The sequence below is a fragment of the Suncus etruscus genome, chromosome 2 (assembly GCF_024139225.1).
Source record: "Suncus etruscus isolate mSunEtr1 chromosome 2, mSunEtr1.pri.cur, whole genome shotgun sequence".
Classification (NCBI taxonomy): domain Eukaryota; kingdom Metazoa; phylum Chordata; class Mammalia; order Eulipotyphla; family Soricidae; genus Suncus; species Suncus etruscus.
In genome coordinates this window covers 108,861,261-108,933,349 of record NC_064849.1, presented here as the reverse complement: position 1 = coordinate 108,933,349, position 72,089 = coordinate 108,861,261, and the positions used below count along the sequence as shown (strand labels likewise).

Sequence of the window (72,089 nt, the reverse complement as noted above, 5' to 3'; positions counted from 1 at the left end):
CATGCATCTTAGGCCCTCTTAATAAATCAATGGCCCATTTGGCCAGAATTTCTGAAGGGATCCCTGATCATCACTTGGGAAGACCTCAAAAAAATTTTTTTAATGCATACTCTAAAACTATGGAATAGAATTAAAATCCCAGAGACAAATCTTCAGATATAGTGCAATTACAATAAAGAATTTGAGAGAATAGAAAGGAAAATGTGAAAATGTAGGAAGAAAATTTAAAGGAGGGCATATTTGCATGATTTTTGTCCTCAGAGGTGCATCTTCAATGATTTGCCCCACTGGCCAAGAAACAAAAGTGAAAATGCACTATATAAAAATAAAATGTTTCTGCCCTGCAAAAAGAAGTAAATGTTAAATTAAATAAGAAACACTACTGAAAAAAGAAAATATTTACATACAGATATCAGACAAAAGTCTAATATCCAAGACTCACAGACACCCCAGCCAAAAATGGGGAGATATTAACAGACATTTCCATAAGAAAGACACACATATGCTCAATAAGCATGCAAAAATGTGTTAATCATCACTATTTATACAGAAAAGGCATACTAAAATGACAATGTGATATCACTTCATACCAGTTATAATGGCCTGTATCAAAAAGTCTAGGAGCAACCAGTGCTAACTGGGATATGATGAAAAAGAACCTTTATTTATACAGCAGACTTTTGTCTAGTTCATTCTCTAAAGAAAATAATGTAGAAATATCTAAAAATATTCAAAGTAGAACCTACAAATGAACCAGTTATTCCACTCCATATATATATGTTGTCATACACATGTAAAATCACCTTACTTTTTCCTTTCACCTTTTCTAAATTAATAAGCACAAGTTCCCTTACTATGTCAACCTTGACCTTCAGATAATTTATGTTAAACACTGACCAGTAAAAGTGGTAGGAAAAAGCAGCAGAAAAAAATCTTGGCTGACTCAGTAAGATCCAAGACACTGCTTGACACCCCCTAGCTGAAAATGCATTTTTTCCAGTGACTCTAATTTCTTGTGCAGAACTGCAAGCTGAGATCCCAGACATACACAACGCCCCACCAAAAAAAAGCAAGTTAATTTATAAGATAATTATAGAGTTTTGTTCATTGAAGCTCCATTTCTAATATCCAACATTTGATCAAACCTTGAGTGGTCAATAATAGATGAATGGATACAGAGTAATTCTGGAACTATAAAATAGCAAATTCAGTACTATTGTGAAATACAATAAATCAACTAAATTAAAATTAAAGATTGTGAGATATATATACACAATCACAATAAAATACTAAATATTCACTTCTAAAGAAAGATACACTCTTGATTTTCTATAAGTGGAGTGGAAATGGAGGATGCCAGGCTAAGTGAAGTGTCAGAGGAGAAAGATAAATACCAAATGATATTACTCATATCTAGTGAATAAAGAAATAGGACAAAAGAGTAGGCAATAGCCAATGTAAACAAACCCCTTATACAACCAACAGAATTGAAACTGCCAATGAAGGGTGGAAGTGGGTGTGTGAGAAATGTGTCGAGATAGTGGTGGAGAGATATTGTCCTTCTCTTGGTGGGTGTGGCAGGGTAACACTGTAAGCCTAAAAAATAAATATTAACACAATTTTTAATCATGATACCTAAAAATATAAACAGATTTTTTTTGCTGATATCTGGAGAAGTGGCTTAGCTGTGAAGCCCTTACTTTATATCTGTGAGGTCTTGTGGTTAATCCCTGGTACAATAATAAATGAATAAATGAGTAAGTAAGAATAAATGAGTAAGTAAGAAAAGAAGACATACATCCTAAAATTTCTATCTTCTGTATTTTAAGTTTTAGGTATATGAAGTTTATTCCTATCTCAAAAATATCTTATGTTCTTGTACAATTTTTGAGCAATTTTATAGTTTTAATATTAAACCTCAAATCTATTTGGAATGTATTACTTACTGTGATATATATGTGATAGAATATAAATTTATGAAGATAAATTATAAATTAGTCTTCAAGCTAATATATTTTTCTGCAGTTCCTATTATTGTGAAATATCATACTTGATACACACCAAATTTTCATGTATTAGTATTTTTCTCAATCCTTGTTCAATAATCATTGAACTATTTGATTGTTTTTGTATTATTTTTTTTACTTCATAGCATATTTTGATATATGTAAGGATGCATTTCTTAATTCTCTTCAAAATCTTCTTGATTATTATTTGGATTTAAACTTCATTGGATACTCTTGCTCTTTTCTAAGAAAATTATATACTTATTGCTAGCTGATACTTTTAACTGTAATGGTTCATAAAACCAAATAATACCTCTTCAAATGTATAATACCTTGCCACCTGCTACTTAAGTACCATAGTCTATTGACTCCCTCAACCATTTATTTATTTATTTATTTATTTATTTATTTATTTATTTATTTATTTATTTATTTTAGTTGGTTTAAGGACCAAATCTGAAGGTTTTCAGGGGTTGTTACTGGCTCTGCACTTAGGAACCACTATTAGTAGTGCTCAGGGGACCATACGAGGTGAGGGGGAATCTAACGTGAAACTGCTGCATACAGGGCAAGTACCATACCCACTGTACTATCTCTTAAGTCCCCCCCCCAATCTTTTAAATTACTACCTTGCTGGTACCCCTAGTCTAAGAGTCTAAGTATTTGTTTTGGTTTAGTTTGTCTATTTCCTTCCTTTGTTTCTTCACATGCCATTAACAAATGACAATATCCAGTATTTATCTTCCCTGTTCTTACTTTACTTAGCATGACTTTCTTCAGTTCCACCAAAATTGTAGCAATTTATAAGATTTGTGTATGTATCTGGTACTGGGTATTGAACCATTCTCACATTTGCAAAGCAAATGCTCTACTGCTGAGCTACATACTTGGGCAAATTTTGCCCTTTATTTTTCCATATCTGTCAGGATACCTTCCTATTGATACTCAAAGGAATATGTACTATGAGGATTAAACCAGAAACTCATTCACAAAGCATATAGTCCAGCACTTTGAGCCAATTTCTTCACCCTTATATTCAATATTAAAAAAACAAACAACTTCAAACTGTTTTAGATGGTTAACAATATCCATTGCCTTCAACAGTGTATGAGGTTCCTTTTTCTCCACACCCTTAACTTACTGGTTTCTTTCTGGTCTTTATATTTGCCATTCCTTCACGTAGTAATAAGCATTTCCCCTCACATGCTTACTTGCTATCTGTATGTCTTTTTGATAAAATGTCTATTCAGTACTCCTCAGTTTTTTTTTTTTCCATAGAAGTGTAGTTAGAGTTTTTTTTGGAAGTGTTTGTAGGTTTTATTTTTATTGTATCTTTTTCTTATGGTGCAAAGGATGGAAAGAATCTATTTGTCCTTTCCAGTGTTGTCAAAGTGAATAGAGAAATAGACTCCATGTCTGTAAACAAGAAAATCCTAAAAGCTAAAAAGAGGACTTATAGATGAAAATTTTATCTTCTTTTTACCTTGTAGGAAAAAAGACTAGTTCTGAAAAATTAAAATTCTGCAGACCTTTGTCAAATTGGGAGATCCCACCAGGACACATGTAGTACCCTAATGGAAGTTGTGGGAAGAGAGACTAACTTGCAATGGGAATTTGAACTGTGTCTGTTGGAGTCCACTTTGTGGCTCCAAGTCATTTGTAAGATACTCTTGTTCCTTTATGATGTTCACAACAGTAACTGAGATAAAATATCATTGCCTCAGGAGCAGAACTTCAGTTTCTAGAGTTCAATTTTAAAGTTTCCCAAAGGGAATATTTCAAAGGAAATTGTGTTTACAATCTCCCCATCCTTAGTTTTATAGCATTTCAACAAGGTGGTTATTATCAATAGAGGGGAAAAATTTACACTGGAGATAATACTTGGAAGAGATTAAAAAATTTAATAACGCAGCTGGCAGGGCGTTTGCTTTGCATGCAGCTGACCCTGATTGGATCCTTTGTACCCCATATGGTCCCCTGTACTTGCCAGGAGTAACTTGCAAGTGCAGAGCCAGAAGTGACTTCAAAGCACTGCAGGCTGTGGCCCCAAAACAAACAAAAAAATTGTCTTTTGATGGTCTCATGGCAATTTTAAATATATACAACAACGAAAAGTGCACACGGGCTTTGAAAACTTTTTTTACCAGTGGGACAGTAGTTGAAGTGACAAAATGCAAATGTAAAGTAAAGATTTAATTTGAACTACTGACACAATCAGAACTATGACAGTGGTCTCAGTAAGGGAATGGAATATAGAAAAACTGACTTGCAGGGCTTTTATAGTCATAAAGGTTTTCTTCTTTTTTTTTTGGCTGACTAAAACAACAACTTTCTGTATATCTTAGCTTGGCCACATTTTGTTCCATTCTTATGATATTAGCATACTTTGAAGTACTTTTTGATATTCAATGCAGCTTCAATTGAGAAGAGCATTTTACATAAAATTACCTCAAACAAAATCTGTTTTTGTGTAGTCCATATTGACAGTACTAACACTTTGCAACATCCAAATCGCTACAATGAATATTAACATTTTTTTTTTTTTGGTTTTTGGGCCACACCCGGCAGTGCTCATGGGTTACTCCTGGCTTTCTGCTCAGAAATAGCTTTTGGCAGGCATATGGGACACCGAGATTCTAACCAACCACCTTTGGTCCTGGACCGGCTGCTTGCAAGGCAAACGCCGCTCTGTGTGCTATCTCTCCGGGCCCCTAACATATTGTTTTTGTGCTTACAGTTTTACCAAAAGCTTTTTCTCACCTTAACAACATTGGCAGATGTGTATTATCAAAATTTTATAGGAGAGGAAGTTGGAATAGTTAAGCAATTATTTCAAGTTTATAAAAAGATCAAGAGATAGTGCTGATTTTCACAACTGCTGCCTCTGAATTTTCTCATAAGCAAGGTGAAATACAAAATTGTGTAAGCCACACAAAGATTTTTTTCTTATGACATCTTTGTTAAGGAAAATTAATCCTTCTATTTTCCTCTCTTGGTCAAGAATTCCTTAACACATCATACCTAAGTTTATTAACTAAACACTTTCCTTGGCAAGATTTTCTTTAATCTTCCAGAATAAAGAACAGCTTTGTAACAGAATCCAAACCAGAGTTACAGCTTTCTTAATTTCTTTCTTTCTTTATGGATCACATAGGAGATTGTTAAAATGAAGAATATGTTTTTACTCAGACAATGGAAGATAGAAGAAATCACTAAAAGTGAACAGCCAAATTCGTAGTTGTAAAATGAGTTTATTTTATCAAAGTTTTATTTAAAACTTTACCAAAAAATTCAACTCTGACATATAATATGTTGGCTTTATTTTATTATAAATATGTGTAAAGTCAAACACTGGGTAAAAATGGACACTTTTCAATAATCTACTGTGAATGATGCCTCTGATGCCATTCCGTCTTCACATTGGCATTGCAATGATTGAGATTAAATTTTAAACATCTTAGTCATCAGTGTTTTTACATATTTGATTTTGAATTCTTCAACTCTAGAATGTTTCATCTCTAAAATGGCAAATCATGGCTTGGTCCTTGAGTCAGACCAGCTCTGAAATCTTTATTTCCATCAGGTAAATGTTTAGAAGTTTGAATTTATTTAGATTACTTAATTTTATCCATTGTTTTCATTAGTATCACTTCCTTGAGATAGTTTGAAATATAAGAAACAGTCATAACTCTTTAGCAACAAATGAATAATAACTTAGACGACCGAATTCCTTTATTACTAAAATAAAGAAGCAATATAAAATTCTAAAATAAATGAGTTGATTTTGACAGGTTAATCATAATATTAAAATAAATTTGCAAGGGTATTTTATAAAATATCCAAACAGAAAGATAGCAAAAGTATTGCAAGAAGACTTTTTCTCCCTTGAAACATTTGTTCTAGGGGGGAGCCCAGGGTGATAGCTTAGCGGTAGGGCATTTTCCTTGCATGCTGCTCACCCAGGACATACCTGGGTTCGATCCCCAGCGTCCCATATGGTCCCCCAAGCCAGGAGCGATTTCTGAGTGCATAGCTAGGAGTAATCCCTGAGCATCACCAGGTGTGGTCCAAAAAAAAAAAAAAGTTTTTTCTAGGTAATAAAAGAGCAATATTTTGCAAGGATCAGTTAATCTGGAAACCTAATAATTTTGATGACAAATTATTAACATGAGCAAAATGAATGTTGGGGCAAAATTTTACAATTAAACATATGAAGGCTACAGAATACAGACATTAAGTTTATCAAAAGAAAATACATGTTACTATGTATTTGCCATAGTCTTGGTGTGTCATCATCTTGTGAGGAGTCTTTCAATATTTGAGGAACTATCTATAATGAGTTCTGTTTGCATAGCCAATCAGGATAGAAGAGTTTGCTCTAGCTTCTGTTAGTCACACATGGTTGACTTATGATTCATAAGTTAGAAAAAAAGAAGTATTAGGCACACTGTAGATCTCCTATTTTTGCAAGTGTAGCATCGTAGCATAATCACCTGATTTTTTGTGACTTATAGTAATTTCAAGGTTAATTTCCTGAAGCAAAAATGTCATCTGAGCTGTCAAATTTTTAAGTGGATTTTTTGCCATTTAATGTTTTCTGGAGGCAGTAACTGCAATGGCACTGTCTGCTGAATTCAGTTCTATGATAAAACTTAAAATTATATCTGTAGCTTCATAAACTTAAGTTTTCTTTAATATATATATATATATATATATATATATATATATATATATATATATATATATATATATATATATATATATATATATATATATATATATAACGATGTTGTCCTTCTATTGCCGTGACCCCCTTGTCCGGACACTTCAGGGAGTTCTTTGGGTCCCCAGAAAGTTTATGCAGGATTCGGTGAAGAATAGAGACCCACTCAGTTGTTGGGATGAATCATAATTGTGTATGTTTATTGAATACTACAGGGGTGTATTTAAACATGAATCTTACATGTGAGAGACTGAGTACATTTGCTTTTCTGCAAGTTTAAAAAAATTGTACTTTCTTGTTAGCAAAAAGACTTATCAGTACTGTTTGATCTATAAGTTTCTTTACAACAGATAATTCACAGGCCTATAGTGTGAGTTACAAATCTTCTGGATAATAAGCTCCAATTAAAAGGCAGAGGGGAGTTCAGCCAGAGGCTTCTCTGGTATCTAAGGGCAAACTTTAACATCTCAAAGTTCTTTACTCTTAGACTGGACTGTGTGTGTCAATTCTGATATAAATTAGATATTAGCAAGTTTTCCAGGTGTTCCTATGAGAGTTCTTTACATCTGAGTGAGCAGAACATCTTTTAAGAGACTAACTTTACTTTGAGAATTAAAGTTATTTTAATGTTTCTCTTGATGCTGATTTTCCCATGTAAAGAGATATTTAATCAAGGCCATATTTGTGTATACTAATTTTATCATCTGGAAGTAAATGCTCAACTATATACATACTTATTACAGCAGCAGGGAGATTCCTATTAGGCCAAATAAATGTCTGCACCTATTGTTTGCAACTATTGTTAAGCTTGGAAATACCACCCTCACATTTCAAGAAAGTGACCTCTCTTTGAGGTCTTTTCTTAGATATTTATGCTGGGGGAGCCCATTGGGCCTTCGAATTTTAGTTTTCCTTAAGTTATTCCTTCAATTTTTCTATAAAAAAAATAGTCAAGGTATATTAGTTACAAAATACAGAAATGTGTTGAATGAGAAGGATATATACTATATGTCTTTTTTCTTGAGTGAAAAGATGTATTCAAATGGATATTCTCTAAGTACTATGTTTGAAAGAGGTTGAACAGAGTCTGATCCAATCTAATAAATCACAATCATTATGTTCATCAGATGCCTTCATGCATTAAATGTAAAAATAGGACTAAGCATGAAGCCCAATATCTACCAAGAGAACAAATTATACCTTTACAAGTTAAGTATTTAGTCTTCCCAAACCATCTTCCACTTTTGACTTCAATCACAACCCAGAGCTGTTATCTATTTTTATAATCAACAGGCTAGATACATTAAAAACTCCACCCCCACCCCATCAAACCATTCCTTAGGTTTGATTTACTTACTACAATGGCCCACAGAACTCAGGAGACATTTATTAACCATGTCAACAGCTTATTATTAAAGAATCTAACTCAGAAACAATAAAGAAGATGAAATACATATGCTAAATAGCAAGAAAAAGTTCAGAAATTTTATGTGCTCTCTAGCTAATGTTCTCTTATCTTCAAATTATGTTGTTCACTAACCTGTAATATCTTTGAGCATTTTCACTGAGGATTTTATGGGAGGCTTCCTTATTTATGGGTGATTGATTCAGTTGCCACTGGCAATGATATTCAACTATTCCAATCCAGCTCACTTCTCTGGAAATAGGAAAGGAGATGGAAGGGAATTATACAACCCAGATTTATGCTAATTACCCTAGGACCCAGACCCTATACTTAGATGGTCTCCAAATTCATCTTCATTAGCATAACAGTAGATTATTTTTATCATTTACAGTGCTTAGGATATTCCAAGGGTTTGAGGCATAATGAGTCAGGAACTGTGGATGAATATCAGTATGGATGAGAAATATATATTTTTGGTACCTTAATGAAAAAATAAACAGATTTCCTGTAAATCACAATATCTTACAATGACTCACAGAGATGGCACAATTATACTGGTATGTCCAATCCTATTAATTGTTTTGTGCACTCCAGTACTTGGACAATTGGGACAGCACTCCGTGGCTCCTTTCTTATCACCTAGTCTTCATATTTGTACAAATCATGTTCTTTGGCAGAACCTGCTTTTTGTTGCATTATCAGATAAGTCTTTAAAGTTTACATTAATTTGTTGTACATTTTTGCCTCTCTTGTCTCTTTGTATCCCTCTTCTCTAAAAAAAAAAAAAGTATCAGAGATGCTATAGTGGAGCCCAAATGGTCCCCTGCTTGACCTTCTTTGGTTGTTTTCTTTCTGCTTTGTAATATGTCCTCTTTTTTGCATCAGAAAGCACTTCATAAGTTTGGGAAATTTATTTACATGTATCTCTTTCATTTGAATTCTTATATGGGTGTTAATTTAAGGCCAGTTTCTTTAAGCCTCTTTCTACCCTTCCTTGTTGGCACTGAGTTTGCCCATAAAACAATGTATTTTTCCCCCACTATTTTTGAAGACAAGGAGCATGCTAAGTATAGTGCTGGGGAAGGGAAGAAGCACTCTTCCATGTGCAGCTCTTCTGTTTCTCATTGTATGTTCTAAAAAATTACTCCTCCACACAGTAAAATTTAAAGTTCAGAGGTGCTGAATATAAAAATCATGGCTTGAAAGACTAAAGGGTCATCTTGTATAAAGGAGTTATTTTTATGGGTTTAGAACTTTATTGATTAGACTTTTTGAACATTGATTAGATTTTTGAAAATGGTGATAGATACATTATAGTCAACATATGAAGATTGTTTTGTGAATCTTCATCTATGCTGTGTTTTCTCAGCATTCTTTCTTTTAGTTAGGACATCTTTGTTAGGCCTGGCTTTAATACACACAGCTGGAGTGTATATCTCTTCTATGGCAAATTTTATAATCTGCTTGAGCACATAGTACATTTTTATTGAGACTCACCCAACATATTCCTGAGTGTTGATTGTGTATTCTCTGGTCAACTGTTGATGGCACAATGAACTTTCTAGTTCTTGCCACAATTCTTTATGTGAGCTTTTCTACTGGACCCAGACTAAAAATGAAGAATGTCCACAGTATAAATGTTAAACTAATAAATTTATTTTGACTATAAAAACTTGAAGTATCAACAGAAGTAATAAACAGGGAAATTTGTATTTCCTATCTGCAATTCTGGATTATGAGTATTTAATATTCCTAGCAATCAAAGACACAGAGAATCTCATAAGTAGGAAATGCCACTGTCACTTGGGCATTTTGTCCATTTTATAACAAAGAACTATAAAGCAATCAGAGGACTCATAAACTTATCAAGTATTGGTACTCAGGTAACCCATTCATGGTACTTGGAGAAAGCAGAAATGAGTTCTGAGAGAGACACATGTTAAGAAGCTTAAATATCTCTGAGGCAAGGGTCTACAAGGAAGAATCAGTAAAAAAACTATGAGGTCAAGGCCAGTCATTGTGTGGCAGCGGTTCTAGTTCTTCCTCTTGACTTTTTCTGATACATTCTATTTTCACCTTTCTATCATAAAAGAAAGTTATGTATAATTTGCAATTATACATGCTATATTACAAAGGATATTCCTGATAGAATAAATTTTAATTCACAATATATATTGATGATAATTATAACTTTATTTTAGCTACTCTTATGACTAATAATATTTCCATAAACCAGTTTATGGTTCCATAATTTTTAAAAATGTGGTTCTTCCTTGAACTAGACACTTACACCTGTACTCTATCACTGAGCTATGGCTCTCGTCCTTAGTTTCACAAAAGTTTAACCTGCTATATGCTGCATGTAAATCTAATTTTAATGTCAGTGGAAAATAGGGCTTCTAGTCTTGACTCTTCACCTTTATGTCAGGACGTACCAAAAGTTAATTCAGTTAATGTGCTATATGAATGCTAATAGCCAGTCATTCTAGTTATTTCTAAGCTGAAATGCCTGGTAATAACTCCTCTATTTAGAGAGGACTGTAAAATACAAAATTCACTTTAATAAAATTCCAACTAATATATCCTTGATTCAACTTCCTCTTAGCACAACCTCAAAACGTTTGCAGCAAACCATCTGACATGTGGGAAAGTGTGATACATGAGAAGCTGGAGTAGAAATAAATGGCCATATGAAGATATCCAGTAAAAATAGTTCATTTTAATATTTTTTTTGTAAAAAACATATGACCAAGGCCTTGAAATGCACCTGTACTGGCAAGAACAGCTCCTCCTTCAAAATATCTATGGCCTCTTCCTGCCACTGGAAAAGCTGTCTCAGATGAGCATATTAAACTGTGTGAGCATTGGCTTTTACTTTGTAAAAGGAGTTTGTCTGATGATAGTGGGGAATACTTGAGTGAATTTTGACATATTCACAGTTTGTCATATTTAAAGGCAAACTTTTTCCTTTTGAGGGAGTGGTCACATTAGATCCTACGTTTTTGTGTTGAGGTCAGAACTCAATCACTTGTGCATTAAGCACTTGGTGATGTGTACTTGTCATATGCTAAAAGCACTTGGAGGTGAGTGAGACTAATTCAAATGTGAGCATAGCAATGCTTATGTCTGACTGGCATAGATGGCAGAGACAATTGTCAAGATAAGTTCCTGACATATTGGCGGGGTCAGTAATTAAGGCTTTAGTGTATGGTATTGTATAATGACTGGCATTTTTTATGTTTGACAGAGGAGGATTTATTAATCTCCATATTATAGCAGTTCATTGAAGTTTGGACTTGGACATCATGGAAGTGTACCCATTCAACAATCTCTGGTACATTCTATTAACCTTTAAAAGATTATTTTTCTCAGGCCCCAGAGAGATAGCACAGCGGCGTTTGCCTTGCAAGCAGCCGATCCAGGACCAAAGGTGGTTGGTTCGAATCCCGGTGTCCCATATGGTCCCCCGTGCCTGCCAGGAGCTATTTCTGAGCAGACAGCCAGGAGTAACCCCTGAGCACTGCTGGGTGTGGCCCAAAAACCAAAAAAAAAAAAAAAAGATTATTTTTCTGGTTGAACTAGTCAGACTGGATCTTGTTAATACTAACATTTCTATGCATATATATATATGTGTGTGTGTGTATATATATGTATACATACATGGCATATGTTAAGAAAATAAGTTTATAAAAAATAAATTTAAATTGAACTATAAATGTATGTTGTGTGTTACCTATTGGATTTACAGGGCCAAAAAATAAGTTTATAGTATAGATATAAGAAAACAAATTCTCTGATTGCTAGTAAGAATACTTTAAGGAATACTTTAAAAAACAATTTGGCAATATCTAAAACATTTAAAACTAAATATTATATCCACAATTATATAAGAACCACTAAATAATTCACTGTAGTAGAACTTCTCAAATTATTTGTAAAAAGGAAGGGCCAAAACATTATAGATGTTGTTAGCTGAGGCTTAGTAATGATATGACTTCACATATACAAATGGAATAACATTAGAAAACAGTACATATATCATTGATTTAGAGAAGCTAGGTGCTGAACATTGGGAAGAATGAACATAGAAAGAAGCCATCTGTATTGGAGCCATGAGTAGATAAGAAATATCCCTCACAGAACAATCTTTCTTATTTTTATTTTTTGTCACACTGGCAGAGCTCAAGTGTTACTACTGGATCTGCGCTCAAAAATTGCTTCTTGCCAGGCTCAGGGGAGTATATGGGATGCCAGGAATTGAACCTGGTCTGTCCTGTGTTGGCAGTGTGCAAGACAAATGCCCTATCTCTGTCCTACTGCTCAGGCCCCAAAGGAAAATGTTGACCACAATCTCTGGGGAGATTTTTCTGGGTGAAAGACACAACAGTTCATTTCTCAACAAATATACATTTTATAACTTTTAACTTTAAGTATTCCATTCAGCTTTGTGACAAGAGTATTTGGGGTGTTAAGTATCAGAAATGAAACGTGTTTATGGCATGATGTATGGAAGACTGGACTAATGTGCACATAGATGCTACAGGAAAACAATCAAAGAGAACTTTTTGGAGAAAGGGATAAATACTGAAGTGAGAATTTGGCAGCAAAATTGTAGGCAACTATATACCAAATAAAAAATGTTGAAGAAATTATTTGGCAGCAAAATTACAGGCAACTATATAGTAATAGTTTGTGTGTATGTGTGTGGGAGGAAGAGGGGTTTCATATGGTTTTGCTCATGACTTACTGCTGACTCTGTATTTTAGGGACCACATTGGGTGCCAAGGATCAAATCAGGGTTAGAGATGTACTAGGCAAACATCCTACCTGCCTTATAATCTCTTCAGTTTCATATTTCAAATATTTATTTACAAAACAGTGTGAAAGAAAAGAGGTCAGAGAGATAGCACAGAGATAGCACAGTGTAGGGCATTTGCCTTGCATGTGGCTGACCCAGGAGGGACCTGGTTTGATTCCTGGCATTCCTTATGGTCCTCCAGTCTGCCAGGGGTGATTTCTGAGTGCAGAGCCAGAAGTAATACCTGAGTGCTGCTGGGTGCGTGGCACAACATCCAATCAAACAATAAATCAATAAATAAAGTGAAAAAAAAAAGAAAAGAATCAGAGGCAAAATTAATGAGGCACACAAGCTTTTGGAAAAACTTCAAGTATTTCAGGGTAAGTGGAGTTTAGCTGTGGGAAGATATTGAAAGTTAAGTAAGAGTTATATAAAGTTCATATCATAAAAGACTTTAGATGTTAGATATTTTCCTCATAGCAAAGATGTCATGAAACCATGAGGTTAAAAGGAGTATCCATTATGAAGAAAAAAATGGGATGCCCAATGGACAGTATAATACTATTGCTTGATACTAAGGCAGGCTAGTAATACACAGGAGTACATTCCATTACCATTAATCCAAATATTGTTGCTGTAACTGATAGGTATTATTATTAATGTTTTACATAGAACTTGAGGCAGGCATCATAAGGCCAGGACAATTCAATGATAATACCAGTGACCGTATTTCTATTTTCTTTCTGCCTGCAACTTCTGGAAAATTTGGCATGTCCAAATAAATGACTGCCAAGTTTCCACAAACAACCTTAGCACAGCATAGTTATATTCCAGGTAGGCAGGAGGTCAAAGATGGGGTAAAAACTTTTATACATCTCAGGTTTTTTCTCTCATAAAAGAAGCCCCACTTCAAAAAATTTGTTTCAACTCACTAGAGACACTATTATTAATGGGGAATAAATTATACTCATTGGTTAAGCAATTTATGATCATAAATTTACCCTTAGAGCCTTAACTGTGAGCAATGCATTGACTAACTTATTACACACAGAGTCATGATATTTTTATCAACCAAGAAAAATGGATATATTAGCAATTCCTAAGCATAACCTAGGTTAGCAGTAGGCTGCTTACACCTATGTCTGTGCTATTCTAACTCTATAGCACTGGCTCAAAGTATGTTAATGATGTACCTCTCATAATACATCCCTACCATTAAGTGACACTTGAATACATATGTAAATTCAATATTCGTAAATGTATAGAGGCATATGTAGTATGTATAAATACAGGCATGTTATGTACTTACATATATACATATACAAGGAATAAATAATATGCATATTTATTTCCAGAAAGACATTAATTGATTATTAGTTGTTGTAGCCCCCAAATGATACAACCTACAGAGTTGCTCTGACAGTTTTAATTAAACTTGGTCTTTTTCAAACAAATGAATAAAATATTTTTTTCTATACCTACCTCTGACCTAGTTTAAGAATAAAACCATGTTGTTGTTGTTATTTTGGTTTCTTGGGCCACACCCGTTTGATGCTCAGGGGTTACTCCTGAGCGCTCAGAAATTGCCCCTGGCTTGGGGGACCATATGGGACGCCAGGGGATTGAACCGCGTTCCTTCCTTGGCTTGCGCTTGCAAGGCAGATACCTTACCTCTAGTGCCACCTTACCGACCTCTAAAAACATGTTTTTTATAATGTAATTATAACCACATGGGAGGGGCTTACTCAATATTTGTTTTCTACTGCTGCATACCAGGTTACCAGAAATTTAATGGCTTAACACAAACTTGTTCTTTCCTATTGTCTATGGTCAGATGTGCAGGTACTGTTAGATGATCTTTACTGCATCTCAGGAGGCTGCTGACTTGAGCTCTGATCTTACCTGACACTTTGGGTTTCTTCCAGTCTCATTGGTTGTTGGTAGAATTTCCTGCCTTTAGGCCTCAAGTCTGAATGTTCAGCTCTTGAAAGTGGCCCAAGGCCAATGCAGTTAGTTCATAAAGTTGCAGTTTGCTTCTCGAAGATAAGGAAGATGGCATCTCATCATAGACACAGGCCACCCTTAACTCAGAGGAGCAAGGCTAAGTGACAGAGGAAAATTTTGCCTACAGTATCCTGTGGCTTGTCTATCACATCTTACTAGGATCCTAGCATATACATTTTACTCAAATATTATCAATATAATATCCATAAATAAAATTTCAAAAAATTCTGAGCCACACCCAGAGTTGCTCAGGGATTACTCTTGGCTCTGCACTAAGGGTAATTCCTAGTGGTGCTCAAGGAACTATATGAGATATTAGAGACTGAACCTGGGTTTGTCATATTTAAGGCAAATGCCCTACCTGATATAGTCTCCCAGATTCTTTTTTTTTAAATATTTTATTTAAACAACTTTATTACTAACATGATTGTGTTTGGGTTTCAGTCATGTTAAGAACACCACCCATCACCAGAGCAACATTTCCATCACCAATGTCCCAAAATTCTCTCCTTCCCACCCAACCCCCACCCATACTCTAGACAGGCTTTCTATTTCCCTCGTATATTCTCTTTATTAGGATAGTTCAAAACGTAGTTATTTCTCTAACTAAACTCATCCCTGTTTGTGGTGAGCTTCATGAGGTGAGCTATAACTTCCAGCTCTTTTCTCTTTTGTGTCTGAAAGTTATTATTGCAAGATTGTCTTTCATTTTTCTTAAAACCCATAGATGAGTGAGACCATTCTCTCTCTCTCTCTCTCTCTCTCTCTCTCTCTCTCTCTCTCTCTCTCTCTGTCTTATTTCACTCAGCATAATAGATTCCATGTACATCCATGCATAGGAAAATTTCATGACTCCAGAATTCTTATATAGAATTTATGGAACTATTTTACAATATAAGTTTTAAGGAAAAAAACTTCCTATAATGATTTCCAAGTTATATTTTCAAAGAGTACACTGAAAGTACAATGTTTGAGAAATATGAAGACTTAAAAAAACATGTGTAGGTTATAAAAGAGTGAATTGAAGTTCAATTGGGCTGAAAAAAGATATGATCACATATCAAGTTGAGTAACAATAAAATATTTAAATAGAAATTCAAGTCATCAATGAAGGTCATATCTCAAGACTATAAATTATTAACACCCTGATACAAGCTACACCAAATGTAGTGACTTCAGAGAGCCATGTACAGCACAATTCTGTAGACTCAGAATTAAGACCAACTCAGCTGAGCTCTTGCACTCCAAAGAGCATCCACGCAGAGATCCTATGGCACTTGGCTAAGAATAGCCTCATCTGCAGGAGACAAAGAGGGTTCTTCATATCCACTGCACCACCGTTCTCTTTCCACATGGCATTCTGGTTGTAGGTCCTGGCTAGCTTTTGATATTCTCTCAGTACTTTGGCTTCAAGGGTCCTTCAGATGGCTCAACTTCTTTCCTGTCTTGTAAGCATAAGGAAGAAAAAACAAACTCTCTTATGGTCTATCAGGAATATCAAAAAGTATTGCTTTGCAGTGCTCAGTAAGCATTTCCTTGCATCCAGTCAAACTGGAAATAAAAGGTTATTTTCTCTCTTCAACACATCTTAGTGGAAAAGGGTGTTACACAAAGCATTTGGAACCATATTTGAATCACCTTGGAGGGAACAGTGGACCAGACAGGTCAGAAAAGTCTGTCCAAAGAACTAAAGTACATCATGCTGAGTAAAGACAGTAGGAAGTCTTTCTCATATGCCAGAAAGTTCTCTCTCATCTGTGAGATTTAAAGATACACAACATAGTAACAAAGGACCAAATGCAACATAAAGAGAGATCTGATACACAAAACTAATGTTTGGGGCTGAGGGCATTAGAAACCTTAGGGGAAGATGGTGGGTGCATTGGTCATGCATGTGGTGTTAGAATTATGTATGAGAGAAACCTTTATTAACAATAGAGTAAATAAGCACCTCAATCCATAAAAATATAAGAAAGGGAGTACTTCAAATATTATGGAGCATTTGAAAAACTGGGATGAGGTTAAATCCACAAAATATTAAACAACCATGTATACATTAATAACATGGGGAGGAAAGACTTTGAAAATATTTTCAAACCAAGAATTTTGTTTCTTTCACAATTTACTTTGGTTAACCACAGAATAACCAAAGGCATTAGTCTCAACTTGGGGCTAGTCCCTCTTTTCTGCTTTGAAAATAAACAAAATAAAACTTTAATTCAGAAGGAAAAAAATGTCTGTATGCAGTTTCTCTGAAGAAAGGTGAATATGAGTAGTAGAGACTAATTGGAATAGGTCAGTCAGAGTTCAGGTTGTTTTGGAAAGTACTTTCTGTTAAAACTCGCATGATAGAAGGAAGTGTTTGTAGGAAGACCAGAGACTGGAAACAATACAGCAAGACAAGGGTGTGCTTTAGCAACCACGGATCAAGCAACCTGGGGTTGGCAAGTCTAACCAAAGTCCTTGAGGGTGTCTGTGTAGAAGTTTCAGTGTGTTCCCGTTTCTCATACCATTTTGTTCATAAAAGCTTAATAATTAGAGTCAATAATTTCTGAGAAACAACTTACTCTAGATTTGAAGTTTGTAAAGACATAGCTTTCTAGTTTAATTACATGTCTCCTAATCATGAGAGCTATTTTGCTGGGGAATTTTGCTGTTGTTTTATTTTAATTAAAGAAGTTAGAATAGTGTTAAAATGTTTAGTAAGCTTATACAAAAGTACTACACACCCCTACCGCTACTATCAAAGTGCTCTCAGACATTGTCCCCCAAGTCCCTGAGTTTCTTTAGTCTGATCTTCCTTTCTCCTGCCCACTTTGATAATTAGTTCTGTTTTCAAGGGTTTGTCATTGTTCAGTACTTTCTATTCTTTGATTTGGACTCAGTGTTCCACAGATGAGTGAAGTCACCTGGTATTTGTCCTTCCTCCAACTTATTTCCCTTAATATGATTAACCTCCAGTTCCATCTACCTTATGCAACTTATTTTGACATGGCACCTTCTTTTGGTATTGCTTAATGACTTACGTTGTATGTAATCAGAACAATTTAAATATTCTACATTCTTTCCAAAAGGTATACCTATATAACTCTAAACCAGAAGCTAAGGAAGTTTTAAGTAACACGTAGCAACTAAAAATTAAACATATTCAAATGATGGGAGCATAATTTTAACAACTTCTTTAGAGCTTCGATATTTAAAAGTTTTATCTAGCATTTTCTTGTATATATTTTCCCATTTTGAACACTGAGATGTTTTGAATATAAGAAAATCAAACCCAGAGCTAGGCATAGCAAAACTACATGCAAAACAATGCACAAAGCCCCCACTCTGCCCTCCTCCCAATCCCTGGTATCACAAGTCTCTTCAGTACAACCAAAAATTCCAAATCAGAGGGAACAACAAAAATCATGAGAAATACTGGAGTTCAAATTTTTTAATATGTTACAACGCCCTAGAGAATGATCAGATCTTGCTATCTTTTCTGCTATAATGTAACTCTCTTCCTCCACCTCTGCGCAAAGCTCTCGCTTGGAGCTGTTTTAATTTATTTTAATTAAAAGCAGTTCGAATTGCAGGCTCCAGCCCTGCTGCTGGTAAAAGTGAGAGCACTAGCTCAAACAGCCAACAGCGTGGGAGTTCTGCAAAGCCCAGTCCCAGTGGCCGGTGGCCTTTACACAATTATCTACTTTCGGGAGTTTTTGTTTCTTGAGCGCTAGGCGGCTCCTTAAAAACTGTTAGGCAAGCAAACAAAGGGGGAAAAAGCAAAACAAAACAAAAACACCAGGCACTCCCTGGGCCTAGGGATTTGAGAATCCTTAATCTGGAGAGAACCGGTTAAGCCTTCAGAGACAGAAGGGTGTGCGCGATTGGTCGGCTGAGCCAGGCTCTTGCCTTCCACCGGCACAAACAGAAACGTCAACCCAGAAGCCACGGGATAACCCAGGCTTGGTGGGCAGGTGCGGTGAAGCGTCCTGCACCCTCACCCCAGTTTTATCCAGACCCCCACAATATTTAGATCAACTGTAAAGGCTAACGTGCACAGTCCTTTCTTTTCTATAGTCGAGTTTCAAGCAGGTGATGGGCTTGCAGAGAAAATTGCTCCCAACTGCGGGAGAGGATGCTGCACCCGCACCTGCAGCAGCGTCCGTCCCCGTGGACCATGGGCGGCCGCCGCTCCGGGTCAAGTTGGGGCGCGTCTAGGCGGTGTGTGTGTGGGGGGGGGGCGGGCAGGGCGGCGGCCCCTCCCACTCGGCTTTGCTAGCGCGTCCGGCCCCCGGTGACTGGCAGCCAGAGCTGTCCACCGGCCAGAGGACGCAGCGACTCCGGACACGGACACGACGGCTCTGCGGCCCGTGACAACCCGCCGGCGCCATGCGCGCCCTCCTCGGCCCCCAGGGACCTCGCGCGCCCCGTTTCCTGCTGCTGCTCCTCCTCTTGGGCCTCCTGGGCGCCGCGCGCCTCGTCGTGTCGGACGGCGACCCCCAAGGTGTGATGGGTTTAGGGCCAAGGAGGGGCACGCGAGGGGTGCTGATGGGGCGCGGCGGGGATGCTGGAGACAGGAGGGGACGAACTGGACACACTGGGGTCACCCAACCTGGACCTGGGGTTCAGAAGGCCCCCCGCGAGCAGCACGTGGGATGTGCAGCAGCCAGCGCGTTGGGGGGCTTTCGGAGGAGGGCAGATTGGGGCTTTCGCAGAAATGGGCTGCAAGACATGTAGAAGCCTGCGGGGGCGAGGCTGGAGGAGTCTGGAGCCAGGGCTTGTGCAAATGACCTTCCCTGGGAATGAGCACCTTCCCTTGGATCCGTACTAAGGCCTCACCTCCCTCCTTTAGTCAAGATCAGTGGGGTGTTCCTGATTCTTAGGGTTTAGCTGAAACAATAAAGCCCCAAACTACTAGCTTATAACGCAAGGAATATGGATGTGTATACACTTGTGTGTGCGCGCGTGAATGTGTGTTAGCGTGCGCGTGTCCTGTCAGTGTGGGACTTGGAAAAAGACTTTTGTTGCTGTCGTCGAAGTCACTTCGAAAGAAAAATTTATGCGCAAAGCATTAAAAACAACAACACCTTTTTTTTTTTCTTTCTTGAATTACCTTGTTTTTACCTAGTGTTTTGGTTTTCTTTGGGTGCCAGAGCCTGATATTCAGGCATCAGATCCCCCTGGTGCTCAGGCGATCCAATCTGGGACTCTTGCTCTTAGCCCTTTGGTTATCCCCCATTCTTATTTATTTATTTATTTATGTATTTATTTATTTATTTATTTATGAGGAGGAGAGGGGACTCTCTCAAGCTATGCTAGGGGACCAAAGTGCCACTGCTTTACTGAACCAAATTGTTCAATGTTTTGGCAATGTTTTTGGAGTACTGCTATAGTGGGAGTCACCAGGACCACATCCTTTGGAGCTGAGGTGAGAATGTCATACAGTTACACCCATGTGCTTATCTGGGCTATTATAGTGCCCTGGAAGTTGAAGGACAGGAAGGAAGGCTCATATACGCAAGACTAATAATACTCCAGTTCTTTGAGCTATTTCTCTAGTTCAAATGACTGTTTATGTAGTAAGTATTAAGACAAAGTGTTCTATCCAACCTACGTTTTAATACAAGTCTATAAATCTCAATTTTTTTACTGTCAATTAGAATAACAAACCATCTTTCTAGATGGCAAATACTATTAATAATTAATAAGGATGTTGTTGGACACAACATTCTCTTTTATAAAAATAGATTTTTATAAGCCTTAATGTTGGTTTCTTTGTAGCATCAGTATCGATGAAGAGAAAGAATAAGATTATTCATTTAAAATAATATTTGAATATTTATTGTTGTAAATGGCCTGGATTTAACATTTTTAAATGTCCATGCCCCCTTTCTAGCAATCCTTCTACCTTTCTATTCACATGATTCAAATTTTGTCAACATTTCTCTTGCCTGCATCCTTAACTCTGCTCTCCTTGATTCATCATTATCAGGTTCACTCATATTTCACCTCAGAATATAATTCAGAACCTGTGCATTTTGGATCAGCTCTAAAATTTTAGTTCTGGACATGGCTGTTCATAAGATCTATAGGAGAGTTTTGAGAATTACTACTAACTGGATTTTGGTCGTAGTCATTCTGCTTTATTTAAACTGCAATTCATTGTACTCATTGTGAAGTTTGAAAGCCCCAATGTGATTTTAATTTTGTGATAATAAGAAGTGGAAAACCACAGCTTTGAACAGATTTGCTGCTATTAGAGAGTTGTTAGAAAGTTTAACCGAAGAGGGGAGTGGAGAGATAGCACAGCTGTAGGGTGTTTGCCTTGCATCCAGCCAATCCAGGACAGGCAGTGGTTCGAAACCCGGCATCCCACATGGTCCCCGGAGCCTGCCAGGAACAGTTTCTGAGCACAGAGCCAGGAGTAACCCCTGAGCGCTGCCAAGTGTGACCCCAACACAAAATAAAACAGAAACAAAGTGTAAGTTGGTAAATTTTTGTTCTGTGGACATCTGGAAGTCAGATTTACTGTGACATTTTAGATTAGATACCTACAGAGGAAAAATGTAGGAAATCTAAATGGGATAAACTCACAGTGTGTATAATAGGTTGATTTATACTCATATACATATTAGATGTCTGTACATATGGAGAGAGAGAGAGAGAGTGAGCACACATTCTATTCTTTCAGTTCCAGTAAGTTTTAATGATTGGTCAATATGCCACATAAAAGACTTAAAACTAGGGAGAAAGCAAGAACTATGAGACCAGAACCTATTCTTTATAGATACTGTATTGATCTCCATGAGATTCAGTTTTCTTTTTGGAAAAGGCTGTTGTGAAATTTTATGGCTATTTTTAGTCTGGTGTATTGAACTACTTTGAAATAGATGTTCTATAAACTGCAGATCTTGGGTCAAATTTTAATGATAAAAATGATTATAATTCATCAAACTCCTAACAATTATGCTCTAGACAATTGCATTATGCAATTGTCTTGTAGCCATATGGAATAGCTTTTATTATCCTGGACATCTTTTTGTTGTTGTTGTTTTCATTTTCATTTTTGTTTTTATTTTTTTGATATCTTTATTTAAGCACCTTGATTACAATTATGATTGTAGTTGGGTTTCAGTCATGAAAAGAACACCCCCCTACACCAGTGCAACATTCCTAATACCAATGTCCCAAGTGTCCTGGACATCTTTACATGAGAAAACTAGAACTTAGGGAGTTTAAATAGTTGCTCAAGATAGAAAATTTAGTATTGTTCAGCTGGACTCTAATCACACTACTTGTTTATGTAAGTTAAGAGGCTAAATTCTTGGGGCTGGAGCGATATCACAGGGGTAGGACTTTTGCCTTGCACATAGCCAATCTAGATCGAACCTTATGATCATCCAAAAGGGCCCCCCCCTCCCAGGAGCAATTTCTGAGCACATAGCCAGGAGTAACCAGGTATGGCCACCAGGTATGGCTGAAAAACAAAAAACAACAACAACAAAAAAAAAAGAAAAAGAAAAGGATAAAGAAATCAAAGTGAACAGAGTTTCCATGGGACAGACCTGGGATATAATAAGTATCAAAACAACGTTCTATTAATGACACTGATACTAAACTAGCTATGGAATAATGTCTGTTAAATAAGTAAGAATTGAAGCATATTTACTGTTATGATAAAATTAATAAATGAAAGATAGCTGAGGCACAAAACTTACTGGTTTCAAAATACTTTTTACAAATTTATTCTTAATTAAAAATAATTAACTTTATAGTAGAGATGCTTAGCACATGCATTTTTCTTTTTTTTTAAATTATTTGAAAACAAAGATGCAAAGAAAGGACAAGGTGAAGTTACAGTGGGAAGGCAATCATCCATAAACAGAATTCTCAAAAGAAATCCCCTTGCTGACACCTTAACTTTGAATTTTCAGCAAAAAAAAAATTAAGAAAAACAAAACAAAACACATGCACAATTACTTTTTCCCTCAAGTCCCCAGATTGTAGTACATTATAACATTTCTTAGCAGTACACAAAGCAATCTAAAGCCACAAAATTTATTAACTCCTTTAACATTAAAATCTATAGTATTGTTGATACAGTTGATCATAATACATTATTTCATTAAAGATGAGTCAAAGGAACACAGCAAAGATGGTGTTAGTGTGATAATTGTTTGCATAGGCCCAGCAAAATATAGGGGTCATGGAAAGGAAAAGTCTTGGCCTAAATAAGGAGATCTTACCCCTGAAGTTTTCTGGCATAAGATCAATTTTTAGGCTCCAGGCATACTAGGTTGTCCAACCCAAGTCATTGTCTGTAGTGCCAATACACTTTTATTTTCCACACAGTCACTGTTGTTGGTGTCAGGTTTCTGTAGTTAAGGATCCTGGAATATGTCCATATCCTACATCAAAGTCAGGATGATGTGGAGCATCCTTTAGTTTCACTCATAATTAGAGAGTGATGCAGGGAGCTCAGTCCTGAAAGCAGTTGTTGTTGTTAAGTCCTTTGGGTGTTAAAAGTAAGTCTCTGTTGAATAGGTCTATGCCTAGTGGTAGGGTCTTCCCTGGTAAAGGATTGCTTTCAGGTGATGTAGTACACAACTGTGGTTGTTTTGTAGATGGCATCCCTGGTTCAAGGGTAAATGGACAATGCCCATTCTTCTGAGGCCAGAGCCAGGTCTTTCTGACAATGTTCAGGGTGTAAGGTTCCACTGCATTACAAAATTTGTGTGTTTCCATCTTTATTAGATAAGAACGTGTTTGTATATAATTTTCCATTTTAATGTGCCTATGCAAAGTAAGAACAATGCCGCATGGCGTTGTTGGTGCCTATGGGGATGCTAGAACAAGTCCAATAATCCCCTTGACTTGGTTCTAACATAAACTTTAAATGGAGGGACACTTCTACAAAATTTCTTATTTAACAAATAACTAAGAGAAGGACAGAGAAAACAAATATATAGAAGGGAAATTTTGAAATAGTTGGGTGGGGTGTTAAATTCAGTGAAAGATTTTGGTCTGTGATTGACCTGTACGGTATTGAAGGCAAAATAGGTAAATGGGGGGAATAATGGTTGGGACTGAGGCAGTAAAAGACTAGAAATGAGCTTTGGAGGGCAGTAGCACATGCATTTTTAAGGAGATGATAAAAATGAAATCTGTAAGTAAAGAGAAATCTTATAAGCAGCAGTGAAAAGAGCTATATCACCTCTGTGATATTTCTAGCTATTCGAGAGCTACTCCTGTTAAAATATAACTGACCTGGAATTTTCATAATATTGTGAATATAAGTTAGGTAAAATAAAGCTAGTCCTGATCCCTCAATCCAATAAAAAGACCCACCTACAAGTTCCCCGAGCCAGTCAGACTGCTTTCCTAGCATACCAATCTGAAAAGCAAACCCTGCCTAGCATCCAAATTCTAAAGCCAAGCACCACCTGTAGGACATGTGCCAATTTGGAAACCACATGCAGCAAACCTCAATTAGGTGTGTGCACAGTGTCAGACCTCGCACAAGTTCCTGGCGCTGAGTGCAGTGTTTCCTGGCAATAGATAAGGAAGTCATTGTATCTCTCTAGTGCTAAAGAAGCTAATCTGTATGACTCCAAACCCCCTGTCAGGCTCCCTTTATGTCCTATAGGACATTCAAAGAACCTGGTCTCTGAGATTAAGAAAGACTCACTGTTCTTTCTGAAATAGAGAATAGGAGAACATCAGTTTAAGACATGTGGCTTTGAGGTGTAACATTTTGCCAAAACATACAGAAAAAGGATTTTTGTTTAAGCTAAGGTAGGGTATAGAGATGAGAGGGTAAGGTGTAGATATTATTTTAATGGCAGTATTGTCAAAATGTCTGAGGTTGTCTTCTGTAGGAAATAAACAATATTATTTATATGGCAGTAGGCTATCAGGTGAGCACTTTGTTCTCAGCAAATAATTTAAGGGAGAATTATTCTAAATTTGTAAGCCTGCCTGCCATTTGTTTGAAATTGTTTGAAATGAAACAAAAATAATTAGTTTAATTCCTTCAGAGAAAGCTGAGTTAATATAGACTTTGAACCATATGATTAATTTATGGTATCAATGATACCAAATTTGCTTGTGCAATTTGCACCATTTTGCAAATGATTATTTTGTCCTTTACGAGAAACACATTGTAGTGTTCAAGCTATGTATACAAGATTGTGATCTTTGGAAGTTAAATTTGTAAGATGGCTTCATATATTTCACAACATAAGGTAAACTTCTGACAAATTAAACTCATGACACACATATTGTTCTGAAAGAAAAATATTATATTGTTAAACTTTGTACCTCTAATACAACTCAAATCAAGCATTTCAAAATATCTGAAATACTGTATTTTTTGGTATAGAATAGTGAGTGTTATCTTCAAAAATGATATTCTTTTAATTTAATATATACATTTGTTTATGTTGTGAAAATGACAACAAAAAAGCATCTCACACCAGAGTGAATGAAACAGAGTAGAAAGTCTAGAAACACTAGGGTTAGCAGGGACATTATATATTAAAAAAAAAACCCACAAAAAAACACGCTCTTGCACTATCAGTAAAATCTTATCTGGTGTCTATGGAAAATAATATGGAGATTTCTTTAAAGTAAATTATAGCTCCCATATGACACAGTGATTCTACTTTTTGGCAGCTGTGCCCAGAACACACACACAAACAAGAAAACAAAACATAAAAATAAACCTAAGTTTATTATAGTACTGAGTATAATTGCTAGGATATGGAAGCTACTCAAGTGGCTGGTGATAGATGAATGGATACACTGGGATATCATGAAGCTGTAAGAAAAAAATGAAGGGGCCAGCGAGGTGGCCTAGAGGTAAGGTGTCTGCCTGCAAGCGCTAGCCAAGGATCAGGACCACGGTTTGATCCCCCGGTCCCCGCAAGCCAGGGGCGATTTCTGAGCACTTAGCCAGGAGTAACCCCTGAGCATCGAACGGGAGTGGCCCAAAAAACCAAAAAAAAAAAAAAAATGAAATCTTGCAGCTTGCTGCAACTTGGATGGAAACTGGATGGTATCATGTTAAGTGAACTTAGAGTAACAAATGGCCTAATTCATCTAGGGAATATAGAGGAGCAAAAAAGATAATGGATAATAAATGATGACAAAGCCCTGATAATAAATGATGACAAACAGTATAAAACAAACAAATTATCAAGTAGTGAGAAGTGGACTAGAGGTAACAAAAATAGTGGAGGGTCTTAGGCACTTCAATGGTGGTGAGATTCCATAACTGTATATTCATAACTGTTACCTGAACTACAATAATAAATTAAAAGGAAAAAAAACAATATTGTGTTCATAACACGAATAATTTACTCTGCTCAAGATAGAATCCTTTTCTTTATAGCCTGATAAGTACATACTTAGTATATACTAAAAGGGAAATAGGATGTTTCATTTAAATTGATCCTGAAGCCCAAAGTATTTTAATGGAATAGCCAAGAGTTTGAAGCTCAATAATAGCTATTCTTGTTTCCTGATTAGTGTTTCAAAACTCCATCAGATGCCTAATGTATCTTTATAAAAATGTCTTCAAAATAAGCCGCTGTAAAGTGATATAGCAAGAATGGCAAAGCAGAGTAGTAAGACGTGTTTCTGGTTGGGCCTGGAGAAATAGGATAGCAGCAAGAAATTTGCCTTGCACACTATATAACCAGAATTCAATACTGGAACTGTATAAAATTCTCTGAACACTGCCAAGAATAATTTTTGAATGATGAGCCTGAATAAACCCTGAGCATAGATAAGTGTAGTTAAAAACAAACAAACAAACAAACCCAGCATCAACAACCAAAGTTTATACTCAAATAGCTACATTGAAATGTTATTTCAGGGCCACTTGAAGATATTAAAACCCTTGTTGAAGAAACAGAGAAGTGGGTGCCCTTTTTTGAAATCAGAGTTTCATCTTTTATAGTATCACTGACATTTAGAATTGAAAAATCATCTGTGGTGAGGGAAAGCTATTATTGAATAGTTGGTGGAATTCCTGTTGCCTGCCTATATGTATATTTTCATTTCTTCTTTTACAAAGGTAAGTTCAAAACTTCTGAAAGTGGGGGCCAGAGTGAATAGTACAAAGGGTAGGATGTTTGTCATACATGTGGCTGACCTGGTTTTTATTCCCTGCATTGCATGAGCTTCCTGGTGTAATTCCTGAGTGCAGAGCCAGTAGTAACCCTTGAGGATTGCTGGGTGTGGCCCCAGAACAAAAATAAACAACAAGAAAAAAAAAAAAAAACCCAAACTGCTGAAAGTCACCTTATTTGAGAGTTACAGTTTTGCAAACATACACAGCTTAAATGAGGCAATACTAGGTTGGGAAATACCCTTAACCCAGTGACTGTGGTCTGCAGGAAGGAAAGGAACAGGACACCTGGGTATAGAGATGCAGGTACCCTAGAGTGACAACAGCTATGTAGAGACACTTCCTGAAATTGGAGAGGAAGCTACAATCCAGAAAGTGACAAAGATGACCATTAATACCAAGCACCAGGAAATGGCACGGGGCAAGTTGGAATCAGATATCTAGTCCCCAAAACCATTTGAGAAAATAAATTTATGTTGTTTTAAATCACCATCTTAGTGCTAATTTGTTATGGCAGCAGCAGAAAAATGAATAGATTTTTCTAGATCAAACTACTTCCTCTCCACCACTCCCCCTTCTCTACCTTAAGAATGATCAGATATTCTAGTCAAACTTTGGGTGTTTCTTTTGAGTCTGAATTTGGCATCACTTTCTTTGTTAATTCTAATGTGCTTTGAAGCCTAACTCTGCACACACCCTTTTGAAATACGTTTTGTTGCCAAAATTATATGTTGCATGTAAAATTGTCATCATTCAGGAAATAAGAGACAGGAAAGAGACTCTCATAAAGTATAGAAATGTTACACTTCATGGTAGGATGTGCCAGCCACTCCAGAATGGAAGGCTCCAAATAAGAGGCACGCACACACACAAACACACACAATGGGTGGGACTATATATATATATAAGTATATATATATACTTATATATATATACTTATATATATATGCACACATATACACAAACATGCACATACTGGCAGGACACAAACATGCACATATACCCACATACACTGGGCACACACACACACACACACACACACACACACACACACACACACACTGGGCAGGTCTCCCAACTACTGATTGGGGGCACACAGGCCCAATAGTAGTCTTACAGTTGAGGATGTAACACTGTTTTGATTCTGTAGTACCAGGATCCCCAGGACCACTCCAGAAGTCCTCCAGAGTTTCACCCAGTGATGCTTAGTTGGATCACCTGAAGGAAAGGATTAAACTGAGGTCAGACACATGGAAGGCTTGTGCCTTTACCTCAAATTATATTAAAGGATCATTTTATATTTTTGTGTGATAAAATTTAACAAATAACCTTACAAAGCTGTGAGCTGTGTAAGCATGCATTGCTCTCATCATTAGGATTTCTAATTGCTCTTTTAATTTAAAAAAAAAATTCTAAAAATGGCCTTCTTGTTCAGTAGCTCCCATAGAAAACATGAGTTCCATATCTGGATTGTTTTCTGTGTTGACCCTAGAAAATCTACTTATAGTCCAGGTCAGTTCCATGCTAGGCAAGTGCCCTACTCACAATAGAATCACCAGTTTACTTCAATTAAATAGAATCTCAAAATTAAATATGAAAAATCATTCTCTTAATAGTTTAGGTGAGGATTATAATTTTTTCTACCAGAAAATATTAATAGCATAGACTGTAGAGTTAGTACAGGGACTATGGCTCTTGCCTTGCAGGTGACTCACCCTGATTTACTTTCAGTTAACAGATATGATCTTTCTGATCACCACCTAGAGTGATTCCTGAGCACAGAGAAAGGAGAAAAGCCTGCAACACCACAGATTGTGGCACTGAACCCTAACCCACCTCAATTGACAAAAGATGTTTTAATGGCATAATTGGAAGCCCCTCTACCAATATTTTTTAAAACATAATGAATGGAAGATATTTATATAGAGAACATTTTTTCTATTTCACATGAAGAAAATAAAAGGTAGAAATTAGGATGTTACTCATTTAATGCAGTACTCTCTGGATCATCTCCCATGTATAGAGCAGTGGGGAATATTTTAGTATCTTGAGCAGCTTTTAGATGTTACTTCTGTATGTTGGCATCATTGCTACTACCTGTAAAAGAATTCCTGGTGGAAGATTTCCAGCAGTGATTACGAAGTGAAGCTTATAACTTGAGGAATGTGTGTTATGATCTTGGCAGGGAGCTCTAGATGTATTATACAGTGTTCATGATCCTCTCTTCTTTCTCAATAAAGTGAAATTCCAAGTACCCTGATAGTGAGAGAATTTGTATTAGGATACAAAATTCTGCCTCACTAGTTTGAATTTCTTGGTCACTCAGATTTATATTTTCAGAGTATTTGAGCCATCTCTGACAAACCTCCTGCTAGTTTCCTTCAGTGCAGCAGATTCTGCCTTTTGTCAGTTATTCTACTAAAAGCAAGAAGATTTTACAGTATCACTTTTTAAAATTACTTTTTGGGGGGCCAGAAATATTATCTTGGACAGGGGTCAGTGGATAAAGTGCTTGCTTACCTTGTGTGTGGTCAACTCTAGTACAATCGTCAGCATTGAATATGGTACTCTTAGCACAGCCAGGAGTAATCTCTAATCACAGAGTCAGGCATAAATTCATAGCACAGCCAAGTATGACCCCAAAACAAAGTAAGTAAATAAGTAAGCTTTTTTAAAAATCTATCTTGGCTAATTAAAAGACTCACTTGAACTACTAGCCATTGCTCATAGAACTGCCCTGTTTTTCACTTTCCGTCTCTGAATCGTAGATGTCATCTCCTAAAGAAGCATTTCCCAAAACAAATAAAACAAAACAAAACAGCACAACCCAACATGAAAGTTCTACATGTTATATACTTAGGGCTCATTTACTGCAATCTTGAGAGCATGATCAGGATGTATGCCCAAGGGGAATTGGAAATGAGGCTGCAAATGGAAGGTCATAGGTAGATTCGGATTGTATTTGTGTTATAAGTCTGGAAACCAGAATTGATCACAGCAGAGAGAATATTCTGTCATACTACCCAAACATTCTCACTCTCTGTTGTTAAATTCCCCTTTTCTCCTCTTCCTCTTTGCTGAGGAAGTGGTTATGATGAGCAGGGGCGACACCCACACATGGTTGTGGTTTCTCAGCACCAGTCACACATTTGCTGTTAATGCTTTTTGGAGTTTTCTTTGTTGTTTTGTTTTTGTTTCAGAGCCACCCCTAAGCAGGTTCGGGGGACCATACAGGATGCCAGGGATCAAACCTGGACCTGTTGTGTACAAGAAAAATGCCCTATCTCTGTGTTATCTCTTCGGCCCCGAAAGGGAATTAATTATGCACCTTGAGTGGTGCTGCTTCAAACACATATACTGCCCGTAATATTGGCCAGCACTTGTATACCTGGCCACAATGGTCGTGCGAGCTTTGAATTTCATGATTGTCCAGGGCTCACACACTTTAGCGGTGATGCTTATACACACTTAGCTGTGCTGTGCTAGAGATTCTAAATTGAGGAGCACAGATAGCAGGATTACTGGTCACAAAACAGGGTGCAAACTAGCAACCACAGACTTGCCAAGCAGGTACTTTGGTGACTGATTCGCTCCAATCCCACCAAACATCCCTGCTATCAAAATATACTTTTTCTTCTTCCTCCTCGATCTTGTTTCTCTGTGTGATCCAGAGCAGTTCTTAAGTAAAAACCCTCCATACAGGTCCTGATGATGAGTGGTAGGAAAATACCTGCAGCCTGGAAGCTTACCTCTCTGGCACTGTCCCATCTTTGTTTCACCTGAGAGTTTCTCAGAGATAAAGTTTAGCTTCATGTTCTGTTCACAAGCCAATTTATGCCAAAATGCAAGTATTGCCAGTAATACCCTGAGGGTACTTTTATGAAATTTCTGTTACTTAGTCATTTTCTTTGGTCCAGAATCAATATTGTTAAGATCATTGAAGCCCTCTAGAAATCAAGTTTATTCAGTTTCATATTTTTAATCTGCATCAATCCAGTGTGATGTGCTTTATTCACTTATTGAATAAAATTAGGGTATACATGCCAGCATTTACAGCCATATCATTGCTTTATGTTAACCGTGTGAATAATGACAATGATAATAATAATCTGTGGTATCAGATTATAACAAAAGGCATATGGACTTGTTTCAAAGTGTGGTGTAAATTTCTAAAAAGAGCTTTTAGTAAAGGAGCACATATAGCGATTTTTTTCTTTTGCAGCTTCACAGGGAAGATGATGAAGTAGAAAAGCTATTTTCTTTTCATTAATACCTTTTATAAATAAATGGCATCTAGCTTAGTTGTCTTGAGATATTTTTCCTTTAATGCAACCTTTAAGTGAACTTTGCACAAGAATAGAAAACATTTTATTTTTCCATTAGGGAAAAATATTAATAGGCTTTTTGGAGCTCACTCTTGGAGCTCACTCTTTGCCTTTCTCTCCCTCCCCTTTGCCTCTTCTTTTCTTTTTTATCCCCTTCACCATCTCAGTGTTCTTGTGTGTGTGTGTGTGTGTGTGTGTGTGTGTGTGTGTTTGAAAGGGAGACATATAATTTGTGAATAGAAATGTGTGTAGAGGAAATTTTTTTTTTTGGTTTTTGGGTCACACCGGCGGTGCTCAGGGGTTACTCCTGGCTGTGTGCTCAGAAATAGCTCCTGGCAGGCACAGGGGACCATATGGGACACCGGGATTCGAACCAACCACCTTTGGTCCTGGATCGGCTGCTTGCAAGGCAAACACCGCTGTGCTATCTCTCCGGGCCCAGGAAATATTTTCTTTTCCTGTTTCCCCTGTAGAAACAGCGCATGTTCTCAGATAATTTCTGTCATAGAGTAGCATGATTTATGCCAGGGGTCCTCAAACTTTTTAAACAGGGGGCCAGTTCACTGTCCCTCAGACCATTGGAGGGTCTGACTATAGTAAAAACAAAACTTATGAACGAATTCTTATGCACACTGCATATATCTTACTTTGCAATGAAGAAACAAAACAGATACAAATACAATATGTGGCCCGCGGGCCATAGTTTGAGGACCACTGATTATGCATTTAGTTCATTGAGTGATGGACCCAGAGCTATAGCACAGCAGTAGGGTGTTTGCCTTGCACACAACTGACTGACCCAGGATAAACCTCGGTTCCTTCCCGGCATCCCATATGCTCCCCAAGTCAGGGGCGATTTCTTAGTGCATAGTCAGGAGTAACCCCTGAGTGTCACTGGTTGTGTCCCAAAAATAAAAAAAAATTATTGAATGATTATTATTATTATTTTTTTTCTCTTTTTTTTTATTTAAACACCTTGATTACATACATGATTGTGTTTGGGTTTCAGTCATAAAAGGAACACCACCATCACCAGTGCAACATTCCCATCACCCAAGTCCCAAATCTCCCTCCTCCCCACCCAACCCCCGCCTGTACCCTAAACAGGCTCTACATTTCCCTCATACATTCTCAATATTAGGACAGTTCAAAATGTAGTTATTTCTCTAACTAAACTCATCACTCTTTGTGGTGAGCTTCCTGAGGTGAGCTGGAACTTCCAGCTCTTTTCTCTTTTGTGTCTGAAAATTATTATTACAAGGGTGTCTTTCATTTTTCTTAAAACCCATAGATGAGTGAGACCATTCTGCGTTTTTCTCTCTCTCTCTGACTTATTTCACTCAGCATAATAGCTTCCATGTACATCCATGTATAGGAAAATTTCATGACTTCATCTCTCCTGACAGCTGCATAATATTCCATTGTGTATATGTACCACAGTTTCTTTAGCCATTCGTCTGTTGAAGGGCATCTTGGTTGTTTCCAGAGTCTTGCTATGGTAAATAGAGCTGCAATGAATATAGGTGTAAGGAAGGGGTTTTTGTATTGTATTTTTGTGTTCCTAGGGTATATTCCTAGGAGTGGTATAGCTGGATCGTATGGGAGCTCGATTTCCAGTTTTTGGAGGAATCTCCATATCGCTTTCCATAAAGGTTGAACTAGACAGCATTCCCACCAGCAGTGGATAAGAGTTCCTTTCTCTCCACATCCCCGCCAACACTGTTTATTCTCATTCTTTGTGATGTGTGCCATTCTCTGGGGTGTGAGGTGGTATCTCATCGTTGTTTTGATTTGCATCTCCCTGATGATTAGTGATGTGGAACATTTTTTCATGTGTCTTTTGGCCATGCGTATTTCTTCTTTGTCAAAGTGTCTGTTCATTTCTTCTCCCCATTTTTTGATGGGGTTAGATGTTTTTTTCTTGTAAAGTTCTGTCAGTGCCTTGTATATTTTGGAGATTAGCCCCTTATCTGATGGGTATTGGGTGAATAGTTTCTCCCACTCAGTGGGTGGCTCTTGTATCCTGGGCACTATTTCCTTTGAGGTGCAGAAGCTTCTCAGCTTAATATATTCCCATCTGTTAATCTCTGCTTTCACTTGCTTGGAGAGTGCAGTTTCCTCCTTGAAGATGCCTGTAATGTCCTGTAGTGTTTTGCCTATGTGCTGTTCTATATATCTTATGGTTTTGGGGCTGATATCGAGGTCTTTAATCCATTTGGATTTTACCTTTGTACATGATGTTAGCTGGGGGTCTAAGTTTAATTTTTTGCAAGTGGCTATTCAATTGTGCCAACACCACTTGTTGAAGAGGCTTTCCCTGCTCCATTTAGGATTTCCTGCTCCTTTATCAAAAATTAGATGGTTGTATGTCTGGGGAACATTTTCTGAGTATTCAAGCCTATTCCACTGATCTGAGGACCTATCCTTATTCCAATACCATGCTGTTTTGATAACTGTTGCTTTGTAGTACAGTTTAAAGTTGGGAAAAGTAATTCCTCCCATATTCTTTTTCCCAATGATTGCTTTAGCTATTCGAGGGTGTTTATTGTTCCAAATGAATTTCAAGAGTGTCTGATCCACTTCTTTGAAGAATGTCATGGGTATCTTTAGAGGGATGGCATTAAATCTGTATAATGCCTTGGGGAGTATTGACATTTTGATGATGTTAATCCTGCCAATCCATGAGCAGGGTATGTGTTTCCATTTCCATGTGTCCTCTCTTATTTCTTGGAGCAGAGTTTTATAGTTTTCTTTGTATAGGTCCTTCACATATTTAGTCAAGTTGATTCCAAGATATTTGAGTTTGTGTGGTACTATTGTGAATGGGGTTGTTTTCTTAATGTCCATTTCATCCTTATTACTATTGGTACATAGAAAGGCCATTGATTTTTGTGTGTTAATTTTGTAGCCTGCCACCTTGCTATATGAGTCTATTGTTTCTAGAAGCTTTTTGATAGAGTCTTTAGGGTTTTCTAAGTAGAGTATCATGTCATCTGCAAACAGTGAGAGCTTGACTTCTTCCTTTCCTATCTGGATTCCCTTGATATCCTTTTCTTGCCTAATCGCTATAGCAAGTACTTCCAGTGCTATGTTGAATAGGAGTGGTGAGAGAGGACAGCCTTGTCTTGTGCCAGAATTTAGAGGGAAGGCTTTCAGTTTTTCTCCATTGAGGATAATATTTGCCACTGGCTTGTGGTAGATGGCCTTCACTATATTGAGAAAGGTTCCCTCCATTCCCATCTTGCTGAGAGTTTTGATCAAGAATGGGTGTTGGACCTTATCAAATGCTTTCTCTGCATCTATTGATATGATCATGTGGTTTTTATTTTTCTTGTTATTGATGTTGTGTATTATGTTGATAGATTTACGGATGTTAAACCAGCCTTGCATTCCTGGGATGAAACCTACTTGATCGTAGTGGATGATCTTCTTAACGAGGCATTGAATCCTATTTGCCAGGATTTTGTTGAGGATCTTTGCATCTGCATTCATCAGTGATATTGGTCTGTAATTTTCTTTTTTGGTAGCGTCTCTGTCTGGTTTAGGTATCAAGGTGATGTTGGCTTCATAAAAGCTATTTGGAAGTGTTTCTGTTTGTTCAATTTCATGAAAGAGTCTTGCCAAGATTGGCAGTAGTTCCTCTTGGAAAGTTTGATAGAATTCATTAGTGAATCCATCTGGACCTGGGCTTTTGTTTTTCGGCAGACATTTGATTACTGTTTTAATTTCATCAATGGTGATGGGGGTGTTTAGATATGCTACATCCTCTTCGTTCAAGCGTGGAAGATTATAAGAGTCCAAGAATTTATCCATTTCTTCCAGGTTCTCATTTTTAGTGGCGTAGAGTTTTTCAAAGTAGTTTCTGATTACCCTTTGAATCTCTGTCATATCAGTAGTGATCTCTCCTTTTTCATTCCTGATACGAGTTATCAAGTTTTTCTCTCTCTCTTTCTTTGTTAGGTTTGCCAGTGGTCTATCAATCTTGTTTATTTTTTCAAAGAACCAACTTCTGCTTTCGTTGATCTTTCGGATTGTTTTTTGAGTTTCCACTTCGTTGATTTCTGCTCTCAACTTTGTTATTTCCTTCTGTCTTCCTATTCTTGGGTCCTTTTGTTGAGCATTTTCTAGTTCTATTAGCTGTGTCATTAAGCTACTCAGGTAAGCTCCTTCTTCCTTCCTGATGTGTGCTTGCAAAGCTATAAATTTTCCTCTCAGTACTGCTTTTGCTGTGTCCCATAAGTTCTGAGAGTTTGTGTCTTCATTGTCATTTGTTTCCAGGAACCTTTTTATTTCCTCCTTGATTTCATCTCGGACCCACTGGTTATTGAGCATGAGGCTGTTTAACTTCCAGGTGTTAAAGTGTTTCTTCTGAGTCCCTTTGGAGTTCACAAATAATTTCAGAGCCTTGTGGTCAGCGAAGGTAGTCTGCAAAATTTCTATCCTCTTGATCTTATGGAGGTATGTTTTATGTGCCAGCATGTAGTCTATCCTGGAGAATGTCCCATGTACATTGGAGAAGAATGTGTATCCAGGTTTCTGGGGATGGAGTGTCCTATATATATCCACTAGGCCTCTTTCTTCCATTTCTCTCCTCAGGTCTAGTATATTCTTGTTGGGTTTCAGTCTGGTTGACCTGTCCAGTGTTGACAAAGCCGTGTTAAGGTCCCCCACAATTATTGTGTTGTTGTTGATATTATTTTTCAGATTTGTCAACAGTTGTATTAAATATTTTGCTGGCCCCTCATTCGGTGCATATATGTTTAGGAGAGTGAATTCTTCCTGCTCTACGTACCCCTTGATTAATATAAAATGTCCGTCTTTGTCCCTTACAACCTTCCTGAGTATAAAGTTTGCATTATCTGATATTAGTATGGCCACTCCAACTTTTTTATGGGTGTTGTTTGCTTGGATAACTTTTCTCCAGCCTTTTATTTTGAGTCTATGTTTGTTCTGACTATTCAGGTGCGTTTCTTGTAGGCAGCAGAAGGTTGGATTGAGTTTTTTGATCCATTTAGCCACTCTGTGTTTCTTAACTGGTGCATTTAGTCCATTGACGTTGAGAGAAAGAATTGTCCTGGGATTTAACGCCATCTTTATTTCAAAATTTGGTGTGTCTTTTGGGTAGTCTTGTCTTAGATTAGGTCTTTCAGTTTTTCTCTTAAGACTGGTTTTGTGTCTGTGAAGTTTCTGAGCTGTTTTTTGTCTGTGAAACCATGTATTCTTCCATCAAACCGGAAAGTGAGTTTTGCTGGGTATAGTATTCTGGGTGAAGCATTCATTTCATTCAGTCTTGTCACAATATCCCACCACTGCTTTCTGGCATTGAGCGTTTCTGGTGACAGGTCTGCTGTAAATCTCAGGGAAGCTTGCTTGAACATGATTTCCCCTTTTGATCTTGCTGTTTTCAGAATTCTGTCTCTATCTGTGGGATTTGTCATTGTGACTAGGATGTGTCTTGGGGTGGTTTTTCTGGGGTCTCTTTTGGTTGGTACTCTTCGGGCATGCAGGATTTGATCACATATATTCTTTAGCTCTGGAAGTTTCTCTTTAATGATGTTCTTGACCATTGATTCTTCCTGGAAATTTTCTTCCTGGGTCTCTGGGACTCCAATGATTCTTAAGTTGTTTCTGTTGATCTTATCATAGACTTCTATTTTCGTCTGTTCCCATTCTTTGACTAATTTTTCCATTGTCTGCTCATTTGCTTTAAGTTTTTTGTCCAATCTCTCCTGCTGTATGGAATTGTTATGTATCTCATCTTCCACAGCACCAAGTCTATTCTCAGCTTCTGATACCCTGTCCCAGAGCTTATCCATTTTGTCATTCACTTCGTTTACTGACTTTTTCAGTCCTGTTAGTTGACATGTTATTTCAGTTTGGAGTTTTGTCATTTCTGCCTTCATATTTTCTTGGTTCTTATTAGTGTTCTGTTCAACTCGATCCATGGTTTCTTGGAGTCTGTTGAGCACCTTCCATATTGCTAGTCTAAAGTCCTTATCTGAGAGGTTGATTAGTTGTTCAGTCATTATCTGGTCCTCAGAATTGTCATCTTCATTCTCTATGTCTGATGCTGGCCTGCGTTGTTTCCCCATTGTCACACTTGTATTGTGGGTTTTTCTACGTGTTGTGGTGGTATTCATTGTCTATATGATGTAGGCAGCACACTCCTCTGGCTCCTCCCTTTCTGGATGGGCTGACTTGCCTCTAAGGGAGGGGAGTCCTCCGTGGATGAAGCCTCACACTGGGTCAAATCTTAGGCCCGAGCATGCAACAGAGAAGACAGTCCAGAGAGAAATGTTTGCTTCTGTGATATAGCGCCGTTCTTAGTGTGATTTTTCCTTCTTGTTGCAATGGAGTTCTTTCCTTAGAAAGAGTGCACGGCGTAGCGAAGCGGAGCGGCCGTGCTCCTCTGAGCCTCTTTTTGCCCCACTCGCAAGAGTTTCACGCAAGAGGACAGTAGACAGACATAGACAGGTCACACTCACAGTCTTTCACAGCTGAGCCCCACTGGGCCGGTGTACTTTCGCGGATTTTCCCCGCCTGGTGTCACACACAGGGAGCCAGCTTTTGCAAAGCTTAGCCGGTTTTTATGCTCTGAAGTCCCTCCCTGAAAATGGCGTCTGGGCGAGCGAGGTTTCTGGAGGCTCTTTTTGCCCCACTCGCAAGAGTTTCACGCAAGAGGACAGTAGACAGACATAGACAGGTCACACTCACAGTCTTTCACCGAATGATTATTATTTTATGGGAAAATGCATCCCAGCTTCAAAGGTACATTAGAATTAACAAAATATTTGAAGTTTTCCTTCGTAAGAGGTAAATTATGCCAGGTAGATTTTTTTTTTATTAGGCAATATTGTAAAGGTTATGTATTAAGCCTAAGCAGCAGAAGTAATCACTAGCTTTGGTATTATTTTTCTTATACCTAAGAATAGGAAAGTATTGGAAGTAATTTCTGGGCAAAGCATTTAAAAGTTGAAGCCAAACAAACAAACAAACAAACAAAAAACCCAGGTTTTGTTTAAGTAGAATGAAATGTTGAAAGAATGCAGTCATGTTTACAATAACCTCCCCCTCTTCTCAGGTTGTTGGAGGTGGGCTTTTTGTGGAAGGAAAGATTGGATGCCCTCCTGTGAGAGAGAAAGCAGGGTCAGTTGCTGAGTTGATTCCTCAGCAAAACAGTTTTGAGGAGAGTGGGAGAGGTAGAAGTGTAAACCTTGCTTTCATGAGCATTTTCAAAAAAGGTGATAAAGGAAAACTGAAGGTCAGTTTGGTAGAAGACATGGCCAGCTGTCACTGGAATGGACTATCGAATTGGATTTTGGCTTGAAAATAAATGTCACAAATCCTCACTGTATCTCTTTTATCTTTTCTGCCCTCTGGTGCCAAATATTCTCTATTTTGTTCTTTATATCCTTTTGTATGGTCTGTTTGTCCCTTTTTGTTCTCTTCTTTCCTCCCCCTTTCTGTCACTTTTATTTAATTCTTCACTGTCTGCACTTAAAGGAAAAATACCTTTTACAAAAAACCCCACAAATTGTAAGCTAAGAAAATGTAACTATTTGATATAAATTAGTAAGTTTTTAGTTAAAAAAAATTAGGGAAAAGATGGAAAATTTGGTCACATTATCATCACTGAATTTCTCAATCTTTATAGAATATATGATCTAATTAATCAATTCTTCCTGAAAACATTACTTTCATTAATAGTATAAAATAGAGTTTCAACCATTACAAACTAGTTTTCAGATTGTCATTTAATCTTTCTACTCATGTGTGATTACATATTCTTTATTTCTTCCAGCTTCAACTTTTACAAGTCTTCAAATCCGAGATGAAATGATGGCAAAATATTCCAACTTTTCCTTGGAGAGTCATAACATATCCCTGACTGGTAAATATACCATATTTCACATAATAGCACACCCAGATGACTTTGCATTTTCACTTATGTCACTGCTTTGTGCCTCCTACGGTATTAACCCAAGCCTATTAGTGTTTCTTAATGTGTGGTGGGAAGATAATGAATGAGGATATGTGTTCTCTGCAGGGAAAGGCTGCTAGTCCAGAAGGAGAGGGCGAAGACTCTTAGTAGAGAGACACCAGGCAAGAAGGGAGGGTTTGATTTAATTTGAAGATCCTCATATTTTCCTGACTTCTTTCTAGTACATCTATACAAAGTGTGCTGTATTGAAAGGAGAATTTATGTGCCCATTGGAGACATATAGATAGAGAAATTAAAGAGAATAACAAGGAGTGAACGAAATGCTATGTAACAATTAAAAAGAAATATATAATAGAATTCAGCGGTTTCCTGGTCCACAGTTTTAGATTTTATTACTTTGAAAAGTAATCCAAAAATTTTTTAGTTGTAAGAGTAGGTATTGTTGCCTGTTTCAATAACATAGAATGGATAATGGTATCGTAAAATATTCTAAGCCTGTCTATAAGTGAAGCACCACATTTATTTATATATGCAGTTTCTAACTGTCCACAAGCCAAGAACAGTGGGCCTGTTCTGTATAGTAAAATAAAAGGGCTGTCTCCCCCTTTTCCCGCCCCACCCGAAGCCTGAGATTCCTGCCCTGTTTTGCCATTGTGCAACTCTTGTTTGTTTCCAAATGCTTGGAGTCCAACATTGGAAGTTTATTCATGTTTAAGTCTATTATAACTCTCCAATGTTATACCTGTTATTTCACTTTTTGGATGTTAAAGTTGGTTTTCAGTGTTTGGCTGAAACATTTGATAGTGATTTGTTTAAAGTCTTAAATTTGCTGAGCCTTTGAGCAGCCAACCAGTAGATTGGCAGCAGTTCTTAGCTCACTTTCCAAGCACAGCTAGTGCTCAGTGAAACAGGGGCAGGTGCCCTGAGCAAGAGAAGGAGGCACATTTTTGTAGTTTATGCCAGACTGGTTATTTACTTATGGAACCTGCTTGGTTCACTTCCTGTTCACTCTTTTATTCTGATATTGCTATTAAAACTAGTACTCCTGTTGTTATAAAGAGACTGAGTGTTCCCAGATGCTGATTACTTCCCCTCCCTCTGCCTCAGCCTTGACTTGTTCTTTTTCTCAGCCCCTGAGTTTTGGCATATCTGAACAAGCTCTGCACGCAACACCATAGTCTACTCTTGCCATCTGTTTCCACTCATTAGTTTACCTGATTTCCTCTTAAAAAAAAAAAAAAAGATCCCTGCTACCCTGTTTACTTGTCCCCATGAAAGAAAAATGCCTTTTTTTATTCTTTGATTCTGAGGTACTTGTGGATCCACTGTAATAGATATTTAAAGTGTCTCTTTAACACTGATTTGATGAGAGAAAATATTTGACTTTCACTCACGAAGTTAAAGCTCCTTAGAATCACAGTATTTTGATGTCGGTGATTGTTTTGGTGGCATCTCATCAAAAAGTTTAGTATTAGGAAAAGCCTTTCCTGAAATAGAGACTTTACATTGGAAATATTTATGTTAAACACCATAGACTTAGTTACAGCTGTCACAGTACAAATTTTTAATCTGATTTAGTTATGACATGCTTGTTTTGAATTGCTCTTATTACTTTTTATGTTAGTACTTCTTTTTTTGTTTTGTTTTGTTTTGGGGTCATACCAGGTGGTGCTCAGGGTACACTCCTGGTTCTGCACTCAAAAATCACTCCTGGCAGGCTCAGGGGACCATATAGGATGCTGGGTACTGAACTCTGGTCAAACCCTGGTCTACCACATGCAAAGCAAACCCTCTATCTGCTGTGCTATTGTTACGGTCCCTGCTATTACTTCTTATTTTACCTTTCTTTCCAGATATTGGGAGATGGATGAATGGATTGAAACATAATTTAATAGTTGTAGATTTGGGAAGAGATAACATCCTTTGTTCATCAGCTTTTAGCAAAACCTTAGTTATTTGAGATAGGACACCTTGGGTCATATGCCTAGGAGAAAGATATGTGACCTTTGATAGTTTACTGGTCTTGCATTTTTTTAAATCTTGTAATTGACCTTAATGGGACATGATCCTAAATATGTGCTATGTATATTTTTTAAATATGTTTTAATTTAATCCAACAGCAATATATGTAGTGAGCCTACATATTATTTTATATATATGTAGTGATCCTGTTAATTAAACTTCCAATCTGCATATTGTGTTGAGATGCTCAAAGAGATAAAGTAAACACCCAGTACCTGTGCTTACGTTTGTCAGGGGTGCCAGGGACCTTGATAGCAACCATTTTATTAGGCGATAGTTCTTAAGATTCAAATTAATCTTTAGTTTCAATTATACCTATTGTAAGGAAACATTAATTTTAGGACTATGGAAAGTTTAAAAAACAAGACTAAGTTTTTTTAATTGCTTTCCCAAATAAGTTTGTTTTAGAAATGTCTAAAGAAATGCCTCTTAATATATTTGTTAAAGTATAATTGACTTGACTGGAAATAAAGGAATTCTTTAACTGTCTGATATCACTGGAATTTTAATTTATATGGATTTATTTTGGCTGCCACCCCAGCCACTGCTCAAGCACCATTCCCTGAGGTTTGTGAGGATCAAGTAGTACCTAAGGATCAAGTTGCTGGGTTGCATAAAATTGATCTATTTTTGTTATGTTTTTTTTTGTTTTGGGGGGCAGGTCAATGCCAATGGCATTCTGGCGTTAATCCTGGCTCTGTACAAATCACTCCTGGACCATATGGGAGAGTAGGGACTAAATGAGATGCCAGGAATTGAATTCAGGCTGGCCACAAGGAAGGCAAATGCCCTACCTGCTGTGCTATCACTCTGGCTCCTACAATTTATCTTTTGATCATGGATTCTTTTCATTTCTATCTACTTAGCTTCCAAATGTCAATATGTAGAAGTCACTGATTTTATTTTATTTTTATGTTTTTGGTTTTGGGGCCATACCAGGAAGTGCTTAGATCTTAGAAGATCCTGGATCTATGCTCAAAGAACACTCCTGACAAGAGGTACTGAGGATCAAACTCTGGTCAGCCGGGTACAAGGCATATGCACTGCCCTACCCATTGTAGGTCTGGCTCTGATTGACTGATTTTATTATAGCAACCAGCATTCTTTTTTGTCGCTTTTTCTTTTTCTTTCCTAGTCATGCTGTAGTGTTTATTGTATAAATTTAAGTTTTCTCAAAATATACATACCTATTTGGAGGCTGCACATCTAGCAGTGTTCAGGGTTTACTGCTATCTCAGTACTCAGAGATAAATCCTAGCAGGACTCGGGGGGATGATATGGGATGCCAGGATCGAACCTGGGTTGGTGTGTGCAATGCAAATGCACTGCCAGCTGTACCATTACCCTGGTCCCAGATATACTTTTTAAATTAGATATTAAGAGATATTATAAAATTAACCATTATGGAAATAAGAGAGTATTTAGGCAGATGAAAATGACTGAGTGCTTTTAAGGAACAATAATTTAGAAAAAAGCAGATAAAAATGCTTGTGACCTTAGAAATGCAGATCTGGGCCTGAGGGATAGCACAGCGGTAGGATGTTTGTCTTGCATGCTGCCAACTGGGACAGAGGCAGGTTAGATCCCTAGCATCCCATATAGTCTCTGAGCCTGCCAGGAATGACTCCTAAACGCAGAGCCAGGTGTAAACCCTGAATGCAGCCGCTATGTGTGGCCCAAAAAGAAAAAAAAGAGGAAAGTAAAACAGAAAAAAAAAGAAATATAGATTTGCTGGATAGATTTGCAGCACTCCAAAAGAGCAGAAATGTATTTGTCCCACTGGAGGGAGTTCTAGGAAGTTAAATTATTTCCCATAGAGTTTAGCATACATGTTAGTTTTCTGGCTAAACATAAAACACTTTCATGCTAGAACAAATAATGCATTTTTATTGTGTATATTTATTACTGTGCTCAGTGGTACTCTGGAGCAACTCCCCAAGTGTCTGCTCATTACAGAACCATACTCCTGCTGCACAGTATGTGCTCCAACCCACTGAATTATCTTCTTTCTCAGTCTCTGAACAGTTTTGATGCTTTTGGTTTCTATAGGGAAAGGGAAACAAACTTCAGAAGTAGCTGAAAACCATTGTAAGAAATGGTTAGATAACATTTAGTACTCGGAGGATGGCCTGCCACAAAGAAATGTCACCTTTCCATTTTAATTATGTAAATGAAGTATTTTAGTTGACTATGTGAATGTTTAAATATGCTGGCCATACTATTCATCTATTAGTCATGTCATATTGCTACCATTAGTAGTTTTTCTCTCTTATTAATATTTTCATTATTTAAAAAATATCTTGGTTCAATAATTTGGGAATGAGGATTAGGATAATTATACTGTCCTGAAAATGTCATTTCATGTCTTGAGACTTGGTTTATATTATTGAGTGTGGGAATCAGACTCAACTACACCTAAGTTTGAGGCTCTGTCATCTTACTTGGGTTATTAGGACAAACTCTCTAAGCAGCAGCTTTCTCATTGTGAAGTAGGACTGATTAGTGATGTTTGCACGTATTGCTATAATACTGAGCCAAGACCTGATTATTAGCCAGCTAGAATGTGTGATATTCAGCTCAGACCTGGAGAAATATCTCTAATGTCTAAAACTTGTTTCTGTAATCAGTATTTTAGTGATGTTTGCACAAGGTGGATATGTTTCCTAAAGATTTCATGTAGTTCAATCCCTTTAATCTCTGTGATTTAAGATTTCCACATAGTCATCAGTAGATCAACCAGCCAGCCTTTAAGAATTCTACACTATCAGAATAAAGACATTTTTCCAAATAGTAATTGTTAAAAGCAGAAATTAAAAAATATTTTACACACCCCAACCAATATGGGCGGCATCATGCTTGTTTATTTCACTTGTAACTGAAAATATATATTTTCTCTTTGGGGACCACATATGATGGTGCTCATGGATCACTCCTAGTGGGTTTGGAGAGGAATGTGTGTACTAGGGGTCAAAACCTGGCTGGCCTTCTGCAAGGCAAGTACCCTGCATGTTGTACTATCTCTCAGGTCTTTTTTTTTCTTTTCTTTTCTGAATCTTTAAGGCTTTTGAACAAATTTGCAGTTCCTTCATTATTCTTTTTTTTTTGTTTTGTTTTGTTTTTTTTTTTGTTTTGTTTTGTTTTGTTTTTTTGGGCCACACCCGGCAGTGCTCAGGGGTTACTCCTGGCTGTCTGCTCAGAAATAGCTCCTGGCAGGCACGGGGGACCATATGGGACACCGGTATTCGAACCAACCACCTTTGGTCCTGGATCGGTTGCTTGCAAGGCAAACACCGCTGTGCTATCTCTCCGGGCCCTCCTTCATTATTCTTAATGTTGAGTGATATTCCATTTGTGTACTTATCTACATATGTGTGTGTATCTATCTATACATATGTTTTATTATGTGTACATATATATTTATTTATATATATTTGTGTTCTTCATCCACTAATGGATGTGTGTTGTGTTTTTATGTCTTGGCTATTAGGGTATATAAAATGGGCAAATGCATAGAATAAAGAATAGAATGATAGTATTCAGATAGTATTCAGAAACTGGTGAAATGGAGAGATGAGGGAGGTGTTTACAAGTATTTCATTTTTTATTTTAGTTTTTTTTAAAAAAAAGTTATAGAGGCCTATTTTACCACACTTTGCCTATTGATAATGATATTATATTTAACACTTAAAAATCTGTGGAGGAAGGCCTTTAGTAAATCAGGTTAAATATCTAAGTTTTACTCTACAAGCAGATTCTGATGTTACAAAAAATACAAAAAATACAGGAAGAGAAAACAGAGCAAGAAAAACCATAACAAGAGAATGTAGGTCATTCAGTCCTTCTGCAATGGTGAAGACAATGAAGGTAGAAGTGAGGAAGGTTTTCTGTTAAGCAGTTAAATGTCTTAACTGGGTCTGAAATTAAAATTGATAAAGATTACAGGAGTAGAATAATTTTTTTTGTTCATAAAAGGTTTGTGAGAAACAGTCTTCATAGGAAATGAAGATCTAAAGAATATATATATTTGTTTATTATATATATATTTATATATAATATATAATATAATATATATAATATATATAATAATATAATATATAATATAATATATATTATATATATATATTTGTTTTTGGGCCACATCCGGTGGTCAGGGTTCACTCCTGGCTCTGCTCCTGGCAAGCTTGGGGGACCATATGGGATGCTGGGGATTCAATCTGTTCATCCCAGGGTTGGCTGCATGCAAGGCACCTTACAGCTATGCTATAGCTCTGGCCCTGTGAAGAAACAATTTTAAACCTGAGAATTTTATGCTAGGTTTGATGAGTGTACAGACATAGTAGGATATAACAGCATCTGAATTACAGGAAATAAAGCATTTTTAGGACTTTACTAGGTTTCTTTCCTCTTTGGACTTAAAAGCGCCCCTTTGATCAAGTGTAGTAGAGAGAACTACATCAAAAAACTTCTGATTTTTTTTTGGAGGGGGGGGGCAAGGGAAAGGAGAGGAAAAGTCATAGTAACCTTCCTAATTCTGTAATTTCTTCACACTCTTTCAACTTCAAGCAATCAAGTGAGTGAAATACTACATACAGTTTGGGGTCCTTGTTCCTGAGTCATATCAAAGACCTAGAGTAATGAGTATTGGAGAAAACTGGTAAGATTTCATATTTAGAGACTGAATCAGCTTAATTATGTCTATGATTTGGTGCATCTCTGTGGGAAAGAAGGCAAATACACTTTCTTTTTCTGTATTGTATTTGAAGTACTTATGTGATAGCCAGGTTGTGGACACAGAGAACTAAGAGTATGAGAATCAGGAAGGAAGTCTTCAAAGAGTGAAGAGCTTTGCAAATAAAGCCTTTTTGAAAGTAGAATTGAGGGCCTGGTGAAATGTATATATTTGTATGCTATTTTTTTTTCTTTTTTTTTTTAGTTTTTGGGTCACACCCGGCAGTGCTCAGGGGTTACTCCTGGCTGTCTGCTCAGAAATAGCTCCTGGCAGGCACGGGGGGACCATATGGGACACCAGGATTCGAACCAACCACCTTTGTCCTGTATCGGCTGCTTGCAAGGCAAACGCCGCTGTGCTATCTCTCCGGGCCCATGTATGCTATTTTTTAAAAAAATAAAACTACATATAACATGTTGATAATAGTTATATAACAATTTCCTGCCTTTATAAATTTTAAAATGATTGCTATTTTAAATTTAGTTAATATTCATCAGTAAGACTTAAGATTAAGGTACCCCAGAGATAAAGAGAAGTGAGAAAATTTTGAATAGAAAAGAAGTTCTAATATTTATATCATATATATATATAGTGACATTTTCTCCAATGATTAGTATCCAGTATTGTTTCTGACTTGTAGTAGATGAAAAAAATAAATGCACTGATGTGTAAAATCCTTCAGTCATACCAATTAAGTACTCCCTGCTAACTCCCAACCTCCTTCAATTAAAGCTTGTTAAAATCTTCCTGTACCTAGGACTGTTTTTTTTTTTTTTCCCATTTGTTTGTTTTTAGAGAATAAAATCCAATTCAGCAATTTGGAGATTACAAAAGCCTTTATTTCAAGCATGTGCACACAAAGCACTTCATAAAGCTATACTTTACTGTTTGCAAACAGTGCACCTGGCCACTGCCTAAGGAAGCATTTTTGTAGACTTTTTAAAATAAAATTAAAAATGTTATCCTTTTTATTTTAAGCCGTATTTTGGGCTCCTTATTCCATTTTAGGTGATATCAAGCCATTGAGCACATGTTGTGAAATGTGTTTATTACTTACTTATTTTGTTTTTGGGGTTCACCTGGTTATGCTCAGCACTTCGGGCTCTGTACTCAAATCACTCCTGGAAGAACTTGGGGCAACAATTCAGGTTCTGGGATTTGAACATGGGTCAGTCAGTCATGTACAAGGCAACTTTCTTACCAACTATACTATCTCTCCTGCCCCAGTAAATTTGTCTTTATAATGCCATCAAAATAAGCTTTCCTTTTTCTCATTTTTGTCACTTTCTTGTTTATCTTTAATTTTTGTGTGTATTTAAACAAGTTATTTAACCTTTTATTTCTATAGTTGTAATCCAGTATATTAAACTTTACTTATTTAATACTTTTGGTTGGGTACACACCCAGAAATGTGGAATAAACCCAAGGTTTACTCCTGGCTCTGTGGTCAGAGACAACCCTGGTGTGCTTAGGGGAACTATATGGGGTGCCTGAGATTGAACCTGGGTTTGCTGCATGCAAGGTAAATGCCCTACCCACTGTACCACGTTTCTAAAAATGAATTTTTTAAGTATCTTAACATTTTTTTATTTCTCTATATTGTCTTACTATTTTTAAACAAATCAGAGTATTCATTTAGGATTTCCTTATAATCCAGTTATATTTATTTATTTTTGTTTTGGGGGCCACATCTGGTGGCACTGGGAGGTTACTCCTGGCTCTGCCCTATGAAATTGCTCCTGACTCGGGGTACCATATGGGATGTTGGTGATCAAACCCAGGTCTGTCCTGGGTCAGCTGAGTACAAGGCAAATGCCCTACCATTGTGCTATTACTCTGGACCCTATAATCCTATTATTTTTTATGAAATGTTGTTTAATGTGTTTTCTAATCATCCTATTTCCTGGAAACTATTCATTTGACCTACATACTTAGTTTCAGACAATATTCCCTATCCTTTTCTTTAATTTTTTTCTGGAATAGATAAGATAGGTAGTGGGAGGGGAGATGGAGAGATAACAGCGGTAAGGTGTTTGCCTTGCACATGGCCAACACTGATAGACCCTGGTTCAATTCCTGGCATCCCATATGGTCCCCCAAGCCTCCTGAGCACCACTGGGTGTGGCCCCCAAACAAACAAAAAAATAAACAACTAACCAACCAACTAACAAAAAAAAAATAGGTAGTGGATGTTCTTCCTTGAAAGATGCACGAATCTGGGGCTAAAAGATAATACAACAGAAAAGGAAAATTATCTTGAATGAGGCTGACCGGGTTTTAATCCCTAGCCCATGATTCACCAAGGCCACCAGGAGTGATTCCTGTATGTAGAGCCTGAAATAACCTCTGAGTACTCCTAGGAGTGGCTCAAAAACAAATAAAAAGCACAGATCTATTCTTTGAGATGGTTGGAGAAGTTGATGTTAAATGGCCAAATCCATGGGTCACTGCAGTTGTAACTTAAGTTGTAATACTTATAAAACTTTATTTTAATTATTTGTTGGGATGTTAGAAATAGAATATTTTTCCACCCTACCTGTCTGGTTAGCAGTGATAAAATAGGTAAGAAAACATTGCTGTGCATCTTGGTATTTTTCCTTTACTGCTGTCCAAAAGTTTTAACGTTGATTCTAAATATCCTTTCATAAAGGATGTAAAAATGCACACATATATGTATATGATATGCATTGTACACATACACATTTGTATATATATTTTCTTTATACTTATATGATGTTTTAAATTCTGTAAATCCATTCTAACAATATTTTTATTGAAACTACTTGTACTACTATACTTTTATTCAATTGCTACCATATGTTAAGCAGGATGTAATCTGAGAAAGAGCAATGGTATATAATACGCAATGTTCTTGTAATAACTGTTGTCAAAATAATTAAAGTTAAAACAGTGACTCTGTACTCTCCTTACCATGTCTTTGTTGTTTTAAGGTTTAATTTTCTATTAGCATAAAACACCTCAGTATAGGTTTATTTTATTGCATCTTTATATTTTAAAAGATTAAAATAAGAACCTTAATATTTTATCGAGGTTAATTTTTTTTCTTCAATTGTATCTATGGAAGAGAATAATAAAAGGAGCTAAGTCATGCTAACAAAAGAATTCTACATTAAGAAATTATCAATAGAGCTATATAGGCTATTGATTTAAACTTGTACATATTGTATTTGTAGTGTCATCAATTTTAACTTCCACATCCTTTTTTTTATAGAAAATTCAAATGTGCCAATAGAAAAAAATATCACTTTAGAAAGACCGTCTAATGTAGAACTTACATGCCAATTTACAACATCTGGTAATCTGAAATCAGTAAATGTGACTTGGAAAAAAGGTGATGAAATACTTAAGAACAATATCATCAATGTGACAGAAAGCACCTTGTACACCCAATACATGTAAGTATATAACATTTTGTCATGCCTGGCTGGGTTCAATCAGGATAAATTAATATTTTTGTTGATTGGGCATTCTTTGCTTTAATTTCCTTTACTTTTTTGTTAAATTTCAAATTTGTACATTTGCAAAGTAGCTCCTTTTTAAATGATTTGATCAATGGATAAGTTTTTTCATTTTCATGGAAAACATTTTTTCTTGATCACTAAACCCTAATTATGATTTAAATTATCTTTAGGTTCACCATCTTTAATAGTAAACAAATGGGAAGCTATTCTTGTTTCTTTGAAGAGAAAAAGGAGCAGAAAGGCACATTTAACTTCAAAGGTCAGTAACAATAATCTGTGGAGCTTTGACTTCAGATTTCTCTTCTTAGAAATCTAAATCCTCTGGTTTAGTAAATGTTAGTTTTATAACAGCAAACATCCTGATTCCCATTGAATCGTAGTTCTGGTTGGCTCAAGAGCATGTTAGAAGGATCCTATCACCTCGGTCATTACCCCATAAGGTCCCCAAAACAATAGAAACAGCAAACCAAAGATAAACCTTTCTTTTTCTCTCTTCTAAGTAACACTCTTTCCTAGAAATATCTACTACCAATTTTACTGTATAGCTTTCACAGGTTTTATGGCATTTTTCTAACATTGTTTATGTACTGTGACTTCAATATTGTTGATGATGGTTTCATGCATCATTCAACATAACATATGCCACCAGACTGCCCATTTGCATCCACCAAAGCTCCATAAAGCCCTTCCCCACGCCCTCCCTAATTCCCAAGCTCAGTTCTGTAGACCAACTCTGCAGTTGCAAAAATATCAGGGTAGAGTAATTATGTGAGGATCATTTAAAATGTTTTGAATATTACTTAAAAATCGGGTTTGTTGATTGTACATTACAAAGTGGCATTTATGCCTACCATATTATCAAAATTTACATATTAATATAATGCATTTTAATTTGAAATTACTATGTTGATTGGAAGTGGTCATTCTTATCTTTAATGTGAGCACTAACAAATTTTTAATTTTTAGTAAATTGGCAGATTGAGTGGCATGCATTCTTAGAAAAGACCTACTTTCACATTAAGGCTGGTGCTACCTATTAGTACAAGTCTTCAACTTGAAATTTTCTGCTTTAGAAATACAAGCAGCGCTATTTATATTTTAATCTTTTAATAGTTTTCTTAGAGGAGTTTAATTTAGCATATTTTAATGCCCATTCAGCAGTAATGTATCTTTTAAGCCTGTACTATATCTTCAGTCTATTTATAAAATTAGTAAATTAGGCCCTTCAGGATCTTTTTTAAAATAACACTTCTCTGATATTCATCTAAGTTGACTAATGCCTGAAGAAATAATTTCATTTGAGTACCATATAAACACATCTTCAGAGTAGTTCACATTGTAATTATTATTTAATTAGATCTCTATGCCTTAAGAATGGTGCATATTCTTACAAATGCTTCTTTATGCTTTTATTCTACATGGGCTCCTTATCTTTTCTTCTAAGAAGAATCATCTATTCTTATCAGCACTGTTAGTACAAATAAAATCTTGTTTTATCTTTTTTTTTCTGTGGGAGAGGGGAAGATCCTCAATCAATGATCAGGAAACCTTATACTTGGGCAGCTGAGCAGGCCAGTTCAATATGAGGGTCTAAGGATGTTCTGCTCGAACTCTGAAATCCCTGAGACCACCAGTGCCACAGTTGGAGGTGCATGGGGATAGTAAATTCATACTCAGTAGTGCTCAAGAGTCCTTGAGTGGGCAGGAATTGTACCCAGGTCTTACACACATAAGGATATGCTTGTAATACCTTTGCTATATCCGTGGTACCTTTATTCTGTATTTTAAATTGAGGTCAAAATATCTGCTATTGACTGCATGTATTGACTATGGTATATGAGCCTGATTTCACAGAACAATTTAGCAAAGTCTGCTTATGCCTTTATGGGAACTGGTTGATTTATTGCTACAAGATTGTAAAAGAGCTTCAACACCACTGATCAGTGCAATGCAAAAATGCTTGCTGACTTAATATGTTTGGCTATTGATGCCAGTGCAGGGAAAGAACAAAAGTACATCCTGGAAGCTGGCACCTACTGACACGTCAGTGAGTGATGGTCTACCCTGTTTATCAAGTATTCAGAGATAGTTATTGGAAGCTTCCATTATTTATCAATGCTAACATCTCTTTGTAAAAGGAACATTTTAGGACATGGAACTTTTGAGATATTATACTGAAACATTATACAGTACCGAGGGCTAGAAAGCAATTCTTGATCCTTTTAAAGTCTGGTAGTTCGATTTGCAACCCAAAAGACCATCAGGGAGACAGGCAATAATGCAAATGCAAGGGAGTTTATTTTAACATATTGGGAAACAACATCTCTAAAGAAATGAGGACCCTAAGAATGGTTGACTCAGAAATTTTAAAGGGTTGCAAGCCTCGATTTAAGGATCCCCACCTCTGAATATCGATCTTTTTAAAATTATTGGTTCTTAATACAAGGTTGAGCCAGGATTTGTTGTAATTAAAATGTAGCATCAGACAAACAGTTACGGTGGGCTGTCTGCTCAGTGTGTGTGTGTGTGTGTGTGTGTGTGTGTGTGTGTGTGTGTGTGTGACAGGGTGATCAGGCATCTCTAAATCCAGGGTGTAGTGTCATCGGGCTACCTGGCCACTGCTGTTTGGCCTCCAATATCTGACCATGAGGCCTATACCTTAAATATCTTCATCAGGACAGTTCTAGGAACTGGCTATTCTTCTGGGCCTAGTCTTTTACTTTAAAATTGCAGCCTGTCATGAAAGCACTTAGGCTCACAGCAAAGTCAGGTTTACAGTTAATTTCTAAACCAAACTTTGGATTTTAACAGTCCAGCCATCTCTCTTCAATTTAAGTATCCAAGAATTTTAGTAGGAAAAAGTAACATAATTAAAATTTGATGAAATCTCAGCTTTGAAGCCCAGTTGAAGACCAGTTAACTGTCGATAATATGGAAAAATATTTTTTCCTAATTTGAAAACACCTAAATATATCTGAATAAAAATAGAAACAGCAGGGATGGGGGTCATAACATAGCATAGACTCTGCTAACATTGGTGAAGGGAGATTGACTCTGGTCGTGAGACTGATCCTGAAACATTGAACTTCTAAAGCCCAGTTATTAATAACTTTTAAAATCACAATTGTTTAAATAAAAAAATAAACAGGCATAGACTATTCTCATCTATGAGAAGAATTTGTCTCCAACTGTACAACTCCATAGAATATTGATTCTCATTGAACAAGTCTCAATTCCCATATTCCTAGATAGTAATTTGAATTAGCAACTTCTGGATTCTTCTAATGCCAAACTCTAATGAGTCCTACTTTTCCCCTTCTAGAGGCCATCACGGAGCATTAGAATTTTGTTTAACTAGCCTTATATTATATATAATTTCAAACATATGTAGAACCATTGTGAACTCTGAAGCAATTAAATATAATGTTCAGATCATTAAATGATTTAGACCCAACTTCCATTACCAGTCATAAGTATCAAAGGACAGAAATGTCTCCATCAGAGGCTAGTCGGAAGGAAAAAGGCAAGAAAGAAAGAATAAAAGGAAGGAGAGAAGAAAGGAAGGAAAAGGAAGAAAGGAAAGAAGAAAGGGACAAAATACATAAGGAAAGGACAAAAAGGACAGAAGTAAAGAAGGAAGCAAGAAAATAAGTTATTGGTTTCATGTTGAATTGCTCAGTTGCTGTAATTTATCTGTGACCTCTATCTTGATGTTATTTAATATTGCAGCTATAGTACTCACTCAGATATAGGTCACCCAAAACTTTCCTGGAAAACCCCTCTTGTTTAATAGATGTTCTTCCCACACTAGTGCTTCATAAAGACTTACTGAAAATAAAAAGTTATATCTTCTACCATGCTGCTCCCCCAAATCTTTCCTTTCTTCCACTTTGATTCATCTTGAAAGTATACTTCCATATTTTGACCATAATTCAGCTTATATTTTCTTGCTGACCTAATTATCAGAGATATGCATGCTGAGAATCTATTACCTATTGAGAATTGGTCATATTGAAGGTCATCAAGCTAAAACTGACAGAAATCGCGTTCTTAAAAAATGCACAACACAATTCAATACAAAGCAGTGCTTATTTTAGGATGAGCTTATCCTGCCTCCAGAAAAATGAAGATACAAGAACTGCATATGAAAAAGCAGTAACTGGACAGAAAAGAGCACAGTGGTGGGCCCAGAGAGATAGCACAGTGGTGTTTGCCTTGCAAGCAGCCAATCCAGGACCTAAGGTAGTTGGTTCAAATCCCGGTGTCCCATATGGTCCCCCATGCCTGCCAGGAGCTATTTCTGAGCAGACAGCCAAGAGTAACCCCTGAGCACCTCCGGGTGTGGCCCAAAAACAAAAACAAAAAAAAGAGCACAGTGGTGCTGGACTTGCATATAGCAAACCCCAGTTGGAATTACTGGCACCACATATGGTTGCCCAAGCACCATCAGGAGACACTAGAACCAGGAATAGCTGCTGAGTACCACCAGCAACTCCAGACCCCAAATGAAGCAGTGACAAAGATTTATATGTTGTACTTTTTGACATGTAAGTCAAAAAAAGTGTAGCTTTGCTCAACTGAGCTTTAGAAGAATTTTTATGACTTTAGGAAAGAAGCCCTATTTTAGTCAAATGAATCCCCAATTTTTATGGGGAGACAGAACTATGCCATACATAGCTGTTCTCAGGGGCTCTCTCTTGGCTTTGTTCTCAGTGTTTCGCTCAAAAAAAAAATATGCAGTGGGAGATTTAATTATAGTTGGCCCAGTGCAAGGCAATGTCTTAACCCCTGTCTTTTCACAAACTCTTACTTTGTTTAATAAGGAAAGCACACCAATTATTGGCTAATGGAAATGTAGCATGGCTGTAAAGAGGTGGTGAACTGCTGAATTTCAAATATTTTGTCAAAAGATGCAGGTGTCACTTGGCCCAGTCATTCCTATCTGCAGCAACATCTCATCTAAGTAAATGAACATACAAAACTACACCAAAGCAAACCAATATTTTAAGGGGCTCTGACTGTTTTATAACTAGACTTTGACACAAATTTTGGTAAAATCCCTGTATGGTTTGACTATACAAATGGCTTCTTTTACTGCACTAAATCTCAGGACCAGATTTAACTTGAACCAGAGCAGAGTCACTTATTACTTCACAGCCCAGCTCAGTTTCACATTTAAGACTCTAGCTTGGAGGAAACACCCTTCTGAACCAGACAAACATGCATAGCTGGAATGAAATTATCTGTAACTCCAAGTTCCCAACACATGAATAATCCAAGCCAGTCCTCCTATGTAAGGCAGGAAGACTGGAGTGTTAAATGACAGCAGAGATTTATTGGTGATAATAGGAACTTCAGGCCACAAATCACTGCCCACACTTCCTTGGACCCCATCTTCACTCAAGGAAATTTGATATACTATGAGAAATATAAAAGATTAAATATTCTATGTTTCAGACTAATTTAGGCTTTTACTTTGATTTGTTTGGGGGCCTTTAGGACTTAAATCTGGTTCTGAGCTCAATGATTAAACCTGGGTTGTCCACATGCCAGGTAATAGTCATACCCACCATAATATTGCTCTGGCCCCATGATTTTTCTATTTCAATATTTCAATTTTGCCATCTTATTTTTCAAGTACTTAAAGTACAGCTGCTATGTTACAATTAGCTTACCCTTTAGTCAGAATTTAGTAAAAATTTTATGAATTGATTATTTTTTCCATTATGATATTCCCTGAGTCTATTAATCAACTCTGAAGGGGTAGCCAGGCTCTGAGGAAGTTAAGTCAGGCTACTCAAAGTGGTTTAATGTAACAGGGAAGAGCATTTGTATGAGAAATGCCCTCAACTGTCATTTTTTAAATAAGCCACTTATAGAATAGCTACTATTTTATTTAAACATTTAACTCATGGTCTAAGTATCATTTGCACTATTATATCTTTCCATGTTTAAATAGTATTTTCTGAACAGGCCATTTCCTTTCTGATTCTAGTTTTATGTTGATATTCAAATTTATTCTGCTCCATATACCACATAGGTCTGGAAATAAGATTTTTTTAAACCTTTTAAATGTTTCATTTGTTTCATATGTTGTATAAAGGAGAAGTAATTAGGCAACCTGATTTAATTTTTTTCTGTTAAATTGTAATCCTTATACAAACATAATCGTATTCAGCTTCTTTAACCAGGAACTAAAATGTGCTGGTTAAGCCAGTAGAATTTACTTTATAGTTTCATTGAAAAGTTGTTGAGTATTTGGTGCTGGTGTATACCACTGGTGGCTCACACTTGAATGTTGCTTTAATACCAGTTACAGCAATGGTGTCAAGTTAGTTCAGTCATTAAAGGATGAGTTGATATCATTGCAATCATCTGAAAACACTGAATCTTTATTTTTCATAATTGTGTTTATTATATTTGTGTACTCTCCTCAACTCCTTTCTCAGTGAACTGGATAGTCAGTGAAAAACAAAACTTGTGACCTTTTCTAATTTCTGCATGTTTTTACACATTTCTATGATCCTAATATATATCAAGATGAGTATTTTCACTTCTTACTTTATGTCTCATTTTTTTTTGTTTCATGTGGTCATCTGCTGTCAAAAGTCATTCTTGCACATAACAGTAATATATTCTCTTACCTTGGCTAACAAAGACCATGGACATTATGGATTATAATAAACCTTATCTATGCAAAACAGAACCAGGAAGATAGTTGTCAACCAGTGCTGCAAGCTTTGTGTACCTTGGGCCCTGAGTTTGACATCATATGGCTTTTCAAGTACTGCCAGGTATGGCTCTGGAGAACCCCCCCCCCACACCCCCAACACACATTACACTGTACAGAATGGCCTAGTAGGGCAAATTCTATTGCTTTGGTCTTGAACTTTCTTATTAGAGACATCTTCTTAATTAAAACTGCTGTTGTCTTCTAAATTATATGTATATCGCCTGTTCTTTCTATTATTTAATGCTATAACTTTTAGTTGTATTTTTTCCATTTCCTTTTTTGTCCTTCTGAGTTTAATGAACACCCTTGTAACTACCACTTTTCAGCATGTCGTTTACATATGTTCATTTTTTAAAGAGCTTTTCAGAATTTTCTTCTTGCTTTCTTTTGGGGTCATGTTCCTCTGTCTCTATATTGCTTGATTATGTGTTCTTGATGGATTGGCATCATTCAACTTTTCTGTGGAAATGGCTTCATGTAAGTACTGTCTAGAGGAGTGCTGGGTAACAGTCTCATGGGTCACCTGGCTAAAATATCCAGGTGTATTTCCGAATCCACCTTCCTACTATGTTTCTGTGATATAATATAGGATACTGTTGGCCCTTCTGGATCATGGAATGCTGGCAGAAAGTGTTAAAACATTTTCATAAGCTGGAAATGATAGTCCCAGGCCAGCTGTGATGATCTGCCACTTGGTGTCTGGAATCTCCATCCTATCTGATAATATAATAATAGGATAAGAGGATAATGGGTTTCAGGTGATTATCCCAGTGGTTCTGGGAGTCAAGCAATGACCTATGATATTGCTGAGAAAGTGCTGCTCACAGCACCACTTATGCCAAGTCTTTAATGACTGTGGGTAGAATTTTAACGTAATACCCAATGCATGCCTAGAATTAGCTGTGTCATAGAAAGTTGCCAGCATGAGGCCAGAGAAATAGTACAGTGGGTAGGGTAAGCGGCTGACCTAAATTTGATCTCCAGCATCCATAAAGTCCCCCAAACACTTCCAGAAATGATCTTGAGTGCTGACTTAGGAGTAACTTCTGAGCATCACTGAGGGTCCCTTCCCCACTCCCCAAATAAAGAAAGTTGGCACCAGTGTATCTGAGCTGAGAATCATTTCAAAGCTTCTCATGCAAATGCTGTACAGGTAGTAAGTAGTTTTTCTTTACTTGTAGTTTGAGTGCTTTCAGGCCTGTGTGCTTTCTTAGTTCCTGGGGAACAGAATCTGTGTAGATATCCTTCAAGGATGATTAATCAGCTCCTGTAGTTCTGAGAAAAATAATACTTTTTTCATAATAGATCAGTGCTAAGGAACTCTTCTGTGCAGTGCAGAATGGAAAGTTCAGGGTGCCCAATGAAGGTAGAACTCTCCTTTTTGTCTGAGAGTGTTGTGCAACTACTGAATTACTTTTGATTAAACTCCCACAATAAAGCTAGGGCTTCTTCTTGAGAACAAACTCTCTCTTTGGTACCCACTGGGTGCTATTCTCTTCTTCATTTTTTTATTTTTTTATATTTTTATTTAAACACTTTGATTACTAATATGATTAAAGGGGGGTTTCAGTTATGTAAAGAACACCCTCTTAACCAGTGCAACATTCCCATCACTAGTGTCCCAAATCTCCCTCCTCTCCACCCCACCCATACCTGTACTCTAGACAGGCTTCCTACTTCCCTCATTCAATCACATTGTAATGATAGTTCTCAATGTAGTTATTTCTTTAACTGCATTCATCACTCTTTGTGTTGAGCTTCATGTCATGAGCTGGACCTTCCAGTCTTCCTGGATTTTGTCTCTGAGAATTATTACAAAAATATCTCTTATTTTTCTTAAAACCCATAGATGAGGGAGACTACTCTGCATCTCTCTCTCTCCCCCTCTGGCTTATTTCACTCAGCATAATAAATTCCATGTACATCCACGTATATGAAAATTTCATGACTTCATCTCTCCTGATGGCTGCATAATATTTCATTGTGTATATGTACCACAGTTTCTTTAGCCATTCATCTGTTGAAGGGCATCTTGGTTGTTCCCAGAGTCTGGCTATTGTAAATAACCCTGCAATGAATATAGGTGTGAGGAAGGGATTTTTGTATTGTATTTTTGTGTTCCTTGGGTATATCCCTAGGAGTGGTAGGAGTGGTATAGCTGGATCATATGGTAGCTCAATTTCCAGATTTTGGAATTATCTCCATATCGCTTTCCATAAAGATTGGACAAGATGGCATTCCCACCAGCAGTGAATAAGAGTTCCATTCTCTCGACTTCCCCACCAGCACTGCTTGTTCTCATTCTTTGTGATGTGCACCAATCTCTGTGGCGTGAGATGGTATCTCATAGTTGTTTTGATTTGCATCTCCCTGATGATTGGTGATGTGGAACATTTTTTCATGTGCCTTTTGACCATTTGTATTTCTTCTCTGACAAAGTGTCTGTTCATTCATTCTCTCCATTTTTTGATGGGGTTAAATATTTTTTTCTTGTAAAGTTCTGTCAGTACCTTGTATATTTTGGATATTAGTCCCTTATCTGATGGGTATCGAATGAATAGTTTCTCCTACTCAGTGGGTGGCTCTTGTATCCTGGGCACTATTACCTTTGAGGTGCAGAAGCTTCTCAGCTTAGTATATTTCCATCTGTTTAGCTCTGTTCCACTTGTTTGGAGAGTGCTGTTTGCTTCTTAAACATTCCTTTAGTCTCAATGTCATGGAGTGTTTTATCTACATGTTGGTTTATATACCATATGGTTTCAGATTTGATATCAAGGTCTTTAATCCATTTGGATTTTACCTTTGAACATGGTGTTAGCTGGGGGTCTGAGTTTGATGTTTTGCAAGTGGCTAACCACTTGTGCCAACACCATCTGTTGAAGAGGCTTTCCTTGCTCCTTTTAGGATTTCTTGCTCCTTTATCAAATATTAGGTGATTGTATGCTTGGGGAACATTCTCTGAGTATTCAAGCCAATTCCACTGATCTGTGGGTCTGTGTTTATTCCAATACCATGCTGTTTTGATAACTATTGCTTTGTAATACAGTTTAAAGTTAGGGAAAGTATTCCTTTTCCCAAGGATTGTTTTAGCTATTCGAGGGTGTTTATATTTCCAAATGTATTTCTTTTTTTTCTTTTTTATTAATTTTTATTTTTAATTATGAGAACAAAGATGCAAAGAAAGAGGACAAGGTAAGGTTACAGTGGAAGGACAATCACCAATAAACAGAATTCTCAGTAGTCCTATTGCTGATATCTTAACTTTGAACTTTCAGCCAAAGAACATTAAGAAAAATAAAACAGAGCCTATGTACAATTGCTTTGTCCCTCAAGTCCCCAGATTGTAGTACATAATATTTCTTAGCAGCACACAAAGCAATCTAAAGACATAACACTTATGTAACCCCTTAAACATTGAAGGCAAAGTACTTTTTTACATTTCCATGCACATGCATATTAGTTTAAGTTAACCTCAAAAGATTAAGTGTTTTTTTTTCTCTCTCTCTTTTTTTTTTTTTTTTTTTTTTTTTTTTTGGTTTTTGGGCCACCGGTGGTGCTCAGGGGTTACTCCTGGCTGTCTGCTCAGAAATAGCTCCTGGCAGGCACGGGGGACCATATGGGACACCGGGATTCGAACCAACCACCTTTGGTCCTGGACCGGCTGCTTGCAAGGCAAACACCGCTGTGCTATCTCTCCGGGCCCGGTTTGTTTCTCTTAAGGATTATAGTCAAAGGAGCACAGTAAAAACGGTGTTATAGTGGCAATTATTGTTTGCATAGGCCCATCAAAATATGAGGGACATGGAATGGTAAAGCATTGGCCTAAATATAAGGAGACCCTACCCCTGAAGTTTCGTGGCATAAGACCAACTCTAGGCTCCAGGCAAACTAGGTTGTCCAATCCAGGTCATTGTCTGTAGTGCCAATATACTTTTATTTTTCACACAGTATCTGTTGGTATCATGTTTATATATTAAAGATCCTGAATTCTGCATATCCTATACTGCAGTCAGGATGGTGCAGAGTGTCTTCTCATTTCACCTCACAATTAAAGGGCTATGCAGAGAACCCTGTCCTGTAAGCAGTTCATTGTTGTTGTCAAGTCTTCTTAGTGTTAAGGGAAGTCTCTTTTGAGCAGGTGGATGCCAGAGCCACGGTAGTGTCTTCCTGGTAGAGGTATAAAAAACCTTGGATGTTTCGTGGATACCTTCCCTGGTTCAGGGGTGAATGGAGGATGCCCGTTCCTCTGAGGCCTGTGCCAGGTCATTATATCAATGTTCAGGGTGTAAGGCCCCATTGCACTACGAGATTTGTGTGTTCCTATCTCTAATAGATAAGAACTTATTTGTATGTATAGTATTTTCCCATTTTAATGTGCCTATGCAAACAAGGAACAATGCTACGTGGCATTATTGGTGCATATGGGGGCCATAAGAACAAATCCAACAATCCCCATGACATGGTCCAATCATAAGCATTAAACTGAGGGACTCTTCCACCAAAATTCCTTATTGAAAAGCTCACAAAGAGAAGACAAGATAAACAGTGTATAGAATCGTCATGGTAAAAAAGTATTTAGAAAGAGTTATAGCTGTTAAAGAAAATACACATAAAATATTCAAAAGACATATGTGCCAATTTTATGTCTTTTGAAATAGTTGGGGGTTGTTAAATCCAATGCATGACTTTGGTCTGTGATTAGAACTGTGTAGTACTGAAGTTAAAAAGGGTAAATGTGAGGTACTGACGGTTGGGGGTGGGAGAGTTAAGGAATAATAATGAGCTTTGTAGGGGTGTGTGAAGGGGCAGAATCTGTTGGGGCAGCAGGTCGGTCTCGGTGCCTAACAAATTAAAGAACTGAGCATAAAGAGGGTTAATTAAGGAGAAGATAATGAATCCGGATTGGGATATGAGGGAGTAGAAGAGGCTCTGTGTGGAGGAGGGGAAATATATCAGAGGGGTCATATACATTGTTTAGATGAATTGTTTATGAATTAGGCTTGGTAGTCAGACGAGTACCACTATATAGGAAGTCACGTCTACATATACACCGATTTAGAGGACCTATTTGATATTTATCCTCCAAATGAATTTCTAAAGTTGTTTGATCCACTTCTTTGAAGAACGTCATGGGTATCTTTAGAGGGAAAGCATTATATCTGTAACAATGCTTTGGGAGTATTGCCATTTTAAATGAATGTTAATCCAGCCAATCCAGAAGCAGGGTATGTGTTTCCATTTCCGCATGGCCTCTCTTATTTCTTGGAGTAGGGTTTTATAATTTTCTTTGTATAGGTCCTTCACATCTTTTGTTAAGCTGACTTCAAGATATTTGAGTTTTTGTGACAGTAATGTGAATGGGGTCTTTTTTTTTAGTGTCCATTTCTTCTCTATCATTATTGGTGTATAAAAAGGCCATTGATTTCTGTGTGTTAATTTTGTAGCCTGCCACATTGCTATATGAAAATATTGTTTTTAGAACCTTTTTGGTAGAATCTTTCGGGTTTTCTAAATGTAGTATCATGTCATCTGAAAACAGTGAGAGCTTGACTTCTTTCTTTCCTATGTGGATTCCCTTGATATCTTTTTCTTGACTAATCACTATAGCAAGTACTTCCAGTACTATGTTGAATAGGAGAGAAGACAGCTTTGTCTTGTACCAAAATTTAGAGGGAAGGCTTTTAGTTTTTCTCCAATGAGGATAATATTTTCCATTGTTTTGTAGCAGATGGCCTTAACTATTTTGAGAAAGGTTCTTTTCATTCCCATCTTGCTGAGAGTTTTGATCAAGAATGGGTGTTGGACCTTATCACATGCTTTCTTTGTGTCTATTTATAAGATACTGCACCCTGCCTGACTCACTTTCAGGTTTGAAGGAAGGATGCATAGCTTTAAGGATAGCAACAGCTCAGAAACTTTACAGATGCAAAACCAGCCTTAAAGGAAAAACTGAAATTCTACTTTAAGACAAGACAGACCACAGACCACACACCAAACTTATACACAAAGATGACATTAAATCCCATGACAATCATCTCCCTCAATGTCAATGGACTAAATGCACCAATTAAGAGACACAGAGTGGCAAAAATGGATCAAAAAGATGAATCCAACCTTCTGCTGCCTACAAGAAGCACACCTGAATAGTCAGAATAAACATAGACTCAAAATCAAAAGCTGGAAGAAAATCATCCAAGCAAACAATACTTTTAAAAATGTTTTATTTTCTTAATTTTTCTTTTTTCACGTTCCATCTTTGTACATTATTTCTAGATGTAGGTTTGTGTGTCAGTGAGAGAAAAGGCAAGTTTAGGGTTTCCTTCTACTGTGTGTGTGTGTGGTGTGTGTGTGTGTGTGTGTGTGTGTGTGTGTTTTGGTCACACTCGGCAGCACTCCGGGGATACTCCTGGCTCTATGCTCAGAAATAACTCCTGGCAGGCTCAGTGGACCATATGGAATGTCGGGATTCAAACCACTGTCTTTCTGCTTGCAAGGCAAACACCCTACCTCCATGCTATATCTCTGGTGTACTATTTTCTTAATTCCATAAATTCAAAGTATTTTTTTCTGATTGAAATTTCTAACAGTTATTATTTTTCTCATCATATTATAGGTTCAATTCTATTTTTTCATAACAATTTTATCATTTATAATACCATTATCATTCATAGTAAATACTATGAATTAGATTTCTGTAAAGCTTATACTACATAAATAAAATTAAATAATGAGAAAATAAAATGAATATTGTTTTAAACTTGAATGCATCTTCTCTATTTAAATTCTTGCTATAATATATATATTTTTCTAATTTTTCTTAGTCCCTCAACTTCATAGGAAAACAAAACCATTGATCACTTATGTGGGAGACTCAACTGTTTTGAAATGTGTATGTCAAGATTGTTTTCCTTTAAATTGGACCTGGTACAGTAGCAATGGAAGTATTCAGGTAAGATTATATTGTTTATGACTGAGTTTCAGTCATACAATGTTCTAAAACCCATTACTTCACCAATACACATTTCCCATCAATAATGTTCCGTTTCCTTCTCACAATCACCCAGCCTGCTTCTATGACAGATATTTTTCATCCCTCCCTCCCTCCCTCCTTCCCTCCCTCCCTCCGTACCTCCCTCCCTCCCTCCTTCTTCCTTCTCTCTCTCTCTCTCCTTTGCTCTCTCTCCTCTTTTTCTTCCTCCTCCTCCTGCTTCTCCTCCTCCTTTTTTAGGCATGTGGTTTTCAATGTAGTTACTGAAGGGGTACCATGCATTATAAAATCACCTCATGTACCATATATGCAACACTAGGTGAACGAGTCTCTGTAAAAAATAATCCAGACCCGGCTGAGGGTGAAACCAGGCTGAGGGTGAAACATGTGTAAACTGGTAATACTCAACCTCATATGAAGAGAGAGTTACCTGGCAGAATGTCATTTTTATTGAGTATAAAGACCACCTCCATGTGGAGGGATAAGGACAGATAGTTCAGGCTATCCTGAACCAGTTTTAGCCAGGTTTACATGTAAGACAATCTCTATTTTTGGGTAAAACCAAGTTGTAAACAGATAAAAAGGACCCAGGGATGACATTTGTTTTGGATAAAACAAGATGTAATCCAAAAATGCACATCACTTTACTTCCTGTCAGCTCCCAATTCTTGTCCAGGGTCATAATTCCCAACTATCATTGTCGTAGTGATCCCATATCTGTCATAACTGCACTCTATTTCTCCCCAAATATGTGGCAAGCTTTCTACCATGGATTAGTCTTTTTAACCCTCTTCTCTGTGGTCTTTGGGCATTATTATCATACAAAGTTTGGTGTTTTATTTTAAAATAAACCCTAAGGTTCATTTATTAGTGAAAATTCTTCCATTACCTTTGTGCTCATTGATATTCACATACAAGTCTTGTAAAGCAAGTTACAGTCTAGAATGGATAGTAAGATATAGTGCTTTTGACCATTGAAGGACTTAAAGGAAAAGAGAATGACTGATACATTTGTAATATTGTTTCATATGTTTAAAGAACTAGCTTCAAAATCACTAAGAAGTAGTGTCAGAATATTAATACTTTATATTTTTATTGATGATTATGAAAGACAATCATTTTTGCCTATTTATAATTGTTTTTATAATTTATTTCTTCACACATAACTGAAATAATATTACAGTATATAAGTGCTTAAAACTGTGAAGTAATTTGTTGAATAAAAAATTACCTAAGGGAAAGTAAAAGTATACTATAATTGTGTGTAAAACTATAAACTGCTATGAGAATATTTTTATATTATTAGTGACTGTAATATCTTGTTACTTTCTCAAAAGAGAAACAATGCCTCATATTAAAGATGAAATATATAAACAATGGAATTTTGCTACAGTCTGTGGTTGTAAATAATATCAAAATATCTAAATTAAAAAACAAGTATTAGTTTAGTATTAAAGTACACAAACTAACTTATTTTTTATGAATATTAGACAAAATTAGCCTAAATTTTATTATATATAGATGCCTAACTGTTGTCTTTGCCTGTCTCCATTTCCTGTGCTTATTTCCTCCTGATTGACTCAAGTAAATTATATTAAGGGCTGGACTGATGATAATACACTGAATACGGCACTTGCTCTGCACATGGCCAACCAGGATTCAATCTTTGAGTACCTCTAAAAATAAAAAGATTAAACAAGAATGAGTTATAATAAGATGTGAGAGAAGTTCAGGGAAGAAAATGTAGGTAAAACTCTTAGGTCAATGTTGCCGGAGAGAGCATAGAGGGTAGGATGTTTGCATTACACAGGGCCAAAGCAGGTTCAAACTCCAGCATCTCATATGGTTCCCTGAGCTGCTCAGTTGTAATTTCTGAGCAGAGAGCCAGGTGTAATTCCAGAGAGCCACCAGATATGACTCAAAACCTCAAACAAAACTTTAGGGCAAATGTATTTTCTAAATCTAGACAAACTATCTGCATCAGATTCACCCGTGCTGCCTATTAACAGTATTTCGACTTATTTATGAATTAAAATGAATACATTTATAATAAGCAGTACAGAAAATATGGTAAAGAGAAGGCTAAGTTCATTATTTATTAATTTATTTTTGCCAATTAAATTCAGAGACTATCAAATAGCCTCAGAATATTTACATTTGAACCTTGGTAAGATTAGCACTTAGTTGTTTTCTCTGCTGGTCTGAGTGGTGTTGAAATGCTATAGGCATGAAAGTATTATTAACAGTTGTAAATCACAGTAAAACATTTTTTGAAAATGAGGAAGAGAAAAAGAAAAAAAAACCAGAACTTATTGAGCCGTGTAGTTGAATGCTAGAACAGTAAAAATATCAAATGGCCTAAGAATAATATTCAATTTAATAGATTAAATAAATTACTCTCTTAATGATTTCCTATTGAAATAAAGTCTGAAAAAAAAATGTGATGTTCAGAAATCAACTTCCTGAATGTGAAAATGTGAAAGGCAAAGATAGTATGCAGACTAGCACAAGCGGCAGGCTCAAGAGGGGATTTTTGCGGGGGTAGATTTGGGCCTGATTTTTGGTTACTCCTGGCGCCAATCTCAGAAATAATGCCTAAAAGGCTTAGAGGACCATATGGGATGCCAGGAATTGAACATAGTTCTCCTGGATTGGCCAAATGCCAGGCAAATGCTCTGCTCACTATGCTATTATTGCTCAGGTCTCCTCAGCAGGGGATTTTTGTTTGTTGTTTGGTTTGGTTTTTGGGCCACACTTGGTGGTGCTCAGGGATTATTCCTGTCTCTGCACTCAGGGATTACTTTTGGTAGTGCTTGGTTTACCATATAAGATGCCATAGATCTAACATGGGTCTGCACATGCAAGGCAAATGCCCTCCCACTGTGCTATGTTTTAGCACCCAAACCAGGGATTTTTTTTTTCTCAGCCTTTCTATGCCAGCTTTAGAAACCCAACAATTTCATTCTTCAATACTAATTTGAGGAACTCCCAATATCAGGAGTTGTTCTTTCGTTATGGAAAATCAGATTGAATAAATACATTGTTTTTAATAATTTAATATATTTCGACATTTGTGAAAAACATAACACTTTGAGTTAGAGATTAGAATCTGAAACCCAGGTGACTGGGATTTTTCTGTACTTTAAATTTTTATCTTCTCTTCACTCAGGATGACCAATTATCATAATTTCAATAATTCAATGCCAAGTCCTTAAGGCAAAGCGTACTTATTCCTGGTTGTTCTGAGATCACATTTTATAAGAAGCCTTGTGCTCTATTATGTATAACTTGTTACAAATATTTACAGAACTTAAAAAAATATTTTTTTTTCTTGGCTCTATCTTTCAGCTTTCCTCAAAACTAGATTTCTTTGGACATGTATTCTCTATGCAAAAGAAATGAACTTTAAGGTCTCTTTATTTTAGGTTCCTATTGATATTGGAATGAATGAAAAGTATATGATTAATACAACATATGCAAATGAAACAAAGCTCAAGATCATGCAACTTTCAGAGGAAGATCAGCGATCTTACTGGTGTCACGCAGTATTCCAGTTAGGCGAGAGTGAAGAGCAAATTGAACTTGTAGTGCTGAGCTATTTGGTGCCCCTCAAACCATTTCTTGCAATAGCTGCCGAAGTGGTTGTTTTAGTGACTGTTATTCTGCTTTGTGAAGTGTACACACAAAAGAAAAGGAATCATCCAGGTAGGATTTCTATTTTTAGAGAATGCTCTCATTAGATAATGTTGACTTAAAATATTACAGAACATGGTAGAGGTCTAGAACATGGCGGGGGTCTAGTTTATGTTTGTTCTGATCATTATGTGTAATACTAACATTGAGTTAAGAGTTTCTGCCTGTGCTTTTCCTATTTAAACTGCCTAAAAACATTTAGTACAAAATATAATTGTCCTAATTTTCATTGGTTATGCTGCCACCTACACAGGAACTAGGGAAAATACAATAGCTTTGTTTTAGAAAAAAATCTATAGTGGCTTCATAAATAATATCTGAGATAAATATTCTTTTACTTTTATCAATGATTAAAATGCTTCATCACATGTTTTAGAATTTTTCTTAATATATATTGTGATTTTCATAGTTTTGAAGATTATGGGTTTAAAAGCATATTTTTCCTTATTTTCACTAAAGTTTTAATAACAAACTATTAAAAATTCATCAATTCATAATATTTTTGACAATGCCAGGCAATGTCCTATGTCTGACCATAATTGCAGGTAGAGAGCAGTAAAGGAGGAAGAAAAGTTGAAAATTTTTTTGTTTAATGCTATAGCAAATGTGTCCTTCACTTGAACAGTACATCCTTAACTTGGGGATAGTGGAACTTAACATACATATACTATAAAAATAGTAAGCCTATCTTGTTTTGTTATACAGATGATGGGAAAGAATTTGAACAAATTGAACAGCTGTAAGTATTGTTTTACAGATTAATTTTCTCTTGAGTAAAATAGAATAGAATATGGCATAGAGTCAGCTGCTTGCTGTTAAGGGGGAAGAACATACAAGATATTTTGTGTGTCTGTCATTTTCGGTGCATATCTATACTGTAATAAAAAAATCTAATCTAGTAGTTTGCCTTGCTTGTATTACAATTCCCTTCCATCTATTACTACTCTCATCTTTCTATTTCAGTTTTCTCTACAAAATGAGCTTACTATACTTGTCATGTAAACTGATGGACAAGTTATAAATATGTCAAGGTGCTCAGCACAAATATTGGTGTGCAGAAGGTATTCAGGATCTATAAATAAGTATTATTTTTGTGCAAGCCTTTCTTCAACCTGACAGCTTTTGATCATTTAAAATATTCCTAAAAAGGTCTTTGGTCAGGCTTTACTGGAACTCCTGAATCAGGACTTCTAGGCTTGTTGCCTGGGCTTCTATATTCCTTTAAAGTTGCCTATTACTGATTCTCAATTTCTGTCATGTTGAATTTTGAGTCATTGTTTTGAGAGATGGTGACATTGTGACACTATATCTTTGACTGACCTCTTTCTTTAAAGTTGAGCATGACAAAGGCAGATATAAACTGATCAGGGAGACCATTTGAATCTGGGACATAGCTTGTCCCTCCAAGTCCAAGCTGAGTGTGGAGTGCAGTGTTGGAGGTACTGAGCTGAATTAAAATCTGAATAAGAGCCAGTTGCTGAGGACATGGAAAATGAAGCCAAAATAAAGCAGCTGAAAGGCTCCTAGGAAATGGGAGGCCTCAGCAACTGTTCCCTGCTCCAAGAAGGTGCTTGGAATTTAATTGTATCAGCCAACAAGAGATCAGAACGGTGTGTATGTCTTAGTCATGGCTAAAGAACAATAGCAACACAAACAGTTGCCACTAAGGTATTTGTAGATGCTATTTAAATGTTTATTTTTTACTTCTTTCACATATGGCAGAAGGAATCATCACACATTAAATGAGCATCTAAATTAAAGGCATGGCATACTATGTTAAGAGTCCCATAATCCTAGATCAAAAATAAAAGCAAAACAAAAACATTGTTGTCTTAGAGACTCAAGGTCAATTGGTTGAAAAGTAGTTACACAATTGGTTGAAAGTTCACATTCATATTTGGAGACTTTGGTCATCTTGTTTGACATACATTTCAATTTTTTTGACCTCTCTTGCTCCAATACACTATTTCCTATTCTTATATTTAGAACCATATGCAGAACAGTGAATTAGATGTTCATTTAGTGATATGAACTGGTTACATACACTCTTGTCCTGATTGTTCTTATTACTCTACTGCCTTTGCTTTTGCATTTATACTTTCCTTTGCATTCTTATTTAAAACACCCTCTGTAAGGAAGGTGATAGAATGATGTATAGTGGATTGTTTTCATTCAACTTGCCAAATACTAAAATGTATTTTCCTAAACCATTGGAAATATCTGATTCCATTCATAATATAATATAAAGCATTAAATTTCCTGTTGAATTTTTTTGTTTGATTTCTTGGGGGATCACATCTGGAAGTGCTCAGAACTTACTCCTGGCTCTGCAATCAGAAATTATTTCTGGAGGTGCTCAGGAACTCATGGGTTATAAGGGATTGAACCCAGGCTGGGCACATGCAAGGCAAGAATCCTACCTGCTGTACTATCTCCCTGGCCCTGAAAATTATTTTTAATAAGAACAAAATAGTCATATAAAAGTTCAAAGAGAATATCACTCAGGTTTGTTGTAACTCAGATATTTAATCAATACATCTCACCCCCTTTAACCCTGATTTAAATTGTGCCAAATAATTGATAGGATGGTTGAATTTTTCTAGTGGTGATGGGTTAATGAGCTCAGGCTTGTCTTTAGGACCTAGAAAAGCATTTCCTATCACCCTTTCTACATAGTTCGGTCACTTCATAAGAATCTGAAGTCCACATTTGTAGGTTATTTTTAAAGAACATTGGGTAAACAAAGAACTATGTTTAGACTCTAATTCTTTTTAATAACCATATCAAATTATTGTCTCTGTACCAAGCATAGTTGGATAGCTCCTAGTTGGCTTTTATCTTGCACTTTCCAAAACAGTACATAAATTATGCTCATGTAATCAACCAACACACATGCTTGAGGAGAAACTATTTTCCCTCTTATAGAATAAATAGATTTTGTTACTGTTATATGTGGCAGCAGTTGCTCTCCAAGCTATGGAATAAAAATAGAATCACCATTAAGAGTAAGATCTTTTTAGACTGATGGAGATGGCTCAAGGGGCTGCTTTGCAAGTTGGAGGCCTGGGTTTAATCCCCTGCACTGCATGCCCTATAAGTACATCTAGCAGTAACTTCTGAGCATTACCAAGTGTGAGTCCAAATCACATATATATGCATACACATATACAATTATATTTCTTAAAATAAGTAATTTTTGTCTGTATTGAGTTACATTTTAACCTAACAATTATAGGCTAAAGATGATATACTGACATACTTACAATGTAATTCTCTAGCAACTTTCTTTTTTATTGTTTATACAGGAAGTCAGATGATAGCAATGGTATTGAAAATAATACCCCCAGGCATAGAAAAAATGTAAGTTCCTTCAAAATTTTATTTCACATAAAAGGTAAATTTTAATAGACACAATCGATCAATTCAACTCCCTTCATGAAATGTCTACTTTGTCACTATCTTCTTAAACATTCTTTGATGGTATTATAGAAAAATATGTATTATGCAAATATATAGCACTATTTTCTACAAAAGAACATGTAGTGTCCAATCAAAAAATAAAAATTACATTTTATATATATAATTGTATTTTGTACTATTTACAGTTTATTTTTGTCAAATCCCATGTATCTTTTTCTCAAATTTTTTGGGTTTTTCTGATTTTGTATTCTAATTTGACCCCAAATATTTGATATTATGAGTAAATATCTAGCTTTTTTGTTGATTATTTTCTTTTTAATTATAATATAAAGAGTCCTAGTTCAAAAAAATAGTGGGCTATATTTTTCCTGAATATTTGGACTAGAGATTCTTGGTTTAGACAGTGTGAAAATCTTCCTGGCACTTTTTTTTTAAAACTAAAGTGACATGTTCCCATGCAATAACCAAGACATGCTAATTATGATTCATTATGATTTATTTAACCCAGGAGTCTACAGACTAATGAAAGAGAAACATCATGTCAAGAATCACAGGAAGAAGTACAAAGAGTTTGTATTTTAGCTTTGCTTATGCTTCCTGTTAAAAGCATCTGATATTTTTTTAAAGGACAAGAACTTGATAAAATATACTGTGTAGTTGCATTTAAATAAATGTGCTCATCAGGTATAATGATATATTTTCATTCTGTAATTATTTTGTATCTAAGCAAGGTAAATGTATTAAAATTGTTTTACGAGCTATAACCAAGGACAATTGATTTGCAGGTTTTCCTGAGGCATAATTGTCACCAGCAAAACTAGCTAAGAGTAACTGGATCAAATGCTATGCAAGACCTTTTTATAACCAAAGAATTAATTAAAGAGAAGCCTTTAGAATTTGTCTTATTTCTTTCAGTCTACGTGCAGAATTATTTGTAATAATTTTTATGTAAAATTTATTTTTCAATGTATTGAAAATAGTGCCTTCACTAGGTACAATTTACTTTATTTACCTTTAGATATTCTACAATCTCTAAAAAAAGATATTTTTCTCTGTAAATATTGGTTTAGGGCAAGAAAAAAAAAGCTCCTTCACTACAAAAGCAGATTTTTATTTTCTTATCACACTCTTCATCTCAATTTTCTTTTACCAAACTGAAGTGATTTTTTTAATACTTGTGTACAGTATTCTTTAAAGCCATAGATTTGAATTTGTTCAAGTGCAGGGTACATAACACTGCATGTTTGCTTCTCTAGTTTAGGGCTTCCTGGTATCTTTAACTTTATTCTGTGTGTCCTGGTATCTGAATATAGCTTAAGTATCCAAAAGTCGTTTATTAGTGCTTACTAATACTAATTATCTTGCCAAATGTTAGGTGTCCTAAAGTTCTTCTATACTTTTAGATTTCATTGCTGAGAATGCCTGAGACCTTTCTTTATTAAGCAGGGTATTTAGGTTCTTTGCAAATGTAACAGAAATATTTATAAATTTATTGTCATCAAATCAAATGAAATCTGAATAAAATGAAAAGCTGTCATTTACTTTGACTGGAATTTTAAAACCATGCTGCAAGCGCTTAGATTAGGGTGAATATGACAGTATGAAACCTCCTTTATGTCTTGATTGCCAGTGAAGTATGGCTTCCTGAGATTCACAGCACAACAGGGCTATGGACAGTTAAAGTAGAGAAAAGAGCCCAAG

At 36.5% G+C, this 72,089-nt stretch overlaps 1 protein-coding gene across 1 annotated transcript; it reads left to right on the top strand.

Moving 5' to 3' along the window:
* The first annotated feature begins 19,286 nt into the window (after window positions 1-19,286).
* On the top strand, window positions 19,287-71,274 carry EMB (embigin). The gene is made up of 9 exons (XM_049768370.1): window positions 19,287-19,425; window positions 39,181-39,270; window positions 49,305-49,488; window positions 49,725-49,813; window positions 63,109-63,236; window positions 66,701-66,980; window positions 67,674-67,707; window positions 70,274-70,328; window positions 70,897-71,274. Exons 1-9 carry the CDS (start codon window positions 19,311-19,313, stop codon window positions 70,909-70,911), a joined length of 990 nt encoding a protein of 329 aa, XP_049624327.1. The 5' UTR covers window positions 19,287-19,310; the 3' UTR covers window positions 70,912-71,274.
* Window positions 71,275-72,089: the final 815 nt, after the last annotated feature.

Excerpts from the sequence above, each read along its gene's own strand:
- EMB (XM_049768370.1), top strand. The coding sequence starts at position 19,311 with ATGCGCGCCCTCCTCGGCCCCCAGGGACCTCGCGCGCCCCGTTTCCTG. Across the intron at positions 19,426-39,180 it reads GTCGGACGGCGACCCCCAAG|CTTCAACTTTTACAAGTCTT; the intron begins GTGTGATGGGTT and ends TATTTCTTCCAG. Across the intron at positions 49,814-63,108 it reads AGGCACATTTAACTTCAAAG|TCCCTCAACTTCATAGGAAA; the intron begins GTCAGTAACAAT and ends AATTTTTCTTAG.